We start from the raw sequence: 72089 nt of genomic DNA on the forward strand, positions 1-72089 counted from the left end.
AATGCACCCTCTACTGACCCTGCAGCAGCGTGTCTCTTCCCCTATCGCCAAGCCTGCTGACCGGGCATAGCGGGCAGGTGAAAAGAGGGAAGCGGTGGGTGGAGGGCAGGCGCGGGTGTAGAGAGCGGGGGTTAGTGGGTGTAGAGAGCGGGAGTGGGCAGATGCAGAGAGCGGGGGTGTAGAGAGCGGGAGTGGATGGGTGTAGAGAGCAGGGGTGGGCGGGCATAGCAAGCAGGCGGACGGCCGTAGAGAGCGGGCGGTCTGTGCTGGTGGGTGCAGAGTGCGGGTGGGCATACACAGTCAGGAATAGAACTGCAAGCTTGGCAATGACTCAGTTACAGGCTTGTGCAAGGGGGATGCCGGACATTAGGGGGTGCCTGTGCGCACCAGGCACCCCCCCTGCGCACGCCTATGGCCCTCAGTTCCAGAATATTTATGTGTAGGGACGACTCCTGACTTGACCAAAGTCCTTGGAAATGTCTTCCCTGTGTGACTGCCCCCCAGCCTCGGAGGCTGGCATCCGTGGTTACCAGGACCCAGTCCTGTATGCCGAATCTGCGGCCCTCTTGAAGATGAGCACTCTGCAGCCACCACTGGTCCTTGGAGACAGGGTTATCAGCCGATGCATCTGAAGATGCGATCCCGACCACTTGTCCAAGAGGTCCCACTGAAAGGTTCTTGCATGGAACCTGCCGAATGGAATTTTGCTTCGTGAGAAGCTACAATTTTTCCCAGGACTCGTGTGCAGTGATGCACCGATACCTGTTTTGGTTTCAGGAGGTCTCTGACTAGAGATGACAGCTCCTTGGCTTTCTCCTGCGGGAGAAACACTTTTTTCTGTTCTGTGTCCAGAACCATCCCCAGGAACAGTAGGCGTGTGGTAGGAACCAGCTGTGACTTTGGAATGTATAGAATCCATCCGTGCTGTTGTAGCACTTCCCGAGATAGTGCTACTCCGACCAACAACTGCTCCTTGGACCTCGCCTTTATAAGGAGATCGTCCAAGTACGGGATAATTAAAACTCCCTTTTTTCGAAGGAGTATCATCATTTCTGCCATTACCTTGGTAAAGACCCTCGGTGCCGTGGACAGTCCAAACGGCAGTGTTTGGAATTGGTAATGGCAATCCTGTACCACAAATCTGAGGTACTCCTGGTGAGGTTGGTAAATGGGGACATGTAGGTAAGCATCCTTGATGTCCAGGGATACCATGTAATCCCCCTCCTCCAGGCTTGCAATAACCGCCCTGAGCGATTCCATCTTGAACTTGAATTTTTTTATGTATGTGTTCAAGGATTTCAAATTTAAAATGGGTCTCACCGAACCGTCTGGTTTCGGTACCACAAACAGTGTGGAATAGTAACCCCGTCCTTGTTGAAGTAGGGGCACCTTGACTATCACCTGCTGGGAATACAGCTTGTGAATTGCCTCTAGCACAGCCTCCCTGCCAGAGGGAGTTGTCGGCAAGGCAGATTTGAGGAAACGGCGGGGGGGAGACGTCTCGAATTCCAGCTTGTACCCCTGAGATACTACTTGAAGGATCCAGGGATCCACCTGTGAGCGAGCCCACTGATCGCTGAAATTTTTGAGGCGGCCCCCCACCGTACCTGGCTACACCTGTGGAGCCCCCGCGTCATGCGGTGGACTCAGAGGAAGCGGGGGAAGAATTTTGATTCTGGGAACTGGCTGACTGGTGCAGCTTTTTCCCTCTTCCCTCGTCTCTGTGCAGAAAGGAAGCGCCTTTGACCCGCTTGCTTTTCTGAAGCCGAAAGGACTGTACCTGATAATACAGTGCTTTCTTAGGCTGTGAGGAAACCTGAGGTAAAAATTTTTCTTCCCAGCTGTTGCTGTGGATACGAGGTCCCAGAGACCATCCCCAAACAGTTCCTCACCCTTATAAGGCTCTATGTGCCTTTTAAAGTCAGCATCACCTGTCCAGTGTCTGGTCTCTAATACCCTCCTGACAGAATGGACATTGCATTAATTTTGGATGCCAGCCGGCAAAATATCCCTCTGTGCATCTCTCATATATAAGACGACGTCTTATGTTCGCAAAATAGTATCCCTGTTTGACAGGGTTACAGACCACGCTGCAGCAGCACTATCTGCAGGTCTCAGTCTAGTACCTGAGTGTGTAAATACAGACTTCAGGATAGCCTCCTGCTTTTTATCAGCAGGTACCTTCAAAGTGGCCGTATCCTAAGACGGCAGTGCCACCTTTTTTGACAAAGTGTGAGCGCCTTATCCTCCCTAGGGGATATCTCCCAGCGTAACTTATCCTCTGGCGGGAAAGGGTACGCCATCAGTAACTTTTTAGAAATTACCAGTTTCTTATCGGGGGAACCCACGCTTTTTCACACTTCATTCACTCATTTGATGGGGGAACAAAACACTGCCTGCTTTTTCTCCCCAAACATAAAACCCTTTTATAGTGGTACTTGGGTTAATGTCAGAAATGTGTAACACATTTTTTATTGCCGGGATCATGTAACGGATGTTCCTAGTGGATTGTGTATATGTCTCAACCTCGTCGACACTGGAGTCAGACTCCGTGTCGACATCTGTGTCTGCCATCTGAGGGAGCGGGCGTTTTTGAGCCCCTGATGGCCTTTGAGACGCCTGGGCAGGCGCGGGCTGAGAAGCCGGCTGTCCCATAGCTTTGCGTCATCCAGCCTTTTATGTAAGGAGTTGACACTGTCGGTTTATACCTTCCACCTATCCATCCACTCTGGTGTCGGCCCCACAGGGGGCGACATCACATTTATCGGCATCTGCTCTGCCATCACATAAGCCTCCTCATCAAACGTGTCGACACAGCCGTACCGACACACCGCACACACACAGGGAATGCTCTGACTGAGGACAGGACCCCACAAAGCCCTTTGGGGAGACAGAGAGAGAGTATGCCAGCACACACCAGAGCGCTATATAATTTAGGGATTAACACTATATTGAGTGAATTTTTCCCAATAGCTGCTTGTATATACAATATTGCGCCTAAATTTTGTGCCCCCCCCTCTCTTTTTAACCCTTTGAGCCTGCAAACTACAGGGGAGAGCCTGGGGAGCTGTCTTCCAGCTGCACTGTGAAGAGAAAATGGCGCCAGTGTGCTGAGGGAGATAGCTCCGCCCCTTTTTCGCTGACTTTTCTCCCGCTTTTTTATGGATTCTGGCAGGGGTATTTATCACATATATAGCCTCTGGGGCTATATATTGTGATATATTTGCCAGCCAAGGTGTTTTTATTGCTGCTCAGGGCGCCCCCCCCCCCAGCGCTCTGCACCCTCAGTGACCGGAGTGTGAAGTGTGCATGAGGAGCAATGGTGCACAGCTGCAGTGCTGTGCGCTACCTTGGTGAAGACTGATGTCTTCTGCCGCTGATTTTCCGGACCTCTTCTTGCTTCTGGCTCTGTAAGGGGGACGGCGGCGCGGCTCCGGGAACGAACACCAAGGCCAGTTCCATGCGGTCGATCCCTCTGGAGCTAATGGTGTCCAGTAGCCTAAGAAGCCCAAGCTAGCTGCAAGCAGGTAAGTTCGCTTCTTCTCCCCTTAGTCCCTCGATGCAGTGAGCCTGTTGCCAGCAGGTCTCACTGTAAAATAAAAAACCTAAAATAAACTTTCTTTCTAGGAGCTCAGGAGAGCCCCTAGTGTGCATCCAGCTCGGCCGGGCACAGAAATCTAACTGAGGTCTGGAGGGGGGGCATAGAGGGAGGAGCCAGTGCACACCAGATAGTACCTAATCTTTCTTTTAGAGTGCCCAGTCTCCTGCGGAGCCCGTCTATTCCCCATGGTCCTTACGGAGTTCCCAGCATCCACTAGGACGTCAGAGAAATGGGCTTTTACATGACAAAGCCGCCAATTCTGACACACGCCTAGTCCAAGCTAAGGCCAAAAGCATGACCACTTTCCACGTGAGATATTTTAGCTCCACGGTCTTAAGTGACTCAAACCAGTGGGATTTTAGGAATCCAACACACGTTAAGATTCCAAGGTGCCACTGGAGGCACAAAAGGGGCTGAATATGCAGCACCCCTGTAACAACGTCCGAACTTCAGGCAGTGAAGCCAGTTCTTTTTGAGAGAAAAAGGGATAGGGCCGAAATCTTGGCCTTTATGGATCCTTATTTTAGGCCCATAGTCACTCCTGACTGTAGGAAGTGCAGGAATCGACCCCCCTGGAATTCCTCTGTAGGGCCTTCCCGGCCACACACCAAGCAACCTATTTTCGCCATATACAGTGAAAAAGTCTTGCTGTCACGTCTTTCCTACTCTTTATCAGCGTAGGAATAACTGCATCCGGAATGCCCTTTTCCGCTAGGATCCGGCGTTCAACCGCCATGCCGTCCAACGCAGCCGCGGTAAGTCTTGGATCAGACAGGGTCCCTGTTGCAACATGTCCTGACTGAGAGGCAGAGGCCAAGGGTCCTCTGAGAGCATTTCTTGCAGTTGCGGGTACCGAGTCCTTCTTGGCCAATCCGGAGCAAAGAATGTTGTTCACACTCCTCCGTTTATTACAATTCTCAGCCCTTGGGTCTGAGAGGAAGAGGAGGGAATACATAGACCGACTGGAACACCCACGGTGTTACTAGTGCGACCACAGCTATCGCCTGAGAGTCCCTTGACCCAGCGTAAAACCTTTTTTATCTTTTTATTGAGGTGGGACGCCAGTGGCGTAACTACTGCCCCCCGCAGTCCTCGCGGTGGCTTGGGGGCGAGGGGCTGCGGGGGCGCCACTGATTTAGAACAGATTGACATGCGGACGAGCGTCCGCATGTCAATCTGCGGTCTCCTCTCCCTCCTTGCTGCGGTGCCTGCTCCCCCGGCCCCCCCCTATGTGTTGGAGGGACACGAGCGCATCGCGCGTCTCTCCTGTGTCCCTCCTGGCTCTCCCCCGGCTGGTCTAAGGAAGCATGTGCCGTTCGTGAGCTCTGATTGGCTCACGAACGGCACTTCCTTTATTAGACCAGCCGGGGGAGAGCCAGGAGGGACACAGGAGAGACGCGCGATGCGCTCGTGTCCCTCCAACACATAGGGGGGGGGCGGGGGAGCAGGCACTGGGGCGTATACCCGGCACTGGGGACATATACCTGGCACTGGGGGGGCAGATCTGGCACTGGGGACATATACCTGGCACTGGAGGGGCATATACCCGGCACTGGGGGCATGTACCTGGCACTGGGGGCATATACCCGGCACTGGGGGGGCTTATACCTGGCACTGGGGGGCATATACCCGGCACTGGGGGCATATACCCGGCACTGGGGGCATATACCTGGCACTGGGGGGGGCATATACCTGGCACTGGGGGGGCATATACCCGACACTGGAGGCATATACCTGGCACTGGGGGCATATACCTGGCACTGGGGGGGCATATACCCGGCACTGGGGGCATATACCTGGCACTGGGGGCATATACCTGGCACTGGGGGGGGCATATACCTGACACTGGAGGCATATACCTGGCACTGGGGGGAAGCAGGCACTGGGGGGAAATATCTGGCACTGGGGGCATGTACCTGGCACTGGGGGCATGTACCTGGCACTGGGGGGACATATACCCGGCACTGGGGACATATACCTGGCACTGGGGACATATACCTGGCACTGGGGGGGCATATACCTGGCACTGGGGGCATGTACCTGGCACTGGGGGGATATACCCGGCACTGGGGGGGCTTATACCTGGCACTGGGGGGGCATATACCCGACACTGGAGGCATATACCTGGCACTGGGGGGAAGCAGGCACTGGGGTCATGTACCTGGCACTGGGGGCATGTACCTGGCACTGGGGGCATATACCCGGCACTGGGGGGACATATACCCGGCACTGGGGGCATATACCTGGCACTGGGGGGGGCAGATACCCGGCACTGGGGGCATATACCTGGCACTGGGGGGGAAGCAGGCACTGGGGGGGAATATCTGGCACTGGGGGCATATACCTGGCACTGGGGGCATATAACTGGCACTGGGGGGGCATGTACCTGGCACTGGGGGCATATACCTGGCACTGGGGGCATATACCTGGCACTGGGGGCATATACCTGGCACTGGGGGGGAATATCTGGCACTGTGGGAGAATATCTGGCACTGGGGGGGCATATACCTGGCACTGGGGGCATATAGCTGGCACTGGGGGGGCATATACCTGGCACTGGGGGAATATACCTGGCACTGGGGGGGCATATACCCGGCACTGGGGGCATATACCCGGGACTGGGGGGGCATATACCTGGCACTGGGGGGGGGAAGCAGGCACTGTAAGGGAATATCTGGCACTGGGTGCATATACCTGGCACTGTGGGGGAATATCTGGCACTGGGTGCATATACCTGGCACTGTGGGGGAATATCTGGCACTGGGAGCATATGTGGCACTGGGAGCACGGCCCTAGCAACAAGCACTACCCCCTAGCAACGAGCATGACACCCAGTGCATGAAACCCCTGGCAACGAGCATGACATCCTGGCACCGTGCATGGAACCAAGAGCATGAAACCCCTGGCAACGAGCAGGTAATTTAAAAGTAATTAGAAGCCTTACTGTAGAACTTAATGTGTAATGGGCATTACGGTGTGTGGCATAATGTATCACGGACATTGCAGTGTGTGTCATAATGTATCTGGCATTACGGTGTGTTGTATACTATGTCACGGGCATTGTGGTATGTGGTATAATGTCTCAGGATCATTGTGGTGTGTGTCATACTGTGTCACAGACATTGTATGTGCTATAATGTATCAGGGGCATTGCAGTGTGTAGCATAATGTATAACGGGCATTGCGATTCCTGTCATAATGTGTCACAGGCATTACGGTGTGTGGCATAATGTGTCGGAGGCATTACGGTGTGTGGCATAATGTGTAGGGGGCATTACGGTGTGTGCATATTGTGTCATGTGCATTATTGTCAGTGATCGCAAAAACGCGCTATGGCGCGTATTTTACCCAGAAACAGCCGCCCGGGACTCACATTTAGAAGATGAGCGGGTCCCACAGGACGCGCTCATCTGAATATGTGTTTGCATGTGTTAAGCCTGTCAGCGGAATGCAGGAGGTGACTGGCTGTTTCCTCGGCCAATCACCTCCTGTAGTCTCCATCCAATTACAGCCTGCAGCATCTCCCGCTTTGAATCCTGCTCCCCGCCAGCACATGAATCTGTGCTGCAGGGCTGACAGACTGGCCCCCCTCATCCGGCTCCACTGCCGCTCTGCCGCCAGCACCCTCCTCTGCGACTGGGAGTACAGCTCCGGATCTGCCCGCCGCCACCCCCCTACCCGGGACCCGCTCAACGCCCCACCGAGACCCGACAACTACCTTCCAGCAGGAGCCGGCCGGGCTGCACAGCTCCCACTGTAGGTAAGCAGTAGACAGTGCTGCATCGCCCCGCTTCACCTGGAGTAGCTGGTGCAGATGCGGGATGTCCGGGGGCTGCAAGCTCCGTGTGTGCAATGTGAGGCCGCTCAGAGTGTCAGGGCCTCACTGACACCATTTTTCTGACAGCACAGTGCAGTGAGTGCACTGGCACAAGTAGCCAGCCGGCGCAGCAGCATGAAGGAGCTATCTGTGAAATCGCAAGCAGAGGCTGGCAAGAAGGAGCTCCTCCGATCGCTTCCCCTGACGGGCTGGCCACTGCTAAATATAGCAGTAATCAGTACAGCTGTGCAGTGACACTGACTTTCCCATTGCACCTGGGGCTCCACTACTTTGACACAGTTGGAACTGATTATCGGTATATATAGCAGTGGCCAGCCCGTCAGGGGAAGCGATTGGACGAGCTCCTTCTTGCCAGAGAACAGCCTCTGCTTGCGATTTCACATAGAGCTCCTCCAGGCTGCGGCTACTACAGGCGCAGGCTGGCTACTTGTGCCAGTGCACTCACTGCACTGTGCTGTCAGAAAAAATGGTGAGTGTCAGTTGCTGCTGGGGGCGGAACCACTTGTGTCAAACGGCCCCTTCGTGCAACTGGAGGTGATAAGTGAGTGGTTACTGCAATGTGCCTCAGTGCTCTACCAGGCGCATTGTGTATAATAACGTGCTCTACCAGGCGCATTGTGTATAATAACGTGTTCTACCTGGCGCAATGTGTATAATAACGTGTTCTACCTGGCGCAATGTGTATGATAACGTGCTCTACCTGGCGCAATGTGTATGATAACGTATTCTACCTGGCGCAATGTGTATGATAACGTGTTCTACCTGGCGCAATGTGTATGATAACATGCTCTACCAGGCGCAATGTGTATGATAACGTGCTCTACCAGGCGCAATGTGTATGATAACGTGCTCTACCTGGTGCAATGTGTATAATAACGTGCTCTACCAAGCGCAATGTGTATGATAACGTGCTCTACCTAGTGCAATGTGTATAATAACGTGCTCTACCAGGCGCATTGTGTATAATAACGTGCTCTACCTGTCGCAATGTGTATGATAACTTGCTCTACCTAGCGGCAATGTGTATGATAACATGCTCTACCTGGCGCAATGTGTATGATAACGTGCTCTACCTGGCGCAATGTGTATGATAACGTGTTCTACCTGGCGCAATGTGTATGATAACGTGTTCTACCTGGCGCAATGTGTATGATAACGTGTTCTACCTGGTGCAATGTGTATGATAACGTGCTCTACCTGGTGCAATGTGTATAATAACGTGCTCTACCAGGCGCAATGTGTATGATAACGTGCTCTACCAGGCGCAATGTGTATGATAACGTGCTCTACCTGGTGCAATGTGTATAATAACGTGCTCTACCAAGCGCAATGTGTATGATAACGTGCTCTACCTAGTGCAATGTGTATAATAACGTGCTCTACCAGGCGCATTGTGTATAATAACGTGCTCTACCTGTCGCAATGTGTATGATAACTTGCTCTACCTAGCGGCAATGTGTATGATAACATGCTCTACCTGATGCAATGTGTATGATAACTTGCTCTACCTAGCGGCAATGTGTATGATAACTTGCTCTACCTAGCGGCAATGTGTATGATAACATGCTCTACCTGGCGCAATGTGTATGATAACTTGCTCTACCTAGCGGCAATGTGTATGATAACATGCTCTACCTGATGCAATGTGTATGATAACTTGCTCTACCTAGCGGCAATGTGTATGATAACATGCTCTACCTGGCGCAATGTGTATGATAACGTGCTCTACCTGGCGCAGTGTGTATAACGTGTTCTACCTGGCGCACTGTGTATGATAACGTGCTCTACCTAGCGGCAATGTGTATGATAACGTGCTCTACCTGGTGCAAAGTGTATGACGTGCTGTACCTGGTGCAAAGTGTATGACGTGCTGTACCTGGTGCAAAGTGTATGACGTGCTGTACCTGGTGCAAAGTGTATGACGTGATCTACCTGGATCAGTGTGCATAGGAGGTTCTACCTGGTGCAATGTGTATAAGCGCCACTACTGTGTGGTGTAATGTGAATTGACACTATTATGTGGTCACGCCCCTTCCCTATGAAGCCACGCCCCTAAAATTTTGCGGCGCGCCTACGGCGCGCACTACCTGTTCTTTATGGTCTAAGTGGTCTAACACCAATTCACTTTCTGCCTAAGGGCACCAAAATGTCTAGTTACAGCTCTGGTGCAGGGTGTCCTGCATGCTACACAGCCCAGCAGCATTGTCACCCCATCCCCCCCATCTTGCAACACTTTTGTAGTGTCCAAACAAGATTAAAATAAGAATTTACTTACCGATAATTCTATTTCTCGGAGTCCGTAGTGGATGCTGGGGTTCCTGAAAGGACCATGGGGGAATAGCGGCTCCGCAGGAGACAGGGCACAAAAAAGTAAAGCTTTAGGATCAGGTGGTGTGCACTGGCTCCTCCCCCTATGACCCTCCTCCAAGCCAGTTAGGTACTGTGCCCGGACGAGCGTACACAATAAGGGAGGAATTTTGAATCCCGGGTAAGACTCATACCAGCCACACCAATCACACCGTACAACTTGTGATCTAAACCCAGTTAACAGTATGATAACAGCGGAGCCTCTGAAAAGATGGCTCACAACAATAATAACCCGATTTTTGTAACTATGTACAAGTATTGCAGATAATCCGCACTTGGGATGGGCGCCCAGCATCCACTACGGACTCCGAGAAATAGAATTATCGGTAAGTAAATTCTTATTTTCTCTATCGTCCTAGTGGATGCTGGGGTTCCTGAAAGGACCATGGGGATTATACCAAAGCTCCCAAACGGGCGGGAGAGTGCGGATGACTCTGCAGCACCGAATGAGAGAACTCCAGGTCCTCTTTTGCCAGGATATCAAATTTGTAGAAATTTACAAACGTGTTCTCCCCTGACCACGTAGCTGCTCGGCAGAGTTGTAATGCCGAGACCTCTCGGGCAGCCGCCCAAGATGAGCCCACCTTCCTTGTGGAATGGGCCTTAACCGATTTAGACTGTGGCAGGCCTGCCTCAGAATGTGCAAGTTGAATTGTGTTACAAATCCAACGAGCAATCGACTGCTTAGAAGCAGGCGCACCCAACTTGTTGGGTGCATACAGTATAAACAGCGAGTCAGATTTTCTGACTCCAGCTGTCCTGGAACATATTTTCAGGGCCCTGACAACTTCTAGCAACTTGGAGTCCTCCAAGTCCCTAGTAGGTGCAAGGCACCACAATAAGCTGGTTCAGGTGAAACACTGACACCACCTTAGGGAGAGAACTGGGGACGAGTCCGCAGCTCTGCCCTGTCCGAATGGACAAACAGATATGGGCTTTTTTGAGAAAAAACCACCAATTTGACACTCGCCTGGTCCAGGCCAGGGCCAAGAGCATGGTCACTTTTTATGTGAGATGCTTCAAATCCACATATTTGACTGGTTTTAAACCAATGTGATTTGAGGAATCCCAGAACTACGTTGAGATCCCACAGTGCCACTGGAGGCACAAAAAAGGGTTTTGTATATGCAATACTCCCTTGACAAACTTCTGGACTTCAGGAACTGAAGCCAATTCTTTCTGGAAGAAAATTTACAGGGCCGAATTTGAACCTTAATGGACCCCAATTTGAGGCCCATAGACACTCCTGTTTGCAGGAAATGCAGGAAACGACCGAGTTGAAATTTCTTTGTGGGGCCTTCCTGGCCTCACACCACGCAACATATTTTCGCCACACGTGGTGATAATGTTGTGCGGTCACCTCCTTTCTGGCTTTGACCAGGGTAGGAATGACCTCTTCCGGAATGCCTTTTTTCCCTTAGGATCCGGCTTTCCATCTCCATGCCGACAAACGCAGCTGCGGTAAGTCTTGGAACAGACATGGTACTTGCTGAAGCAAGTCCCTTCTTAGCGGCAGAGGCCATAAGACCTCTGTAAGCATCTCTTGAAGTTCCGGGTACCAAGTCCTCCTTGGCCAATCCGGAGCCATGAGTATAGTTCTTACTCCTCTACGTCTTATAATTCTCAGCACCTTAGGTATGAGAAGCAGAGGAGGGAACACATACACCGACTGGTACACCCACGGTGTTACCAGAACGTCCACATCTATTGCCTGAGGGTCTCTTGACCTGGCGCAATACCTGTCCCGTTTTTTGTTCAGACGGGACGCCATCATGTCCACCTTTGGTATTTCCCAACGGTTTACAATCATGTGGAAAAAACTTCTCAATGAAGTTTCCACTCTCCCGGGTGGAGGTCGTGCTGAGGAAGTCTGCTTCCCAGTTTCCATTCCCGGGATGAAAAACTGCTGACAGTGTTATCACATGATTTTCCGCCCAGCGAAAAGTCCTTGCAGTTTCTGCCATTGCCCTCCTGCTTCTTGTGTCGCCCTGTCTGTATACGTGGGCGACTGCCGTGATGTTTTTCCCACTGGATCAATACCGGCTGACCTTGAAGCAGAGGTCTTGCTAAGCTTAGAGCATTATAAATTTACCCTTAGCTCCAGTATATTTATGTGGAGAAAAGTCTCCATACTTGATCACACTCCCTGGAAATTTTTCCCTTGTGTGACTGCTCCCCAGCCTCTCAGGCTGGGCTCCGTGGTTACCAGCATCCAATCCTGAATGCCGAATCTGCGGCCCTCTAGAAGATGAGCACTCTATAACCACCACAGGAGAGACACCCTTGTCCTTGGATATTGGGTTATCCGCTGATGCATCTGAAGATGCGATCCGGACCATTTGTCCAGCAGATCCCACTGAAAAGTTCTTACGTGAAATCTGCCGAATGGAATTGCTTCGTAGGAAGCCACCATTTTTACCAGGACCCTTGTGCAATGATGCACTGTTTTTAGGAGGTTCCTGACTTGCTCGGATAACTCCCTGGCTTTCTCTTCCGGGAGAAACACCTTTTTCTGGACTGTGTCCAGAATCATCCCTAGGCACAGCAGACGTGTCGTCGGGATCAGCTGCGATTTTGGAATATTTAGAATCCACCCGTGCTGATTGTAGCAGTATCCGAGATAGTGCTACTCCGACCTCCAACTGTTCCCTGGACTATGCCCCTATCAGGAGATCGTCCAAGTAAGGGATAATTTAGACGCCTTTTCTTCGAAGAAGAATCATCAATTCGGCCATTACCTTGGTAAAGACCCCGGGGTGCCGTGGACAATCCAAACGGCAGCGTCTGAAACTGATAGTGACAGTTCTGCACCACGAACCTGAGGTACCCTTAGTGAGAAGGGCAAATTTGGGACATAGAGGTAAGCATCCCTGATGTCCCGGGACACTATATAGTCCCCTTCTTCCTGGTTCGTTATCACTGCTCTGAGTGACTTCATCTTAATTTGAACCTTTGTAAGTGTTCAAAAAAAATTTTTTAGAATAAGTCTCACCTAGCCTTCTGGCTTCAGTACCACAATATAGTGTGGAATAATACCCCTTTTCTGTAGTAGGAGGGGTAATTTAATTGTCACCTGCTGGGAATACAGCTTGTGAATTTTTTCCCATACTACCTCCTTGTCGGAGGGAGACTTGGTAAAGCAGACTTCAGGAGCCTGCGAAGGGGAAACGTCTCGACATTCCCATCTGTACCCCCGGGATACTACTTGTAGGATCCAGGGGTCCTGTACGGTCTCAGCGCCATGCTGAGAACTTGTCAGACGCGGTGAAACGCTTCTGTTCCTGGGAATAGGCTGCCTGCTGCAGTCTTCTTCCCTTTTCTCTATCCCTGGGCAGATATGATCTTATAGGGACGAGAGGACTGAGGCTGAAAAGACGGTGTCTTTTTCTGCAGAGATGTGACTTAGGGTAAAAAACGGTGGATTTTCCAGCAGTTGCCGTGACCACCAGGTCCGCTGGACCGACCCCAAACAAGTCCTCTTCCTTTATACGGCCATATTGTGCCGTTTGGAATCTGCATCACCTGACCACTGTCGTGTCCATAACATCTTCTGGCAGTTATGGACATCGCGTTTATTCATGATGCCAGAGTGCAAATATCCCTCTGTGCATCTCGCATATATAGAAATGCTCTATAGTCAATAAAATACTGTCCCTGTCAAGGGTATCAATATTTTTAGTCAGGGAATCCGACCAAGCCACCCTAGCTCTGCACATCCAGGCTGAGGCGATCGCTGGCCGCAGTATAACACCAGTATGTGTGTATATACTTTTTATTATATTTTCCAGCCTTGTCAGCTGGTCCTTGAGGACGGCCCTATCTATAGACGGTACCGCCACTTGTTTTGATAAGCGTGTGAGCGCCTTATCCACCTTAAGGGGTGTTTCCCAACGCGCCCTAACTTCTGGCGGGAAAGGGTATACCGCCCATAATTTTCTATCGGGGGGAACCCACGCATCATCACACACTTTATTTAATTTATCTGATTCAGGAAAAACTATGGTAGTTTTTTCACATCCCACATAATACCCTCTTTTGTGGTACTTGTAGTATCAGAAATACGTAACACCTCCTTCATTGCCTTTAACGTGTGGCCCTAATAAGGAATACGTTTGTTTATTCACCGTCGACACTGGATTCAGTGTCCCTGTCTGTGTCTGTGTCGACCGACTAAAGTAAACGGGCGTTTTAAAACCCTTGACGGTGTTTTTGAGACGTCTGGACCGTACTAATTGTTTGTCGGCCGTCTCATGTCGTCAACCGACCTTGCAGCGTGTTGACATTATCACGTAATTTCCTAAATAAGCCATCCATTCCGGTGTCGACTCCCTAGAGAGTGACATCACCATTACAGGCAATTGCTCCGCCTCCTCACCAACATCGTCCTCCTACCTGTCGACACACACGTACCGACACACAGCACACACACAGGGAATGCTCTGATAGAGGACAGGACCCACTAGCCCTTAGGAGAGACAGAGGGAGAGTTTGCCAGCACACACCAAAAACGCTATAATTATATAGGGACAACCTTATATAAGTGTTTTCCCTTATAGCATCTTAATATATATATAAGCATATCGCCAAATTAGTGCCCCCCCTCTCTGTTTTAACCCTGTTTCTGTAGTGCAGTGCAGGGGAGAGCCTGGGAGCCTTCCCTCCAGCCTTTCTGTGAGGGAAAATGGCGCTGTGTGCTGAGGAGATAGGCCCCGCCCCTTTTTCGGCGGCCTCGTCTCCCGCTCTTAACGGATTCTGGCAGGGGTTAAATATCTCCATATAGCCTCCGGAGGCTATATGTGAGGTATTTTTAGCCAAAATAGGTATTCATTTGCCTCCCAGGGCGCCCCCCTCCCAGCGCCCTGCACCCTCAGTGACTGCCGTGTGAAGTGTGCTGAGAGGAAAATGGCGCACAGCTGCAGTGCTGTGCGCTACCTTTAGAAGACTGAGGAGTCTTCTGCCGCCGATTCTGGACCTCTTCTTACTTCAGCATCTGCAAGGGGGCCGGCGGCAAGGCTCCGGTGACCATCCAGGCTGTACCTGTGATCGTCCCTCTGGAGCTGATGTCCAGTAGCCAAGAAGCCAATCCATCCTGCACGCAGGTGAGTTCACTTCTTCTCCCCTAAGTCCCTCGTTGCAGTGATCCTGTTGCCAGCAGGACTCACTGTAAAATAAAAAACCTAAGCTAAACTTTCCTAAGCAGCTCTTTAGGAGAGCCACCTAGATTGCACCCTTCTCGGCCGGGCACAAAAATCTAACTGGCTTGGAGGAGGGTCATAGGGGGAGGAGCCAGTGCACACCACCTGATCCTAAAGCTTTACTTTTTTGTGCCCTGTCTCCTGCGGAGCCGCTATTCCCCCATGGTCCTTTCAGGAACCCCAGCATCCACTAGGACGATAGAGAAAATTAATAAGAACCTTCATTCCGATGGGACCCAGAAAAAGACCGGTAGGACCCCAATTTTTAAAAGTGAAGGGTCCCTGGGACCCACTTTTTTTTTGGCTCAGCGCGATCACTGATTGTGTGTGGAATAATGTCTAAGGGCCATTGCAGTATGTGGAATAATGTATACTGGGCATTACTATAAGGAGGAAAAATGACAAATAATGTAAGGGGCATGAATCAGGATTATTTTTCTTTCCTGTGGTGGCCAACGTCTGGGCGTGCAGGTTGCAAAACTGTGGTATACGGTAGTCTTTTCCTGCAATGCCACGCCCATTCCGACAAAGCCACACACCCTTTTTGCCAGCGCGCGCCTGCGGCGCGCGCATTTTTCTACCTTTGCTAGTGCCAATTACGGGGTGTATGGGGGGGGGGGGGGGCGCCGAAGGATTTTTTGGCTTGGGGGAGAAAAATTTCTAGTTACGCCACTGTGGGACGCAATGTAGTCCACCTGAGGCAGTTTCCATCAATTTGCAAAACTGCGCGAAGACTTCCTGATGAAGTCACCACTTTCCCCAGGTGGAGGTCGTGTCCACTCCCGGAATGAACACTGCTGAAAGTGAGCTTACTTGATTCTCCGCCCAGCGAAGAATTCTGGTGGCTTCTACCCTCGCCACCCTGCTCCTTGTGCCGCCCTGGCGGTTTACATGAGCCCCTGCGGTCTGACTGGATCAGAACCGGTTGGTCGCGAAGCAGGAACTCCGCTTGACTTAGGGCGTTGTATATGGCCCTTAGTTCCAGGATATTGATGTGAAGGCAAGTCTGTTGGCTTGACCACAAACCTTGGAATTTTTTTCCCTGTGTAACTGCCCCCCACCTTTGGAGGCTTGCATCCGTGGTCACCAGGACCCAGTCCTGAATGCCGAATCTGCGGCCCTCGAGAAGGTGAGCACTCCGCAGCCACCACAGGAGAGACACCCTGGCCCTGGGGGATAGGGTGATTAACCGATGCATCTGAAGATGTGATCCGGACCACTTGTCCAGTAAGTTCCATTGTCCTTGCATGGAACCAGCCGAAGGGGATGGCCTCGTATGATGCCATCATCCTTCCCAGGACTCGAGTGCAGTGATGCACTGACACCTGTTTTGGTTTTCAATGGATTCCTGACCAGTGTCATGAGCTCCTGAGCTCTCTCTATCGGGAGATAAACCCTCTTCTGGTCTGTATCTAGGATCATGCCTAGGCGAGGCAGATGAGCTGTAGGAACCAACTGCGACTTTGGAATATATAGAATCCAGTCGTGTTGCCGTTTCACTTCCAGAGAAGGTGATACGCTGTCCAGCAACTGCTCTCTTGATCTCGCTTTTATGAGGAGATCTCCAAGTATGTGATAATAGTGACACCTTGCTTCCGCAGGAGCACCATCATATCCGCCATTACCTTGGTGAAATTGGTAATGACAATCACGTACCGCAATTCTGAGGTACGCCTGATGAGGTGGATAAATGGGGACACGAAGGTATGCATCCCTTATGTCCCGATTCATTTCAGGCATGCAATGACCGCTCTTAGCGATTCCATCTTGAACCTGAACCTTTTCAGGTATATGTTCAGGGATTTTAATTCAATATGGGTCTAACCGAACCGTCTGGTTTCGGGATTATAACATGGTCGAATAATAACACCCTCTTGTTGAAGGAGGGGACCCTTGACCACCACCTGTTGAAGATACAATTTACGAATTGCAGTTAACACTGGCTCCCTCTCTTGGGGGGAAGCCCGCCGGGTCCTCGGTGAGGGGGCATCTTCTCACAGTCCAGCCTGTATCCCTGCGATACAATTTCTATTGCCCAGGGATCTAACAGGGAGTGAACCCACTTGTGGCTGAACTTACGAAGGCGTGTCCCCACCGGGCCTAGCTCCGCCTGTGGAGCCCCAGCGACATGCGGTGGATTTTTATAGAGGCCGGGGAGGACTTCTGTTCCTGGGGACTAGCTGTGTTGTACAGCTTCTTTCCTCTGCCCCCGGCTCTGACAAGAAAGGACGCACCTCAGATTTTCTTGTTTCTTTATTCGAAAAGCTGCATTTAATAATGTCGTGCTTTCCTAGGCTGTGCAGGAATATAAGGCAAAATATCAGAATTACCAGCTATAACTGTGGAGACCAGGCCAGAGAACCTTTCTCCACACAATCCTCAGCCTTCCATATGCCTCTTAAGTCGGCATCATCTGTCCAATGTATATTCTACAGGACACGTCAAGCAGAAATCGACATAGCTTTTGTCTCTAGGACCCAGTATACTCATGTCCCTTTGGGCATGCTTTATAATTATATATCTATCACTTAAGACAGCATATTAAAATATTTATATGCATACTAGGGTCTCAATCTCTGCTGATAAGGTACCTGTCCACGCTGCCACAGCGCTATAAACCCATGCCGACACAATCGCCGGTCTGGGTAGTATACTAGAATGTGCACGCTATCTGCAGGATCCCTGAGAATAGCTAGTGCAAACAGGACACCCAAGGGGAAGATTCTCAACACATCCTGGCCCTAGTGGGGAAAGGATACAGCCTGAGAATTCTCTTGTGGGAAGCTGCCGTCTCTTGTCTGGAGATTCCCGCTCTTTTTCCTCATGAGAGGAAGGAAATTTACCTCACCATTCTTCCCCTTAACATGTGTACTCTCGTGTCAGGGACAGATGAGTCATCAGTGATATGCAAATCATCTATTATTTCAATAATCATATATTAAATACCTTATATCCATCTTGGCTGTAACTTTGCATTATCATAGTCGACAGTGGAGTTAGACTCCGTGTCGATACTTTGTTATTTTGGATAGTGAACATAGAGAGACTCTGAAGGACTCTGTGACATAGGGACAGACCAGGGTAGATTTCCTTTCTGTTCCCTAACCTTTTGTGCAATAATTTTACCTCAGCACTTACACATATCCAAACAGGTGTCAGCGTTGTTGACGGAGACACCCTCCCACACACTTATCCGCTCTATCACCTCCTTAGAAAGAGGGGCCTTTTACCTCAGACATGTCGACACACGCGTACCGACACACCACACACACAGGGGATGCTCTATTTGAAGACAGTTCCCCCACCAGGCCCTTTGGAGAGACAGAGAGAGAGTATGCCAGCACACACCACAGCGCTATATAATACAGGGATGTACACTATACTGAGTGATTTTTCCCCTATAGCAGCTTATATACACAGTTTTGCGCCTAAATTTATGTACCCCCCCCCCTCTCTTTTTTACCCTTTGTGTACCAAGATACTGCAGGGGAGAGCCTGGGGAGCTTCCTTCCAGCTGAGCTGCGAAGAGAAAATGGCGCCGGTGTGCTGAGGAAGAAGGCCCGGCCCCCTCAGTGGCGGGCTTCTGTCCTTTTATGTACTTTAATGGCGGGGGTTAATGCACATATACAGTTTATCAGACTGTATTATGTGCTTTTCGCCAAGTAAGGTAATCTAATTGCTGCCCAGGGCGCCCCCCCCCCCCCCCCCCCAGTGCCCTGCACCCATCAGTGACCGGAGTGTGTGGTGTGCTAAGGGAGCAATGGCGCACAGCTGCAGTGCTGTGCGCTACCTTAATGAAGACCGGAGTCTTCTGCCGCCGATTTTCAACTTCTTTTCGTTCTTCTGGCTCTGCAAGGGGGACGGCGGCGCGGCTCCGGGACCAGACGACCGAGGACTGGGCCTGTGTTCGATCCCTCTGGAGCTAATGGTGTCCAGTAGCCTTAGAAGCCCAAGCTAGCTGCAAGCAGGTAGGTTCGCTTCTCTCCCCTCAGTCCCACGTAGCAGTGAGTCTGTTGCCAGCAGATCTCACTGAAAATAAAAAACCTGACAAATACTTTCTTTTCTAGGAAGCTCAGGAGAGCCCCTAGGGTGCATCCAGCTCTGGCCGGGCACAGATACTAACTTAGGTCTGGAGGAGGTGCATAGAGGGAGGAGCCAGTGCACACCAGATATAGTACCTAATCTTTCTTTAAAGAGTGCCCAGTCTCCTGCGGAGCCCGTCTATACCCCATGGTCCTTACGGAGTACCCAGCATCCACTAGGACGTCAGAGAAAAACAAAAAGCCTAAAAATATAATTACAAAAAATATATATATTTTTTGTTTGTGCTGTACCCCAGTGTACTAATCAATTTTTATTTTATTTTCCTAAGTACTGTGACACTAATGGTCAGACTGCAATATATTATTATTTCATACTCATACACGTATTGTGCGACACTGTTGGTGAAATTAAACCACAGCGTTAGTTTATTATCTCTGGCTCATACACGTATTGTGTGCCGCTGTGGGTGAAGGTGGTACCACAGTAATATATTTTATTTCATACTCATACACGTATTGTGAATCACTGTTGGTGAAATTAAACCATAGTGCTCGATTACTATTTCTGACGCCGCACACACATATTGTGTGACGCTGTGGGTGAAGGTTGTAAGACAGTAATATATTTTATTTCCTACTCATACACGTATTGTGCGACACTGTTGGTGAAATTAAACCGTAGCGATCGTTTATTATCTCTGACTCATACAAGTATTGTGTGACGCTGTGGGTGAAGGTGGTACCACAGTAATATATTTTATGCCCTACTCATACATGTATTGTGTGACACTGTTGGTGAAATTAAACCGTAGTGTTAGATTATTATTATATCTGACTCATACACGTATTATGTGACGCTGTGGGTGAGATGGTACCACAGTAATATTTTTTATCACCTACTCAGTCTCATACACGTATTGTGCAACACTGTTCATGAAATTAAACCGTAGCGTTCGATTATTATCTCTGACTCATACACATATTGTGTGACATTGTGGATGAAGATGGTACCACAGTAATATATCGGTGATTCTCCAGACAGTGAACATAAAGTCCAGAGCATCACACACTTTTAAAACAAAATTCCTTTTAAACTGGTCTGTTAAGACACTGTTGGTGAAAGTAAACCGTAACGTTAGATTATTATCTCTGACTTATACAAGTATTGTGTGACGCTGTGGGTGAAGGTGGTACCACAGTAATAGATTTTATTTCCTACTCATAAACGTATTGTGCGACACTGTTGGTGAAATTAAACCCTTGTGTTAGATTATTATCTCTGACTCATACACGTATTGTGTGACGCTGTGGGTCAAGGTGGTACCCCAGTAATAGATTTTATTTTCTTACTCAGTCTCATACACGTATTGAGAGACACTGTTGGTGAAATTAAACCGTAGTGTTATATTATTATTTCTGACTCATACACGTATTGTGTGACACTGTGGGTGAAGGTGGTACCACAGTAATATATGGGATTATCCAGAAAGTGAACATAAAGTCCCGTGCATCACACACTTTTAATTTTTGTTTCCTTTTAAACTGGTCTGTTAAGAAATTGTTGTTATATGAAAACTTAATTGCTTAGTAGCAATGCCTTACCCTAAAACTTAGGACCCACTAAAATCTTGATATTTTGGAGGAGTATGTTGTTCAATTTGTGTAGCTGTCCCGTGCATCACGGAGAATTGCCAATATTTTATTTCCTACTCATACACGTATTGTGCGACACTGTTGATGAAGTTCAACCGTAGTTAGATTATTATCTCTGACTCATACACGTATTGTGATACTGTAGGTGGTACATTTTTTGTACAAATTGTGGTGTGTGCTGTACCCCACTTGTTTGTTGATAGATATGGAGGACAAACAGTTGAGCGAAGAGGCATAGATGGTTTAATTCAGGGCATGTAAAATCAAAGAAAAAGTAATTTTGCACACGCACAGACCGATTTTGACTGAGCGATTTACCTTAAACTGGCAGTAGGGATTTGGACTGTGCAAGCGATTTTGCCTATGGGCAATTTTGACTAACTAATTTAAATACGGGGATGCTTTTACTTTTCCAGCGACCTAGTCAAAATTGACTTGCCTGCACAGTCTATTTTTCCCAGCAATAGCGACCTGGCGGGGATGCGTATCGCTTTCGCTCGCTGTGTACACACGGAGCGATATGCACTTTCTAAGCGATTTTGACTATACAGTCAGAATCGCTGAGCCATATCGCTCTGTGTGTACACACCTTTAAAGTCGGACTGGTAAAAGTCAGATTAGTATATTTTTAGATGCTGTAATCATCTATACAGATTATTTTCAGCCTCAACGTAGGATCAGTTCCTGAAAGTTATGTTCGATCTGGAGAAGGTTCCGCTTACACAAGGGGGTATATTTACTAACATTCGTAATTTTCGGAAAAAGGTCAAAGTTCAATCACGAATGACATCGAAAGTGTAAAACTGCAACTTTTTGAATTTATTACGACTAATTTACTAAGCTGTCGTATTCGGATTTTTCATTTGTTCCGATGTCGATGTCATTCGTGTTTTTTTTACCTTTTTTACGGCAGTGATTAGCAAAACACTGCCGACTTTTTCAAAATGAATCTCGGCCGGATCTGTGTGATCCGTGCTGGGGTTCATTTTTTTTTTTTTTTTTTAAATAAACACTGTAAAACGGAGAAAAAAAATGCGTGGGGTCCCCCCTCCTAAGCATAACCAGCCTCGGGCTCTTTGTGCCGACCCTGGTTGCAGAAATATGGGGGGGAAAATGACAGGGGTTCCCCATATTTAAGCAACCAGCATCGGGCTCTGCGCCTGGTCTTGGTTTCAAAAATACGGGGGACAAAAAGAGTAGGGGTCCCCCGTATTTCTAAAACCAGCACCGGGCTCCACTAGCTGGACAGATAATGCCACAGCCGGGGGTCACTTTTATATAGTGCCCTGCGGCCGTGGCATCAAAAATCCAACTAGTCACCCCTGGACGGGGTACCCTGGGGGAGTGGGGACCCCTTCAATCAAGGGGTCCCCCCCCCCCCAGCCACCCAAGGGCCAGGGGTGAAGCCCGAGGCTGTCCCCCCCATCCAATTGGCTGCGGATGGGGGGCTGATAGCCTTTTGTGAAAATGAAAATATATTGTTTTTAGTAGCAGTACTACAAGGCCCAGCAAGCCTCCCCCGCATGCTGGTACTTGGAGAACCACAAGTACCAGCATGCGGCGGAAAAACGGGCCAGCTGGTACCTGTAGTACTACTACTAAAAAAATACCCAAAAAAAGACAAGACACACACACCTTGAAAGTAAAGATTTATTACATACATGCGCAGACCATGTTAAACTTTTATAGGTGCTCGATTGAGAGCATCCAGAGTTATGGTATTGTGACATGGTATGGTGGCTGTACCTCAAAAGATCGGTGTGCATTAGAGAGAATTAGAGGAAGCGCTAGTAAAATCATTAGTATGTCGCTGCCTACCTTTGATGAGTTGTATAGGCGTAGGGCTTTAAGTAAAGCTAGGAGTATTTTATCAGAAAGTGGGCATCCTTTTAATGTGTTCTTTGTCGAACTTCCGTCCCGAAACAGGTTTCGTACTCTGCTAGCATGGACTAGTCGTTTTAGGAAGTTTTATTCCACTTGCAGTATGGATGTTAAATGTATGATTGTATTATTTTTATGTTTTTGTATGCTACGACTGTGTCGCCTGCTACTTGGTGCTATGTACTACTGAAATTTTGTCTGTCAATTCGTTTTGACTGATGACAATAAACTGAACTTGAACTTCTTATGCCATGGGCTACTGTCCTTTTTCTAATTGTGTATTTTTGAAAATGTTACAAATTTTTCAGTAGTACAATGAAGAAAAAAGGGTGTGAGGCTGGAGGGAGGCACAGGAAGGGATAATCTTCATGTACAGGGGTAATCATTCCATCTTTCACCAGGTGCATAATTATATAATAATTACAGGGCAGCCCACCATGTTTACTACACTGCTTACATCTCATGACATTATAAAAGTCGACCTTTTGCTGTTGACATTATAAATGACGACATACTGAAGGGAGACATAATGACTGCATACCCTCTGTGGATGAGGCTAGTTTAATGACCATATAGAAAAGCACTCTAGTTTAAATAACCAGAGAACCCGTACCTCCCAACTTTCGCTGACCCGAAAAGGGGTCGTGGCCTTGATCGTGATGTGCGTGGACTCGCCAAGCGGACCATTTTCCTGCCTTTTGGGGGCGTGCCCAGCGCTCCCCGAGCAGCTGGGCAGCCCACGCTCCCCAGCTTACACTGAATACATGCCATGCGTGTGCGCACAGCATGTATTCAGTGATCACCGGCTGCTTTGCAGAGCAGAGCAGCGGGTGATCAAAGGCTCTCCCAACTCCTCCCCCGCCCGCGGGACACTGCTGACCACGGGTGGGACAGCGGGAATGGGTCCGACTAGCAGGACTGTCCCGCTGAAAGCGGGACAGTTGGGAGGTATGGAGAACCTGTTGTCACTAATACCTCTTTCATACCTAAAACTGCGGGTCTTACCCGGGAATACGGTCCCGGGATCATACAGGGACATTCCCGGGTAAGACCCCTTGCATACTGCAGTCAGCAGCCCGGCATATTGCCGGGTTGCAACTTGCTGACGTCAGCGGTGACGCGTCGGGGGCGGCGCAAGAGATCACATGATCTCTAAGCGCTGCCTGCTACATAGAAAGTGAACAGGAGCCGGGGCACATTGACCCTGCTCCCGTTCACCTTGACAAGGTTTCCGGGAAGATCCCGGAACCAACCCTGGAAGATAGCAGGGTTGAAATGCCGGGGCGGGAATCCCGGGATTTTGACCCTGTACCCTTTCACACTGAGAAATTTCCAGAGTTGATGCGCGTTCATGTGCATTAACCCGGGAAATTTTGGCTGGTGTGAAAGGGGTATAATTAAAAGGTAATTCCCCCAAAATAATTTCTCCATCCCTGAAGTGTTTGTAGGTGTATTATTATTTCCAAACTATCATAAGTAACCATGTTGTTACCTATTGGACAGGGGGGTGGTAGTCATGTGACCGCCGGTCGGCTGACCGACAGTCACATGACCTCCTCTGTGAGCCCGACGGCTCACTATCCCGATGGTCGGCATGCCGACCAACAGGGACTATTTCCACTCGTGGGTGTCCACGACACCCATAGAGTGGGAACAGAACCCGTGGCGACCGCAGGTCGCCACCGAGCCCGCAAGGGGCTTGCTGCACTCGCCCCTCCCCGCCGGGATCCCGGCGTCGGTATGCTGCCGGGATCCCGGCGTCGGTAAGGTGACCGGCGGTCAGGAGACCGCCGGTCACCCGTACTACACCCGGACAGGGTTGGTGGAAGGTTCTCGGCACCCTAGGAAAAGCTGCAGCCTACAATCCATCTCTCCCCCTCTCACCGAATACCCACTTCACTGCCCCTCACACAATTAACTGTGGTAGAACAAAAATAATAACTCTTACCTCCTCTTGGCTGGCTGGCTGGCTGGCTGGCTGGCTGGCTGGCAAGGCCAAATGCACTGAAGCAGTACACTGTTCAGGCTCCACTGCTGCCCAGCAACAATCTCAGAATTTCTAAAAATGTTCCAAACATTACATTTAATAATACAAAAACATTTGTTGCAAAGAGCCAGCAATAGACACTTTTGTAATGATTTGACTCTGTCTTCTTTGTGTCATGCACTTGTGTAAATGCCCTGCGAGATGCCAGTTTACCTGCATCATACATAAAGGATTCAAGTAGCCTCGATATCTTATCGTGCAAAGAAAAGGGTTATAGCCTCAGATTTTTATGCCCGGAACTATTTGATTACAAGCCCTTTTCCCCTAAATCTACAGCTAATGCATGTTAACCCATAGATTCCTGGAAAAGTACCCAGACATATGAGTTAACACGTTCAGGCAACTGCAGTAAGGGCATAAAAGCCCAATTTATCGCAGATTTCTGAGGTGAACAGAAATTCATGTTAAGTGTAGCCTGCAGGCTTATCGCGGGCTGCCATGGGCTGTAACTGAATAGCCCCGGACATTGTATCATGGCTAATTCTAACTTTGAAGGGAATAAATTAGGATTTTAATTACCTACCGGTAAATCCTTTTCTCGTAGTCCGTAGAGGATGCTGTGGTCCACATTAATACCATGGGGTAAAGACGGGTCCACCAGGAGCCATTGGCACTTTAAGAGTTTGAGAGTGTGGGCTGGCTCCTCCCTCTATGCCCCTCCTACCAGACTCAGTCTAGAAACTGTGCCCGAGGAGACGGACATCTTCGAGAGGATTATACACAGATATTATTATTATTATTATCCTTTATTTATATGGCGCCACAAGGGTTCCGCAGCGCCCGATTACAGAGTACAAATGCACATAGAAAATAGGAAAACAGTGACTTACAGTTGAATACAATATAGGACAAGTACAGGGCAACTAAGCATAACTACACCAGTAAACATAGAGATAAGTTCCAGGTGGTCAAAAAACTGTGGGATCTGGGCAGTTGAGGATTATTAAAGTAAGAAAAGTATAAGCACATGAGGGAAGAGGGCCCTACTCGTGAGAGCTTACATTCTAAGGGGAGGGGTAGACAGACAGGGATAACACAGATGGGGTACATAGAGAGCGTGGAACAGAGGGTTATGTTGAGATTTGGCTAGGTTTGGTAAAGAAATGGGTCTTAAGAGCCCGTTTGAAGTTTTGTAGAGAGGTGGAGAGTCTGAGGGGGAGAGGTAAAGAATTCCAGAGAAATGGAGCAGCACGTGAAAAATCTTGGAGATAGGAGTGGGAGGAAGTAATCAGAAGACAGGAGAGACGGCGTGCATTAGCAGAGCGAAGAGGACGGGTGGGAGAGTAAAGGGAGATAAGGTCAGAGATGTAGATGGGAGAGGAGTGGGTGAGGGCTTTGTAAGTGAGTGTGAGAAGTTTGAATTGGATTCTGAAAGGGAAGGGAAGCCAGTGGAGGGCCTGTAGGAGGGGGGAGGTAGACGTAGTGCGTTTGGCGAGGAAGATGAGTCGGGCAGCAGCATTGAGGATAGATTGGAGTGGAGAGAGGTGATTGTCAGGGAGGCCAGTTAAGAGGAGATTACAGTAGTCCAGTCTGGAAATAATCAGTGAGTGAATAATGATCTTAGTGGCATCCTGTGTGAGAAAAGGTCTGATTCTAGAAATGTTTTTGAGATGAAAATGACAGGTTTGTGAGAGGTGCTGAATGTGTGGTTTGAAGGAGAGGGAGGAGTCAAGGATTACGCCAAGACAGCGTACTTGGGGGCTAGGGGAGATAGTTGTGCCATCAATGGATAATGAGATTGTGGGAGGTAAGGCTGTGCGGGAGGGTGGGAAGATGATCAGCTCAGTCTTAGACATGTTGAGTTTAAGAAAGCGCTGAGACATCCAGGAAGAGATAGCAGAAAGACAGTTTGAGGTACGAGTGAGGAGAGCCGTGGAGAGATCAGGGGAGGAGAGGTAGATTTGAGTGTCATCAGCATAGAGGTGATATTGGAAGTTAAAAGAACTAATGAGTTCACCTAAAGAGGACGTATAGAGAGAGAAAAGGAGAGGACCAAGAACAGAGCCTTGGGGGACACCAACAGTTAGTGGAAGTGGGGGGGAGGTAGCATCATGAGAGGAGACAGAGAAGGAACGATCAGAGAGGTAGGAGGACAGCCAGGAGAGGGCAGTATCACGCAGACCAAGAGAGTGAAGGATTTGCAGAAGGAGAGGATGGTCCACAGTGTCAAAAGCAGCAGAGAGGTCAAGAAGAATAAGCAGAGAGTAGTGGCCCTTAGATTTGGCTGCATGGAGGTCATTGCAGACTTTTGTGAGGGCAGTTTCAGTGGAGTGGAGAGAACGGAAACCAGACTGGAATGGGTCAAGCAGTGAGTGAGAGGAAAGAAAGGCAGTGAGGCGATTATAGACAATACGCTCAAGAAGTTTGGAGGCAAAGGGGAGGAGAGAGATGGGTCGATAGTTGGAGAGAGTGTTAGGATCAAGGGTAGGTTTTTTAAGAATAGGGGAGACAAGAGCATGCTTGAAGGCAGAGGGGACAGTGCCTGATGAAAGGGAGAGATTGAGAAGGTGGGCAAGATGGGAACAGGCAGAAGGGGAGAGGTAACGGAGGAGGTGGGAGGGGATAGGGTCGAGCGGGGAGGTTGTGGGGGGGGAGGAACGGATGAGGGCCATGACTTCCTCGCCAGATACATGGGAGAAAGATGTCAGAGTTGGTAAGAGGGAAGGGGAGGGGTGGCAAGGGATGGGTGGTGGCTGGTTGCTGGTCTGGTGGGAAGTGATATCCTGACGTATGGAGTCAATCTTGGATGTGAAATAAGTGGCAAAGTCAAGAGCAGACAATGAGGAAGGGAGAGGAGGTGGTGGTGGGCAGAGGAGGGAGTTAACAGTGGCAAAGAGGCGCCGGGGGTTGGAAGACTGTGTAGAAATGAGGATTTTGAAGTATGATTGTTTAGCAAGGGAAAGGGCAGCACTGAAGGATGAGAGCATGAATTTGAAATGGAGGAAGTCTGCTTTAGAGCGTGATTTCCTCCACTGTCGCTCGGCAGTACGTGAGCATTTTTGTAGGTATCTGGTGCATTTGGTGTGCCAGGGTTGAGGTGTTGATCTGCGAGGGTGAATAGTGGTTGGCGGAGCAACAGAGTCAAGGGCAGAAGTAAGAGATGCATTGTATAGGCAGGGCCGTTTCTAGACAATTTGGCTCCCAGTGCGAGATTTCAAAATGCGCCCCCCCCCCATTGCTATAAAAAAAAAATTGCGTGCCCCCCCCCATATAGCCAGAAAAAAAGCCTGCGCGCGCCGAAGAGGCTGTGTGGCCTGATTAAAATGGGCGTGGTCTCATTACAGTGGGCGTGGCCTCGTCTGATATCACACCCACCACAGGGGGAAAAAATAAAAATAAAAAAGTCCCCTTTTTACACATTACACCAGGCAAGTGTCCCCATATTACACAGCGCGGCAGGCAGGTGTCGGCATTTACAAAGTGCGGCAGGCAGGTGTCCCCATTTTACAAAGTGCGGCAGGTAGGTGTCCCCATTTTACACAGTACGGTAGGCAGGTGTCCCCATTTAACAAAGTGCGGCAGGCAGATATCCCCATTTTACACAGTACGCAGGCAGGTGTCCCCATTTTACACAGTGCGGCAGGTGCCCCCATTTTACACAGTGCGGCAGGTATCCCCATTTTACACAGTGCGGCAGGTGTCCCCATTTTACACAGTGCGGCAGGTATCCCCATTTTACACAGTGCGGCAGGTGTCCCCATTTTACACAGTGCGGCAGGTGCCCCCATTTTACACAGTGCGGCAGGTATCCCCATTTTACACTGTGCGGCAAGTGTCCCCATTTTACACAGTGCGGCAGGTGTCCCCATTTTACACAGTGCGGCAGGTATCCCCATTTTACACAGTGCGGCAGGTATCCCCATTTTACACAGTGCGGCAGGTGTCAAGTGGGAGGAGAGAGAGAGAGAGAGAGAGAATACTTACAATTTGCCGCTCTTCGGGTCCCGCGCGCCGGCCGCCTCCTCCGTCGATGGTTATCTCCAGTCCTCTCCTCCCTCTCTCTTCCACCCGAGCGCTCCTGCTCGGGGGGCAGGGCTTCGCGGAATGACGCGTTTGCGTCGTGACGTCACGACGCAAACGCGTCATTCCACGAAGCCCCGCCCCCCCGAGCAGGAGCGCTCGGGGGGAGAGAGAGGGAGGAGAGGAGTAGTCACAAAGTGCCGCGGCGGGCGCCCCGTGCGGTTGCACGGCTCGCCCGCCGCTAGAAACGGCACTGTGTATAGGGATGTGGCTTGTTCAGGGCATGTGAGAGAGAGAAGAGGAGAGAGAAGGGAGTCAAACAGGGAGGACAGGGATGAGGTGTCAATAGCCTCAATGTTACGCTTCGTGATGGTAGCCTTAGGAGGGAGAGATGGGGAAGCAGAGATAGATAAGTTGAAAGAGAGCAAATGGTGGTCAGAGAGGGGAAAAGGGGAATTGGAGAAATCAGAAATATCACAGCGGTGAGTGAAAACCAGATCCAGTGAGCTCCCGTTCACATGGGAGGGTGAGGTGGTCCACTGGGAGAGACCAAGTGAAGAGGTGAGGTTAAGGAGTTTAGAGGCAGGTGATTTTGTGGGGTTATCGATAGGGATGTTGAAATCACCTAGAATAATGGAGGGAATGTCAGAAGATTCATACCAGCTCACACATACAAGGCAAACCAAGCTAACTAGCTTGAAACTCAGCAACAGCTGAAACAATACTTAACCAAGTAACAAGGCAGTACTCAACTAAGAACAAAGTCATACTGAACAGATAACCACTGCAGGATAACGAAGCGATCGGCGGGCGCCCAGCATCCTCTACAGACTACGAGAACAGGATTTACCGGTAGGCAATTAAAATCTTATTTTCTCTTACGTCCTAGAGGATGCTAGGGTCCACATTAGTACCATGGGGATGTACCAAAGCTCCCAAACCGGGTGGGAGAGTGCTGAGGTTCCTGCAGAACTGATTGACCAAACTGAAGGTCCTCAGATGCCATAGTATTGAACTTGTAGAACTTAGCAAACGTGTTCGAACCTGACCAAGTAGCCGCTCGGCAGAGCTGTAAAGCCGAGACATCCCGGGCAGCCGCCCAGGAAGAACCCACCAACCTAGTAGAGTGGGCCTGTATTTTAGGAACCTGCAATCCTGCCGATGAATAAGCCTGCTGGATAGTAAGCCTGATCCAGCGAGCAATAGACTGCTTTGAAGTAGGACACCCAATTTTTTGGGGATCATAGAGAACAAACAGCGAGTCAGATTTTCTGTGACGAGCCGAACTCTTCACGTAGATCCTCAAAGCCCTCACCACATCCAGGGATTCAGAGGTAGCAGAGGTGTCCATAAACACCAGAACCACAATAGGTTGGTTGATATGAAACGCAGACACCACCTTAGGAAGAAATTGCTGAGTTCAGCTCTATCTTCATGAAAAATCAAATAGGGGCTTTTGTGAGACAACGCCCTCAGTTCTGACACATGCCTTCCGGAAGCCAAGGCCAACAGTGTAACAGTTTTCCACGTAAGAAACTTAACGTCAACCTCCTTCAAGAACGTCTGAGCCTCAGGAAGGGAAGCCAATTGTTTCTGGAAGAAAATGGACAAGGCCGAAATCTGGACTTTCAAGGAGCCCAAACGTAGGCCCACATCCACACCTGACTGTAGAAAAAGGAGAAAACGTCCCAGTTGAAATTCCAGTGCAGAAAATTTCCTGTTTTCACACCACGACACATATTTTTTCCAAATATGGTGGTAATGTTTAGACTCCCTTCCTAGCTTGGATCAGGGTCAGAATAACCTTGTTCGGAATGCCTTTCCGGGCTAAAATCTGGCGCTCAACTTCCATGCCATCAAATGTAGCCACGGTAAGTCTTGACAGACGAACGGCCCCTGCTGCAGAAGATCCTCTCGCAGAGGTAGAAGCCATGGGTCCTCCAGAAGCAACCCCAGTAGAGCCGCGTACTAGGCCCTTCCCGGCCAATCTGGAGCAATGACAATTGCATAAACCTTTTCCCTTTTTATTCTTTTGAGAATTCTTGGGATCAGTGGCAGAGGTGGGGACACGTAAACCATCTGGTAAAGCCATGGAATCACCAGAGCATCCACCGCCACAGCTTGTGGTTCCCTCGACCTGGAACAATAGCGCTTTAGCTTCTTGTTGAGATGAGAGGCCATCAGGTCTATCTGCGGAATTTCCTACCGACGTATTAAGGACTCGAACATCTGTCGGTGAAGGCCCCACTCTCCTGGGTGGAGGTCGTGCCTGCTGAGGAAGTCTGCTTCCCAGTTGTCTACTCCCAGAATGAAGATTGCCGACAACGCCGCAGCGTGTCTTTCTGCCCAGAGGAGAATTTTTGTTACCTCTGACATCGCAGCTCTGCTCTTCGTTCCTCCCTGTCGGTTTATGTACATTACAGCCGTCACGTTGTCCGACTGAACCTGAATGGCTTGATCTTGAAGAAGATGTGACGCCTGAAGAAGGGCGTTGTATATGGCCCTTAGTTCCAGAATGTTGATCGGAAGAATGGCCTCCTGACTTGACCATTTTCCTTGCAACTGTTCCCCTTGGGTGACTGCTCCCCAACCTCTGAGGCTTGCGTCGGTAGTTAGCAGAATCCAATTTTGAATCCCGAACTGGCGACCCTCGGTCATGTGAAATGTCTGAAGCCACCACAGAAGGGAGATCCTGGCTTTTGGCGACAGACGTGTCCTCTGGTGCATGTGATGATGCGATCCGGACCACTTGTCCAACAGATCCAGCTGGAAGGGCCTTGTGTGAAACCTTCCTTACTGTAGTGCCTCGTAAGAGGCTACCATCTTTCCTAAGAGGCGGATGTAAATAAGCACTGATATGCGGGACAGTTACAGGACGTCAGCAACCATTAACTGGATCACCAATGCCTTTTCCATCGGAAGAAACACTTTCTTTTCCTCTGTATCAAGTATCATTCCTAAGAACGGAAGTCTCCTTGTTGGGTCCAGGTGAGATTTCGGCAGGTTCAGAATCCACCCATGATCCTCGAGCAGGCGAGTCGACAGGGCAATGCTGTGTAACAACTTCTCTCTGGATGGTGCCTTGATCAGCAGGTCGTCCAGGTATGGTATAATGTTCATACCCTGCATGCAGAGGAGAAACATCATTTCTGCCATCACCTTGGTGAACACCCTTGGTGCCGTGGAGAGGCCAAATGGCAGGGCCTGGAACTGGTAGTGACAGTCCTGTAACACAAACCGTAGATAAGCCTGGTCAGGCAGCCAGATTGGAACATGAAGGTACGCATCCTTGATGTCCAGAGACACCAGGAACTCCCCTTCCTCCAGACCTGAGATCACTGCTCTCAGAGACTCCATCTTAAATTTGAACACCCGTAAGTACAGGTGCAGTGACTTGAGATTTAAAATGGGCCTTACCGAACCGTCCGGTTTCGGTACTACAAATAGGTTGGAATAATAACCCTTGTTGTGTAGGTGAAGAGGAACTGGAACAATGACTTGAGACTGTACCAGTTTTTTTAATTGCTGCCTGTAAGGTCAAACTTGCTTCTGGAGAAGCTGGTAAGCCTGATTTGAAGAATCTGGGAGGTGGGAGTTCCTGAAATTTCAGTCGGTATCCCTGTGCGATAAGATCTTTTACCCAGGGATCTTGGCAGGAAGCTGTGACTGAAATAAATCAACTGGGCTCCAACCTGCCTGTCTTCCAGGCAGTGTGCGCCACCGTCATGCTGAGGGTTTGGAGGAAGCAGACCCGGGGGCCTGATCCTGAGAACCTGCAGCTGTGGGTATTCTAGATTTACCTATATTCCCTTTGAAGGTGGTAGCAGAACCTTTGGATTTGCCTTTAAACTTCGCTGTACGAAAGGACTGCAGTGTTGGGGCCGAGTAGGTTTTATTAGCTGGTGCTGTTTCTGAAGGAAGGAACGTAGACTTACCCGCCGTAGCTTTGGATATCCACTTATCCAGTTCATCACCAAACAGAGCCTCACCCGTGAACGGCAGGCCTTCCATGCTCCATCTGGAATCCGCATCCGCCGTCCACTGGTGCAACCACAGGACCCTGCGAGCAGATACTGCCATGGCAGTAGTTCGTGCATTGAGTAGACCAATTTACTTGATGGCTTCAACCATAAAGTTAGCAGAATCCTGGATATGCTGTAGGAGTAAAATAATATCATCCCTTGGTAAGGAATCTAAATCATCAATTAGAATACCTGACCACTTGGCAATAGCCTTAGTGATCCATGTGCAAGCAACAGTGGGTCTCTGGGCCACCCCAGCCAAAGTGTGCAAAGATTTGAGAGTGGTTTCAATCTTGCGATCAGCCGCATCTTTCAAAGACGACGACCCAGGAACCGGTAAGACTACCTTATGCGATAACCTGGATACAGACGCATCCACTATCGGCGGGTTTTGCCACTTCTTCTGTCCTCTGCAGGAAAAGGGGAAAAGGAAAGGAAGAAATCAATCTCTTAAGAGATTTCAAACTTCTTATCAGGGGTTACCCATGTTTCTTCAAAGAGGACATTTAATTCCTTTGAAGCGGGGAAAGTAGCAGAGGATTTTTTCTTTGTATTAAAGTAAGATTCCCCCTCAGCCTCCTCAGACTTGTCAGGGATGTGTAACACGGTTCTGACAGCCTCAATGAGGGCCTGAATTCCCTGTGACAGGACGGCATCACCCCCATTCGCATCTATCTCACCCTCCTCATGATCTGACATATCAGGATCAGTGTCACCCTGCATGATTTGGGCGTGGGGAAATGGTAGGAGTTTGGGGTGTAGGTATGGGAGCTGAATCTCTATGAATCAGGTCATCCATAGACTGCCTCAAGAATTGTGTTTCCTTTTCATTATTTGACAGCTTTGTGGAAATATTTGAAATCATCCCTTTAATAGAAGCTAACCACGGGGGTTCAGCCCTCCTGGACTGGGAGTGCACACTATCCGGAGTACAGGGTAGTGAGTGCGCAGGAGATGATAGACATTCAGCTGTACAAGAAACACAGTCCCTGGACATGGTAAGGGACATCCACACACACACACACACACACACACACACACACACACACACACACACACACACACACACACACACACACACACCACAATGGGGAACACAGTATATGTTGGCCAAGTCTCAGAGAGACACAGAGCTTGGAGCCAGCCACACAGCGTCCCTATCAGCTGGTGCGCGATATATATTATATAGTGTAGTGTAAAAATACCCAAACTGCTCCCCCCCCTTCACTAAGACACCCTGGTACCACAGTGGAGTGTAGGGTCTTGTCAGAGGAGCTGCGCGCCTTCAGCAGTGCAGTGTCACCAAGAGCTGCGGAGGAAATGGTGCCAGAGAGCCGCTGGAACTGCTCAGTGGGAAGCCCCACCCCCTAAAATGGCACGCGGCTTCCCGCACTTCAGAGATTATACTGGCCCTGAGAAATCATTTTACAGTGCTGACTAGATGCCTGGACACTATGAGCGTTGTGTGTGAGCCAGTGTGGGTAACATAGGAGATTCAGGTTGCCCCTCACAGCGTGACCGCGCCGCATGTGTCCATCTGAATCACCCCGGAGCGCAGCTTGCTGAGAGCTGCGCTCCTACCCTAGTGCTGCCATTCCTGCTGGCGACCCGCTTTCCGGGGCGTCGGCGCAGTACTCACCACTCTTCTTACTTCAGGCTCTGTTAGGGGGTGGTGGCGTTGCTGCGGGAGGGTACGCTGCACCATAGTGTGGCTTGCGAATAGCTCCCTCAGGAGCTCAGTGTCCTGTCAGCATGAGAAACGGGACCATTAACTCTCTAGGATGTTGGGCCGTTCTCCCCCCTAAGTCCCACGAAGCAGTCAGGCTGTTGCCTAAACAGCCCTGACTGAAATAACAAAAAAGAAAATAAATGTATAAAACTCTTCAGGAGCTCTCCAAAGCGTGGCCGGCTCCTCCGGGCACATTTTCTAAACTGAGTCTGGTAGGAGGGGCATAGAGGGAGGAGCCAGCCCACACTATTAATTTCTTAAAAAGCCCATGGCTCCTAGTGGACCCGTCTATAGCCTATGGTACTAATGCGGACCCCAGTATCCTCTAGGACGAAAGAGAAAACGAGTTTTATGGTTAGAACTTACCTTTGTTAAAACTCTTTCTACGGGGTACACTGGGCTCCACAAGGAATGGACAATGGGGTGTAGAGTAGGATCTTGATCCGAGGCACCAACAGGCTCAAAGCTTTGACTGTTCCCAGAATGCATAGCGCCGCCTCCTTTATCACCCCGCCTCCCTGCACAGGATCTCAGTTTTTAGTTAACCAGTTCAATGCAGTAGCAGGAAAAGAGACGACAACGGTTAGTAGCCACAACACCGCATTCTCACGACAGGAGACGTGTCAGCGGCTAATGCCATACCAACCCAAAGAAGCGAAGTGCGTCAAGGTGGGCGCCTTGTGGAGCCCAGTGTACCTCGCAAAAAGAGTTTTAACAAAGGTAAGTTCTTACCATAAAACTCGTTTTCTGCTGCGGGGTACACTGGGCTCCACAAGGAATGGACAATGGGGATGTCCTAAAGCAGTTCCTTATGGGAGGGGACACACTGTAGCGGGCACAAGAACCCGGCGTCCAAAGGAAGCATCCTAGGAAGCGGCAGTATCGAAGGAATAGAACCTTATGAACGTGTTCACAGTGGACCACGTAGCCGCCTTGCACAATTGTTCAAGGATCGCACCACGTTGGGCCGCCCAAGAAGGTCCAACAGACCGAGTAGAATGGGCCTTAATGTGATCAGGAGCAGAGAGACCAGCCTTCACATAAGCATGTGCAATCACCATTCTAATCCATCTGGCCAGAGTTTGCTTGTGAGCAGGCCAGCCACGTTTGTGAAACCCAAACACAACAAAAAGAGAATCAGATTTCCTAATAGGAGCAGTTCTCTTCACATAGATACGGAGAGCCCGTACCACATCCAAAGACCGCTCTTTGGGATACAGATCAGGAGAAACAAGTGCCGGAACTACAATCTCCTGATTAAGGTGGAACGAAGAAACCACCTTAGGTAGATAGCCGGGACGAGTCCTAAGAACCGCCCGGTCACAGTGAAATACCAGATATGGGGAACTACGGGACAAGGCACCCAAATCCGACACTCTTCTAGCTGAAGCAATAGCCAGCAGAAACACCACCTTAAGGGAAAGCCACTTAAGGTCAGCTGAACCAAGAGGTTCAAACGGAGACTCTTGTAACGCCTCCAAAACCACCGACAAGACCCAAGGAGCCACAGGCGGGACATAGGGAGGTTGGATATGCAACACGCCCTGAGTAAAGGTATGCACATCAGGTAAGGTCGCAATTTTTCTCTGAAACCACACCGACAAGGCAGATATTTGAACCTTTTGGGAGGCCAGACGCAGGCCTAAGTCCAGGCCCTGCTGAAGAAAAGCCAACAACTTGGCTATACTAAACTTGGAAGCATCATAATCGTTAGATGCGCACCAAACAAAGTAAGAATGCCAGACCCTATAGTAAATCCGAGCCGAAGCCGGTTTCCGGGCCCGCAACATAGTTTGAATGACCGCCTCAGAAAACCCTTTAGCCCTTAAGACAGAAGCTTCAAGAGCCACGCCGTCAAAGACAGCCGGGTTAGGTCCTGGTAGACACAGGGGCCCTGAACGAGGAGGTCTGGGCGTTGTGTAAGTAGAATTGGACGCTCTGATGATAGGCCTTGCAGGTCTGAGAACCAGTGCCGTCTGGGCCATGCTGGAGCTATGAGAAGCAGAATTCCTTTTTCTTGCTTGAACTTCCGAATTACCCTGGGCAGGAGTGACACCGGAGGGAACACATACGGCAGCCGAAACCTCCACGGTACCGCCAGCGCATCCACGAATGCTGCTTGAGGATCCCTTGTCCTTGCTCCGAAGACCAGAACCTTGTGATTGTGTTGAGACGCCATCAGATCTAAGTCTGGAAGGCCCCACCTTTCCACTAGGAGTTGAAACACTTCTGGATGGAGGCCCCACTCACCGGCATGCACGTCCTGACAACTGAGAAAGTCCGCTTCCCAAGTCAGGACTCCCAGAATGAATATTGCCGATATGGCCGGTAGATGGCGTTCTGCCCACTGTAGAATCCGTGAGACTTCCTTCATTGCTAGTCGGCTTCGAGTGCCGCCTTGATGATTTATGTAAGCCACTGTGGTGGCGTTGTCCGACTGTACTTGAACAGGACGGTTCTGAATTAAATGCTGGGCTAGGTTCAAGGCATTGAAGACCGCCCGCAACTCCAGAATATTGATCGAGAGGAGGGACTCCTTCTTGGTCCTCCGCCCCTGAAGGGAGTGTTGCTCCAGCACCGCGCCCCAACCTCTTAGACTGGCATCTGTCGTCAACAGGACCCAGTCGGATATCCAGAACGGACGGCCCCTGCACAGTTGTTGGTCCCGGAGCCACCAGAGCAGCGACAGACGGACCTCCGGAGTCAATGAGATCATTTGAGACCTGATCCGGTGAGGCAGGCCGTCCCTTTTGGCTAGAATCAGCCTCTGGAGAGGGCGAGAGTGAAATTGAGCATACTCCACCATGTCGAATGCTGACACCATGAGGCCCAGCACCTGCATCGCCGAATGTATCGACACTTGCGGACGAGATAGGAAGCAACGAATCCTGTCCTGAAGTTTCAGGACTTTCTCCTGAGACAGGAACAACCGCTGGTTGTGAGTGTCCAATAGTGCTCCCAGATGCACCATGCTCTGAACAGGGATCAGGGATGACTTCTTCCAGTTGATGAGCCACCCATGGGCTTGCAGAAACCGGACCGTCACATCTAGATGACGCAAGAGAAGTTCTGGGGAATTTGCCAGGATTAACAAGTCGTCCAAATACGGCAGTATCCTGACCCCTTGACGGCCGTCATCACCGCCATAAACCAAAAGGTAATGCCCGAAACTGGTAATGGCAGTTGCCAATCGCAAATCTCAGGTATTGCTGATGAGACACTGCTATAGGAATATGCAGGTAAGCATCCTGTATATCCAGGGAGACCATGAAATCCCCAGGTTCCAAGGCCAGAACTATAGAGCGAAGGGTTTCCATCCGGAACTTGGAAACCTTCACAAACCTGTTCAATGTCTTGAGGTTGAGAATGGGCCGGGAGGACCCATTCGGTTTCGGGACTAGAAACAGCGTAGAATAGTACCCCCGGCCCCACTGCGCAAGAGGCACCTGTACTACGACTCCTGTATCACCGAATGTAGAATGTTTGCCTTTGTCTTGTCCAACGGGACATCTGTCTGGCAAAATCGATGAGGGGATCGGTTCTTGAAGGCTATGGCGTAACCTCAAATGACGACTTCCCGTACCCAGGCATCTGAAGTGGTCTTCAACCATTCCTGGGTATACCCTAGAAGCCGGCCCCCAACCCTGGGATCCCCCAGAGGGAGGCCCGCCCGTCATGCGGCAGGCTTATCTGTCTTGGAAGCTGGCTGACAAGCCGCCCAGGCTCTTTTGGGCTTAGGCTTACCATGTTTGGAAGTGCGGGCCTGCTTGTTGTACGTCTGACCTTTTGCTTTACCTGAAGGACGAAAGGGGCGAAAGGAAGTACCTTTAGCCTTCGACACAGAAGGAGCAGTACTTGGCAGACAGGCAGTTTTGGCAGTAGCCAAGTCAGCCACAGTCTTATTTAAATCATCCCCAAACAGAATATCTCCCTTAAAAGGGAGTACCTCCAGGGTTTTTCTAGAGTCCAGATCCACAGACCAGGATCTCAGCCACAATATCCGGCGAGCCAGGATTGACGTAGTAGAGGCCTTGGCTGCCAGGATACCGGCATCAGAAGCCGCCTCTTTAATATAACGAGAAGCTGTGACAATATAAGACAAGCATTGTCTAGCATGGTCAGAGGAGATTTCAGCATCTAACTCCAAGGCCCATGCTTCAATAGCCTCTGCAGCCCAAGTAGCTGCAATAGTGGGCCTTTGTGCAGCACCCGTGAGGGTGTAAATCGCTTTCACACGTTTATCCGTAGGCTCTTTTAGAGACGTGACGGTGGTGACCTGCAGAGCTGAGGAAATCATCATCCTAGCCACATGTGAGTCCACTGGAGGAGGCGTTTCCCAATTCTTAGACAGCTTCGGCGCGAGGAGATAGCGAGCCAGCATCTTCTTTTGAGGCACAAAGTTCGTACCCGGGTTTTCCCAGGTTTCCTGACGTATATCAATTAGGTGGTCAGAGTGAGGTAAAACTTGTTTAATCACCTTCTGATGCTTGAACCTATCTGGTTTCTTAGGAGGAACGGATGGCTCGGGATCATCCGTAATCTGTAAAATTAATTTAATAGCCTCCAAAAGATCAGGAACATCCACATGTGAACCACCCTCCCCATCAGCCGAAGTCAGAACCTGTGGGGTCAGTGTAAGTGCCTCTTCATCCGACGAGGTGTCAGTGACAGCAGTGGATTGTGAGGAGACAAGCGCTCGCTTAGAGGACCCCTTGGACGTAGGCGAGTGACGGTCAGACTTTTTAGTAGTCAGGGACTGGTTCAACTTCTTTATTTGAGCAGATAATCGTCCGCCCATGGCGGGTTAGCTGCAGGGACCACAAACGGTTGTACCGGCATTGGGGGTCCCATAGGGGGTGTTAGTTTATGAACTAGCGTATGCAGGAGCGTGTAAAAAGCGGCCCACGGCGGGTCATTATTTGCCCCCGTTGCCACCGTCCCACTGGGGGGCAAGAAGCCCCCAGAGCCAGAGCCCAAAGCTGCTATATTCTCCTCATAGGTATCTGCGGCTTCAGCAACACCGGCAGTGTGTTCAGCCCCAGAACCGTTACCCTCAGAAGCAGACATGATATAACTTGCAATATCAGGTAAAACAGTACAATTTGTCAGCAGCACAATACCTCTAGCCCAAATCCCTGCGCAGTGTAGTCAGCACCAGCAGAGATAAAGGAGAGATATGGTGACTAAATCACAGAGAAAAATACGTAATACAGCAGGGGCAAACGCAGGATTTCTAAAGGGGGGTTTCCAGATATATGTGTGTGTGGGGTTTGTGTGTATGTATGTATATATATATATATATATATTAGACTCCAATAGGAATAAACGGCACTCAAGGAACATGAGATGTACATACTGTACATAAAACATGGTATACTCTAAGGCAGTGATTTTAGTGTGCCCTGAGCAGTCTCCAGGTGTACCGCCATAGAAGCAGAGCCAGGCCCATCAGTGTTTTGCCGCTACTAAGGCCCTGGAACAATCAATACTGGTGGGTTTAGTGGTTGCAGAGCCAGTTCTAATTTTGGACCCGGGCAGTGTTGGGCTCTTCTGGCTTTCTCAGAAGTGGCTCAGGCGTTACCTATGGAGAAGCTGCGACATGACATCCTAGGACGCGCAACTGCACCATGCATCACCATTATATTTGAGTGTGCCTTGTGAATTTTTAAATCCTGTACAGGGTGCCGCGAGTTGTAAAAGGTTGAAAATCTCTGTTCTAAAGTCTACGTATCAGGGCCTAAGCCCCTTTGTCAGGACACATCTGTCAAAGAGGTTTAGGTCCTGAAAGTGTTGTCTCTTGAGTGTCGTTTTTCCCATTGGAGTCCTGGATGTTGTTACCACTTGTGCAACGGCGCCAGCTTGCCAGGTGCCGCATCTACAATACAAACAAGAACTAAAGGAAAAACAGATGGCACTCCTGGACGCAAATTTCAATAATCGAAGACAAACAGCAGCTTAGTTGCAAGTCTACATTGTTCCAGTGTGGAGGAGCATGCACAAGTATGCATTTCTGTGTGTAATATATATATATATATATATATATATATATACCCATTACTGGCAGCACTTGCAGGACTGAATAATGAACCACAGTTTTTAGTGTATACGACGTTATAGTGTACTGTACTCACGTCACAATTCATACTGCTGCTGCCGGACCAGTGAGTGACTGCCTTCCCCGCCGTTACTGCGTACTCACTGCTCCCACCGTTGTTGCGTACCCACTGCTCCCGCCGGCCACCGCTGCGAGTGCCTTCCTTCCCCACCACTGCTGAGTGCTCACAGTTCCCGCCTCCCGCATCTTCCAAATACCTCCTGCTCCGGACGCTGCTGACTGCCAGCCGCTGCTGAGTGCCCCATGGGTCCATGCTGCTCAGTGACTGCAAAGAATGAACAATCGAAGCAGCACATGCAGTCACTATCACAATGACTGTGTGCCTCTGCCCATCAGGGGGGTTTCTGGGTACTCAGAAACCCCCCCTGTGTGCGCCACTGTACAGTATATCTTTGTGAAAATCCTATATTAGATAAAACCTGACGAACCAAGCTGCCTCAGGTTATAGAATATAGGGATAGCAGGTTGAGTGAAAGACACGAAATGGACACCACTCAGCTATCAAATGCACACACAAATAGTCACAGTCTGTACAATGCAGAGGTTATTACTAACAACAATAATACTGCACTGGACTAGCTTACACAGCTATATAACAATAGATATAACAGTACACAGTAAGAACTGGATGTATATCACAGGGTAATTGTACTATAAACCCTGACTAAATGCACTCTTTCTTACTAGCACTGTCTAAAAAGGCAGGTAGAACACTTAAGTGTCTTGTAAAGTCACAGCACTGACAACCAGGCGGCTTTACATAGGAGGATTTGCCCAAGCAGTCCCAGGAACAGTGAGCTGAGGGATAAAGGCGCCGCAGACACTGACAGGGAGTGAGGGAGAGACAGATATGCAGCTCCAGGGCGGGAACATTTGCGGGAAATGGCACCCTGGGGCTGGGGGAGGGGCTTCAGGTCCAAGCTCTATACCCCTGCTGGCAAAACCACCGGGTACTGCGGGCTCTAATAAAACGGTTTATAGAGAAAACCTGACCTGTCCCATGCCCTGGTGATCTAGTGGGATCGCCTGTACTGCCACAGTGTCCACCGCCAGCGCGTGCGGCCCGCCTCCCACTGACCGCGCCGGATCGCGATAAAGACCGGGTCCCGCAAGCGGGACCCACTTACCACCTCCCGAAGCGCAGCCACGCGATCCCGGAGAGCCCCTGTCGTGTGTGCCTGACAAGAAGAAAACCAGAGCCTCCTGCTGTAGTTACCCGGCAACCAGGGCTCGGGAGTGTACAGCGCCGCTGGGGAGAGCCGGAGCTGCAGCCGTGAATGTCCACTGACATGTAACACTGCTGCTGCCCTTGAAGTCTTCACTTTTTTCCTCAGAAAAAAAGCTCTTCTTACGGCTGCCTGGAGCAGCCCCTCTGTTAAGTGCCTGCTACTGCAGCACCAACTACAAAACTAAGCTCCTGTGCAGGGAGGCGGGGTGATATAGGAGGCGGCGCTATGCATTCTGGGAACAGTCAAAGCTTTGAGCCTGTTGGTGCCTCGGATCAAGATCCTACTCTACACCCCATTGTCCATTCCTTGTGGAGCCCAGTGTACCCCGCACCAGAAAAATCCAATATCTACGCACTTCACCAGAGATCAGCAGGAGTTGGAGGGGCATTGGGAACAATCCAGAGCTTCTGAAGCAACCAAGTTAGAAGGGGGCCCAACCACATCCCAATCTAGTTAAATATTTGGAGATGTGAATATAAAAATGCAGCAGCACCTGGTCCAGATAAAGAAGTGTTGGGACCTTAGAGCAAGAAATTTGCTTTGCCCCATGCCATTTAAACTTCACTGTGCCTCACTTCAAACTCCACGTTTATGTATGTTTGTGTGTAATGTGTACAATCCCCATATGAAATAAAGGGGGGAATTCAAATGGTATCGCACCCCCGATCTCCCGTCTGAAGTGATATATGCCCCCACTTATCGCCCCTATCACGACTAAAGTAATGAGCGTGAGCGTTCAAAGACCCGTTTGGGCGCCCAAACGGGTTTCCTTATGTGCATTTCAGCTCGCTTCCCCCGAGGGTAGCAAGCTGAAATTAACATGTCACGCCCCGTCAGCAGTAACATTGGAATAATGCCAGCGGGTGCGAAAGGGGGCAGGAGAGGGAGACGGATATGAATCTCGGCCAAAGTTATCTGTTCATAAATACAGTCCATACAATGCAGCAATGGGTATAACATGGCATTTAAAAATAAGAATTTACTTACCGATAATTCTATTTCTCATAGTCCGTAGTGGATGCTGGGGACTCCGTAAGGACCATGGGGAATAGCGGCTCCGCAGGAGACTGGGCACATCTAAAGAAAGCTTTAGGACTATCTGGTGTGCACTGGCTCCTCCCCCTATGACCCTCCTCCAAGCCTCAGTTAGGATACTGTGCCCGGACGAGCGTACACAATAAGGAAGGATTTTGAATCCCGGGTAAGACTCATACCAGCCACACCAATCACACCGTATAACCTGTGATCTGAACCCAGTTAACAGCATGATAACAGAGGAGCCTCTGAAAGATGGCTCACAACAATAATAACCCGATTTTTGTAACAATAACTATGTACAAGTATTGCAGACAATCCGCACTTGGGATGGGCGCCCAGCATCCACTACGGACTATGAGAAATAGAATTATCGGTAAGTAAATTCTTATTTTCTCTAACGTCCTAAGTGGATGCTGGGGACTCCGTAAGGACCATGGGGATTATACCAAAGCTCCCAAACGGGCGGGAGAGTGCGGATGACTCTGCAGCACCAAATGAGAGAACTCCAGGTCCTCCTCAGCCAGGATATCAATTTTGTAGAATTTTACAAACGTATTTGCTCCTGACCAAGTAGCTGCTCGGCAAAGTTGTAAAGCCGAGACCCCTCGGGCAGCCGCCCAAGATGAGCCCACCTTCCTTGTGGAGTGGGCATTTACAGATTTTTGGCTGTGGCAGGCCTGCCACAGAATGTGCAAGCTGAATTGTACTACAAATCCAACGAGCAATAGTCTGCTTAGAAGCAGGAGCACCCAGCTTGTTGGGTGCATACAGGATAAACAGCGAGTCAGATTTCCTGACTCCAGCCGTCCTGGAAACATATATTTTCAGGGCACTGACAACGTCTAGCAACTTGGAGGCCTCCAAGTCCCTAGTAGCCGCAGGCACCACAAATAGGTTGGTTCAGGTGAAACGCTGAAAACACCTTGGGGAGAAACTGAGGACGAGTCCTCAATTCCGCCCTGTCCGAATGGAAAATCAGATAAGGGCTTTTTCAGGATAAAGCCGCCAATTCTGACACGCGCCTGGCCCAGGCCAGGGCCAACAGCATGACCACTTTTCATGTGAGATATTTTAACTCCACAGATTTAAGTGGTTCAAACCAATGTGACTTTTGGAACCCAAAACTACATTGAGATCCCAAAGTGCCACTGGAGGCACAAAAGGAGGCTGTATATGCAGTACCCCTTTTACAAACGTCTGAACTTCAGGGACTGAAGCTAGTTCTTTTTGGAAGAAAATTGACAGGGCCGAAATTTGAACCTTAATGGACCCCAATTTCAGGCCCATAGACACTCCTGTTTGCAGGAAATGTAGGAATCGACCCAGTTAAATTTCCTCCGTCGGGCCTTACTGGCCTCGCACCACGCAACATATTTTCGACAATTGCGGTGATAATGTTTTTGCGGTTACATCCTTCCTGGCTTTGATCAGGATAGGGATGACTTCATCCGGAATGCCTTTTTTCCTTCAGGATCCGGCGTTCAACCGCCATGCCGTCAAACGCAGCCGCGGTAAGTCTTGGAACAGACAGGGTCCTTGCTGGAGCAAGTCCCTTCTTAGAGGTAGAGGCCACGGATCCTCCGTGAGCATCTCTTGAAGTTCCGGTTACCAAGTCCTTCTTGGCCAATCCGGAACCACGAATATAGTGCTTACTCCTCTCCATCTTATCAATCTCAGTACCTTGGGTATGAGAGGCAGAGGAGGGAACACATACCCTGACTGGTACACCCACGGTGTTACCAGAGCGTCTACAGCTTATTGCCTGAGGGTCCCTGGACCTGGCGCAATACCTGTCGAGTTTTTAATCATGTGGAAGACTTCTGGGTGAAGTCCCCACTCTCCCGGGTGGAGGTCGTGCTGAGAAAGTCTGCTTCCCAGTTGTCCACTCCCGGAATGAATACTGCTGACAGTGCTATCACATGATTTTCCGCCCAGCGAAAAATCCTTGCAGCTTCTGTCATTGCCCTCCTGCTTCTTGTGCCACCCTGTCTGTTTACGTGGGTGACTGCCGTGATGTTGTCCGACTGGATCAACACCGGCTGACCTTGAAGCAGAGGTCTTGCTAAGCTTAGAGCATTGTAAATGTCCCTTAGCTTCAGGATATTTATGTGAAGTGATGTCTCCAGGCTTGACCATAAGCCCTGGATATTCCTTCCCTGTGTGACTGCTCCCCAGCCTCGCAGGCTGGCATCCGTGGTCACCAGGACCCAGACCTGAATGCCTAATCTGCGGCCCTCTAGAAGATGAGCACTCTGCAACCACCACAGGAGGGACACCCTTGTCCTTGGTGACAGGGTTATCCGCTGATGCATCTGAAGATGCGACCCGGACCATTTGTCCAGCAGGTCCCACTGGAAAGTTCTTGCGTGGAATCTGCCGAATGGGATTGCTTCGTAGGAAGCCACCATTTTACCCAGAACCCTTGTGCATTGATGCACTGAGACTTGGCTCGGTTTTAGGAGGTTCCTGACTAGCTCGGATAACTCCCTGGCTTTCTCCTCCGGGAGAAACACCTTTTTCTGGACTGTGTCCACGATCATCCCTAGGAACAGAAGACACGTCGTCGGAACCAGGTGCGATTTTGGAATATTGAGAATCCAATCGTGCTGCCGCAACACTACCTGAGATAGTGCTACACCGACCTCCAACTGTTCCCTGGTTCTTACCCTTATCAGGGAATTGTCCAAGTAAGGGATAACTAAAATTCACTTCCTTCGAAGGAATATCATCATTTCGGCCATTACCTTGGTAAAGACCCTGGGTGCCGTGGACCATCCATACGGCAGCGTCTGAACTGATAGTGACAGTTCTGTACCATAAACCTGAGGTACCCTTGGTGAGAAGGGTAAATTTTGACATGAAGGTAAGCATCCTTGATGTCCCGAGACATCATGTAGTCCCCTTCTTCCAGGTTCGCAATCACTGCTCTGAGTGACTCAATCTTGAATTTGAACCTCTGTATGTAAGTGTTCAAAGATTTTAGATTTAGAATCGGTCTCACCGAGCCGTCCGGCTTCGGTACCACAACAATGTGGAATAATACCCCGTTCCCTGTTGCAGGAGGGGTATCTTGATTATCACCTGCTGGGAATACAGCTTGTGAATGGCTTCCAAAACTGTCTCCCTGTCAGAAGGAGACATCGGTAAAGTCGACTTTAGGAAACGGCGAGGGGGAGACGTCTCGAATTCTAATTTGTACCCCTGAGATATCACCTGAAGGATCCAGGGGTCTACTTGCGAGTGAGCCCACTGCGCGCTGAAATTCATTGAGACGGGCCCCCCACCGTGCCTGATTCGGCTTGTAAAGCCCCAGCGTATACGGAGGGCTTGGCAGAGGCGGGAGAGGGTTTCTGTTCCTGGGAACTGGCTGATTTCTGCAGCCTTTTTCCTCTCCCTCTGTCACGGGGCAGAAATGAGGAACCTTTTGCCCGCTTGTCCACGAAAAGACTGCGCCTGATAATACGGCGTCTTCTCATGTTGAGAGGCGACCTGGGGTACAAACGTGGAATTCCCAGCTGTTGCCGTGGCCACCAGGTCTGAAAGACCGACCCCAAATAACTCCTCCCCTTAATAAAGCAATACTTCCAAATGCCGTTTGGAATACGCATCACCTGACCACTGACGTGTCCATAACCCTCTACTGGTAGAAATGGACAACGCGCTTAGACTTGATGCCAGTCGGCAAATATTCCGCTGTGCATCACGCATATATAGAAATGCATCTTTTAAATGCTCTATAGGCAAAAATATACTGTCCCTATCTAGGGTATCAATATTTTCAGTCAGGGAATCCGACCACGCCAACCCAGCACTGCACATCCAGGCTGAGGCGATTGCTGGTCGCAGTATAACACCAGTATGTGTGTAAATACCTTTTAGGATACCCTCCTGCTTTCTATCAGCAGGATCCTTAAGGGCGGCCATCTCAGGCGAAGGTAGAGCCCTTACAAGCGTGTGAGCGCTTTAGCCACCCTAGGGGGTGTTTCCCAACGCACCCTAACCTCTGGCGGGAAAGGATATAATGCCAATAACATTTTAGAAATTATCAGTTGTTATCGGGGGAAACCCACGCATCATCACACACCTCATTTAATTTCTCAGATTCAGGAAAACTACAGGTAGTTTTTCCTCACCGAACATAATACCCCTTTTTTGGTGGTACTCGTATTATCAGAAATGTGTAAAACATTTTTCATTGCCTCAATCATGTAACGTGTGGCCCTACTGGAAGTCACATTCGTCTCTTCACCGTCGACACTGGAGTCAGTATCCGTGTCGGCGTCTATATCTGCCATCTGAGGTAACGGGCGCTTTAGAGCCCCTGACGGCCTATGAGACGTCTGGACAGGCACAAGCTGAGTAGCCGGCTGTCTCATGTCAACCACTGTCTTTTATACAGAGCTGACACTGTCACGTAATTCCTTCCAACAGTTCATCCACTCAGGTGTCGACCCCCTAGGGGGTGACATCACTATTACAGGCAATCTGCTCCGTCTCCACATCATTTTTCTCCTCATACATGTCGACACAAAAGTACCGACATACAGCACACACACAGGGAATGCTCTGATAGAGGACAGGACCCCACTAGCCCTTTGGGGAGACAGAGGGAGAGTTTGCCAGCACACACCAGAGCGCTATATATATACAGGGATAACCTTATATAAGTGTTTTTCCCCTTATAGCTGCTGTATAGTTAATACTGCGCCTAATTAGTGCCCCCCTCTCTTTTTTAACCCTTTCTGTAGTGTAGTGACTGCAGGGGAGAGCCAGGGGAGCTTCCCTCCAACGGAGCTGTGAGGGAAAATGGCGCCAGTGTGCTGAGGAGATAGGCTCCGCCCCTTTTTCGCGGACTTTTCTCCTGCTTTTTTATGGATTCTGGCAGGGGTTAAAATTCATCCATATAGCCCTGGGGGCTATATGTGATGTATTTTCGCCAGCCAAGGTGTTTTTATTGCGTCTCAGGGCGCCCCCCCCCCAGCGCCCTGCACCCTCAGTGACCGAAGTGTGAAGTGTGCTGAGAGCAATGGCGCACAGCTGCAGTGCTGTGCGCTACCTTGTTGAAGACAGGACGTCTTCTGCCGCCGATTTTCCGGACCTCTTCTGTCTTCTGGCTCTGTAAGGGGGCCGGCGGCGCGGCTCTGGGACCCATCCATGGCTGGGCCTGTGATCGTCCCTCTGGAGCTAATGTCCAGTAGCCTAAGAAGCCCAATCCACTCTGCACGCAGGTGAGTTCGCTTCTTCTCCCCTTAGTCCCTCGATGCAGTGAGCCTGTTGCCAGCAGGTCTCACTGAAAATAAAAAACCTAAACTAAAACTTTCACTAAGAAGCTCAGGAGAGCCCCTAGTGTGCACCCTTCTCGTTCGGGCACAGAGATCTAACTGAGGCTTGGAGGAGGGTCATAGGGGGAGGAGCCAGTGCACACCAGATAGTCCTAAAGCTTTCTTTAGATGTGCCCAGTCTCCTGCGGAGCCGCTATTCCCCATGGTCCTTACGGAGTCCCCAGCATCCACTTAGGACGTTAGAGAAATTAAAATACAATAAAATTATGTACAGTAGTCAAATCATGCCCCTTTCACACCGCACAAATAACCCGGTATCGACCCGGCATATTGCCGGGTCGACATGGGTCAGCATGCGGTGTGAAAGGGGCATAGCCGAAATCCCGGGTCGCCTGACCCGGCAATTCAACCCGGGAATAAAGCAGTGTTATATACCCGGGTTGAATACCGGGTCAGTGGCTGCGTGAACGGGCTCCCGGGTCGATGCGTCTCGGGACCCGTTTACTACAGCAGGGAGAGGCGGCACGGATATGATCTCATCTCCCAGTGCCGCCTCCACCTCCGCCGCCGGCTCCACCCCCTGCTGCTACGGCAACTCGCCCGGCATAAGCGGCCAATGCCAGATCCCACCCGGGAAGGACCCATTTCTAATTCCCGGGTGGGATCTGGCATTGGCAGTGTGAAAGGAGTATCACACAAGTCTTACAATGGAACAGTACATTTCTGGAAACATCAAGGTTTTTACCTGATCATTCCCTCTCATTGATGTACACTCACACGTCTCACACACTGACACACTCCCTCCCATACATACACAGTGTAACACACACTGACACACTCCCTCTCATACATACACACTCACACATGTATCACACACTGAAACGCACTGCCTCACTGACACACTCCCTCCCATACATACATACACAGTGTAAGTTGTGTAACACACACTGACACACTCCCTCCCATACATACACAGTGTAAACACACACTGACACACTCCCTCTCATACATACACACACACTCACACATGTATCACACACTGAAACACACACTGCCTCACTGACACACTACCTCCCATACATACACAGTGTAACACACACTGACACACTCCCTCCCATACATACACAGTGTAAACACACTGACACACTCCCTCTCATACATACACACTCACATATGTATCACACACTGTAACACACGCTGCCTCACTGACACACTCCCTCTCATTCATGTACACTCACGTCCACTGGCGTGCGCAGCACATTTTATTAGGGGGTGCACCGTTGGAGCCTGGGGTGTGTCTAGCACCGCCTTTTGGGCATGTCTAGCGCCTACTGATGGTCAACGCATATAAAATATCCACCCTTGTACCAATCCTAATAAAGCAAATACATTGTTAGATGTTGTGGTATGCACCAAACAAACACCCCAGATGGCACTCACTGCAATTACACTGCTCCTCCTCAGCCTGATCTGGCTCCCCCTCTCTTTCCCCTGCAAGCTGCAGCAGTTTACTTACAAGTCAGTCACTCACTGACACTGACAGTCGCAGACTAGTACTGCTGCTGCTGGAAAAACGAGTGACTTGTCAATGTTGCTGCCGACCACCTGCCAGTATTGAATTTGTCTTCCTAAGAGGAACGTTGGCTGCATGCTGCTCCTCATCAGTGGCTGGTGTTGGCATAGCATAGAAGGAGAGAGGTGGGCATGTGGCGGGTGTGATGGGTGGGCATGTGAGCAGCATGACGTAATCACATCACATCACGCTGTTTTTGTACATGGAGGTGGAGCCGGGAGTTTGAAAGTCGGTGGCAGTGGCACCTTTGATTAACCCAGGCGTCCGGTCAGTAATGCAGTCCTGCATGGTGCAGCGCAGAGGGGACAGTAATCAGCCTGCTCGGCGATCCCTGCATCAGGCATGTGAGATTGGGGTGCCAGACATTAGGGGGTGCCTGTGCGCACCAGGCACCCCCCCTGCGCACACCTATGCTCACGTCTCACACACTGTAACACACACTGATACACTCACACAAGTCTCACACACTGCCTCACTGACACTCCCTCCCATACATACACAGTGTAACACACACTGACACACTCCCTCTCATACATACACACTCACACAAGTCTCACACACTGCCTGACACACTCCCTCCCATACATACACACTCATACAAGTCTCACACACTCCCTCCCATACACACACTGAAACACACACCGCCTCAATGACACACTGCCTCCCATACATACAGTGTAACACACACTGAAACACTCCCTCTCACACATAGTGTAACACACACTGACACACACCCTCTCATACATACACACTCAGACATGTCTCACACACTGCCTCACTGACACACTCCCTCTCATACATACACACTCACACAAGTCTCACACACTGCCTCACTGACACTCCCTCCCATACATACACAGTGTAACACACACTGACACACTCCCTCTCATACATACACACTCACACAAGTCTCACACACTGCCTGACACACTCCCTCCCATACATACACACTCATACAAGTCTCACACACTCCCTCCCATACACACACTGAAACACACACCGCCTCAATGACACACTGCCTCCCATACATACAGTGTAACACACACTGAAACACTCCCTCTCATACATAGTGTAACACACACTGACACACACCCTCTCATACATACACACTGATATGTCTCACACACTGCCTCACTGACACACTCCCTCTCATACATACACACTCACACAAGTCTCACACACTGCCTTACTGACACACTCCCTCCCATACACTCACACATGTCACACACTGACACACTCTCCTCAATCACCTCTTCTTGCGGCTATGCACTGTGCAGCCTCCAGTTTCCTCCATGGCACGGGCAGTAAGTACGGGCAGGGGGCGTGTCAGTCTGTGCTCCGATTGGCTGAGTGACTGTGTGGCGTTACTCAGCCAATCAGAGCACAGCAGAGGCTGCTATGTAAGAATCTCCTCAGCGTACAGGCTCCTCCTCCGATTTGTGCAGGGGCTGGCACTGCGGCTGCGCAGAGAAAAAGGCGGGAGGCGGCCGGTAATACTGGCGCTCTTATCCTGCCAATGCCACCCTGCTTGATCCCTGAGCTCTTGGCCACTGAAGTGGGTGGATGTGGTATATATGAGTGTCTGCATGAGGCAGCATAACAGTAATACGTGCAGATGCTGCTGGAGGACATTCTCTGCATCAGCTCTCCATTGTTGAGGCACCCACTGCATCCTATTTGTAGGAGATTCATTATTTAGCCAAATCTGAGCCCATGGTAATATAGTATAAATGTTAATATATGCAACAATGCACATGTAGATTATAAGCTATTATAAGTTACTGGGGCTCTGTGTCATTTACAAAGCATGAAGGACAGGCTGACCTGTAATACGGTTATCGGGTGATAGGTCGACAGACAATACCTCGACATGTAAAAGGTCAACAGTCCTTAATATTGACATATTCAAAAGTCAATATGACAGTGGTCAACACACATGGGCCCTCATTCCGAGTTGTTCGCTCGGAGATTTTCATCGCATCGCAGTGAGAATTCTCTTAGTGCGCATGCGCAATGTTCGCACTGCGACTGCGCCAAGTAACTTTACTATGAAGAAAGTAAGTTTACTCACGGCTTTTTCATCGCTCCGACGTTCGCATTGTGATTGACAGGAAATGGGTGTTACTGGGCGGATGCACGGCGTTTTAGGGGCGTGTGGCTGGAAACGCTACCGTTTCCGGAGAAAACGCAGGAGTGGCCGGGGAAACGGTGGGTGTGCCTGGGCGAACGCTGGGTGTGTTTATGACGTCAGCCAGGACCGAAAAGCACTGAACTGATCGCACAGGCAGAGTAAGTCTGAAGCTACTCAAAAACTGCTAACTCGTTTGTAATCGCAATATTGCGCATACATCGGTCGCACATTTAAGAAGCGAAGATTCACTCCCAGTAGGCGGCGGCTTAGCGTGTGTAACTCTGCTACATTCGCCTTGCGAGCGATCAACTCGGAATGAGGGCCATGGTCAATACAAGTTTTGTTTTTTTGTTCTACAATTTACCATCCGCGTGGACTGCGATTGGGAATAATAACCCGTTCCGAGCACAGCAGTACCGGAGAGAGGCACCTTGCCTGAAGCGCGGCGAGCAAAACGGCTCCATGAGGGTATACGTTTCCACTAATTTGCCTGACGTGGTTAAACATACAAAATGATATATAAAAAAATCTTGTGTCTACCTTTTTTTGTGTCGACCATTTCCATGTAGACATTGTGGTTGTGTCGACCTTTTGTGGTGTTTTCCTTTTTCACATCGACCTATTGTCCCTGACGACCTTTTGACTTTGCCAATCTACTTCATGTCGACAATATTGGGTTGACCTATTGACTGTCGACTTATTTCTGGTGGACTCCATGATCCACAGCCCTGTAATACATTGCTGCCGACTGTCTCTGATTTTTCGGTTTTGTCCCTTGAAGTTTCTTATTTCTGGAAATGTTTTTCTCTGACGTCCTAGTGGATGCTGGGAACTCCGTAAGGACCATGGGGAATAGCGGCTCCGCAGGAGACTGGGCACAAAAGTAAAGCTTTAGGACTACCTGGTGTGCACTGGCTCCTCCCCCTATGACCCTCCTCCAAGCCTCAGTTAGATTTTTGTGCCCGGCCGAGAAGGGTGCACACTAGGGGCTCTCCTGAGCTTCTTAGTGAAAGTTTAGTTTTAGGTTTTTTATTTTCAGTGAGACCTGCTGGCAACAGGCTCACTGCATCGAGGGACTAAGGGGAGAAGAAGCGAACCTGCCTGCTTGCAGCCAGCTTGGGCTTCTTGGCTACTGGACACCATTAGCTCCAGAGGGACCGAACACAGGCCCAGCCTCAGAGTCCGGTCCCAGAGCCGCGCCGCCGGCCCCCTTACAGAGCCAGAAGCAAGAAGAGGTCCGGAAAATCGGCGGCAGAAGACATCAGTCTTCACCAAGGTAACGCACAGCACTGCAGCTGTGCGCCATTGCTCCTCATACACACCTCACACTGCAGTCACTGAGGGTGCAGGGCGCTGGGGGGGGGGCGCCTTGAGCAGCAATAAAAACACCTTGGCTGGCAAACATACATCACATATAACCCCCAGGGCTATATGGATGTATTTTAACCCCTGCCAGAATCCATAAAAATGCGGGAGAAAAGTCCGCGAAAAAGGGGCGGAGCCTATCTCCTCAGCACACTGGCGCCATTTTCTCTCACAGCTCCGTTGGAGGGAAGCTCCCTGGCTCTCCCCTGCAGTTACTACACTACAGAAAGGGGTTAAAAAAGAGAGGGGGGGGGGGGCACTAATTAGGCGCAGTATTAATAAAACAGCAGCTATAAGGGGAAAAACACTTCTATAAGGTTATCCCTGTATATATATAGCGCTCTGGTGTGTGCTGGCATACTCTCCCTCTGTCTCCCCAAAGGGCTAGTGGGGTCCTGTCCTCTATCAGAGCATTCCCTGTGTGTGTGCTGTGTGTCGGTACGATTGTGTCGACATGTATGAGGAGGAAAATGGTGTGGAGGCGGAGCAATTGCCTGTAATGGAGATGTCACCCCCTAGGGAGTCGACACCTGAGTGGCTGAGCTTATGGAAGGAATTACGTGACAGTGTCAGCTCTTTACAAGAGATTGATGACATGAGACAGCCGGCTACTCAGCCTGTGCCTGTCCAGGTGTCTCAAAAGCCATCAGGGGCTCTAAAACGCCCGTTACCTCAGATGGCAGATACAGACGCCGACACGGATACTGACTCCAGTGTCGACGATTAAGAGACGAATGTGACTTCCAGTAGGGCCACACGTTACATGATTGAGGCTATGGAAAATGTTTTACATATTTCTGATAATACCAGTACCACTAAAAAGGGTATTATGTTGGGTGAGAAAAAACTGCCTGTAGTTTTTCCTGCATCTGAGGAATTAAATGAAGTGTGTGAGATGATGCGTGGGTTTCCCCCGATAAAAACTGTTAATTCCTAAAAAGTTATTAGCATCATACCCCTTCCCGCCAGAGGATAGGGCACGTTGGGAAACACCCCCTAGGGTGGATAAAGCGCTCACACGCTTGTCTAAACAGGTGGCACTACCGTCCCCGGATACGGCCGCCCTTAAGGAACCTGCTGACAGAAAGCAGGAAAATATCCTAAAAATGTATATACACTCACACGGGTGTGATACTGCGACCAGCAATCGCCTCAGCCTGGATGTGCAGTGCTGGGGTGGCTTGGTCGGATTCCCTGACTGACAATATTGATACCCTAGATAGGGACAGTATATTACTGACTATAGAGCATTTAAAAGATGCATTTCTATATATGCGTGATGCACAGAGGGATATTTGCCGACTGGCATCAAGAGTAAGTGCGCTGTCCATTTCTGCCAGAAGAGGGTTATGGACAAGACAGTGGTCAGGTGATGCTGATTCCAAAAGGCATATGGAAGTATCGCCTTATAAAAGGGAGGAGTTATTTGGGGTAGGTCTAACAGACCTGGTGGCCACGGCAACGGCTGGGATATCCACATTTTTACCCCAGGTAGCCTCTCAACATAAGAAGACGCCGTATTATCAGGCGCAGTCCTTTAGGCCCCATAAGTAAGGGCAAGCGGGCAAAAGACTCCTCATTTCTGCCCCGTGGCAGAGGGAGAGGAAAAAGGCTGCAGCAGAAGCCATTCACAAGCTGTATTCCCAGCAGGTGATAATCAAGGTACCCCTCCTACAACAGGGAAAGGGGTATTATTCCACGCTGTTTGTGGTACCGAAGCCGGACGGCTCGGTGAGACTTATTTTAAATCTGAAATCCTTGAACACTTACATACAAAGGTTCAAATTCAAGATGGAGTCACTCAGAGCGGTGATTGCGAACCTGGAAGAAGGGGATTATATGGTGTCTCTGGACATCAAGGATGCTTATCTCCATGTCCCAATTTACCCTTCTCACCAAGGGTACCTCAGGTTTGTGGTACAGAACTGTCACTATCAGTTTCAGACGCTGCCGTTTGGTTTGTCCACGGCACCCCGGGTCTTTACCAAAGTAATGGCCGAAATGATGATACTCCTTCGAAGGAAGGGAGTTTTAGTTATCCCTTACTTGGACGATCTCCTGATAAGGGCAAGATCCAGGGAACAGTTGGTAGTCGGGGTAGCACTATCTCAAGTAGTGTTGCGGCAGCACGGTTGGATTCTCAATATTCCAAAATCGCAGCTGATCCTGACGACACGTCTTCTATTCCTAGGGATGATCCTGGACACAGTCCAGAAAAAGGTGTTTCTCCCGGAGGAGAAAGCCAGGGAGTTATCCGAACTAGTCAGAAACCTCCTAAAACCAGGCCAAGTGTCAGTGCATCAGTGCACAAGGGTCCTGGGAAAAATGGTGGCTTCCTACGAAGCAATTCCATTCGGCAGATTCCACGCAAGAACTTTCCAGTGGGACCTGCTGGACAAATGGTCCGGATCGCATCTTCAGATGCATCAGCGGATAACCCTGTCACCAAAGACAAGGGTGTCTCTCCTGTGGTGGTTGCAGAGTGCTCATCTTCTAGAGGGCCGCAGATTCGGCATTCAGGACTGGGTCCTGGTGACCACGGATGCCAGCCTGCGAGGCTGGGGAGCAGTCACACAGGGAAGAAATTTCCAAGGCTTGTGGTCAAGCCTGGAGACATCACTTCACATAAATATTTTGGAGCTAAGGGCCATTTACAATGCCCTAAGCCAAGCAAGACCTCTGCTTCAATGTCAGCCGGTGCTGATCCAGTCGGACAACATCACGGCAGTCGCCCACGTAAACAGACAGGGCGGCACAAGAAGCAGGAGGGCAATGGCAGAAGCTGCAAGGATTTTTCGCTGGGCGGAAAATCATGTGATAGCATTGTCAGCAGTGTTCATTCCGGGAGTGGACAACTGGGAAGCAGACTTCCTCAGCAGGCACGACCTCCACCCGGGAGAGTGGGGACTTCACCCAGAAGTCTTCCACATGATTGTAAACCGTTGGGAAAAACCAAAGGTGGACATGATGGCGTCCCGCCTAAACAAAAAATTGGACAGGTATTGCGCCAGGTCAAGGGACCCTCAGACAATAGCTGTGGACGCTCTGGTAACACCGTGGGTGTACCAGTCAGTGTATGTGTTCCCTCCTCTTCCTCTCATACCAAAAGTACTGAGAATTATAAGACGGAGGGGAGTAAGAACTATACTCGTGGCTCCGGATTGGCCAAGAAGGACTTGGTACCCGGAACTTCAAGAGATGCTCACGGAGGACCCGTGGCCTCTACCTCTAAGAAGGGACCTGCTCCAGCAAGGACCCTGTCTATTCCAAGACTTACCGCGGCTGCGTTTGACGGCAGGGTGGTTGAACGCCGGATCCTGAAGGAAAAAGGCATTCCGGATGAAGTCATCCATACCCTGATCAAGCCGGGAAGGATGTAACCGCAAAGCATTATCACCGCATTTGGCGAAAATATGTTGCGTGGTGCGAGGCCAGTAAGGCCCCGATGGAGGAATTTCAACTAGGTCGATTCCTGCATTTCCTGTAAACAGGAGTGTCTATGGGCCTAAAATTGGGGTCCATTAAGGTTCAAATTTCGGCCCTGTCAATTTTCTTCCAGAAAGAACTAGCTTCAGTTCCTGAAGTTCAGACGTTTGTAAAAGGGGTACTGCATATACAGCCTCCTTTTGTGCCTCCAGTGGCACCTTGGGATCTCAATGTAGTTTTGGGGTTCCTAAAGTCACATTGGTTTGAACCACTTGAATCTGTGGAGTTAAAATATCTCACATGGAAAGTGGTCATGTTGTTGGCCCTGGCCTCGGCCAGGCGCGTGTCAGAATTGGCGGGCTTTATCCTGTAAAAGCCCTTATCTGATCTTCCATTCAGACAGGGCGGAATTGAGGACTCGTCCTCATTTTCTCCCTAAGGTGGTTTCAGTGTTTCATCTGAACCAACCTATTGTGGTACCTGCGGCTACTAGTGACTTGGAGTACTCCAAGTTGTTGGACGTAGTCAGGGCCTTGAAAATATATGTTTCCAGGACGGCTGGAGTCAGAAAATCTGACTCGCTGTTTATCCTGTATGCACCCAACAAGCTGGGTGCTCCTGCTTCTAAGCAGACTATTGCTCGTTGGATTTGTAATACAATTCAGCTTGCACATTCTGTGGCAGGCCTGCCACAGCCAAAATCTGTAAAAGCCCATTCCACAAGGAAGGTGGGCTCATCTTGGGCGGCTGCCCGAGGGGTATCGGCTTTACAACTTTGCCGAGCAGCTACTTGGTCAGGGGAAAACACGTTTGCTAAATTCTACAAATTTGATACCCTGGCTGAGGAGGACCTGGAGTTCTCTCATTCGGTGCTGCAGAGTCATCCGCACTCTCCCGCCCGTTTGGGAGCTTTGGTATAATCCCCATGGTCCTTACGGAGTTCCCAGCATCCACTAGGACGTCAGAGAAAATAAGAATTTACTTACCGATAATTCTATTTCTCGTAGTCCGTAGTGGATGCTGGGCGCCCATCCCAAGTGCGGATTGTCTGCAATACTTGTACATAGTTATTGTTAACTAAATCGGGTTATTGTTGTGAGCCATCTATCCAGAGGCTCCTCTGTTATCATGCTGTTAACTGGGTTCAGATCACAAGTTGTACGGTGTGATTGGTGTGGCTGGTATGAGTCTTACCCGGGATTCAAAATCCTTCCTTATTGTGTACGCTCGTCCGGGCACAGTGTCCTAACTGAGGCTTGGAGGAGGGTCATAGGGGGAGGAGCCAGTGCACACCAGGTAGTCCTAAAGCTTTACTTTTGTGCCCAGTCTCCTGCGGAGCCGCTATTCCCCATGGTCCTTACGGAGTTCCCAGCATCCACTACGGACTACGAGAAATAGAATTATCGGTAAGTAAATTCTTATTTTTAGTATTGAGTACAAATAGTATCCATTTTACTGTAGATTAAGGGGTCTATTCATCAAACAGTAAAAAGTGTGAAGAACTGAGCCAGTGGAGAAGTTGACCATGACCATGACCAAGGAGGGTTAGGGGTAATTTACATACCAAATAGGTGTCAGTATCCTGAGCTTCGGGATGCCGCTGTTGGTATTCTGACTGACAGTATCCCAAGCGCAGGGATACCGATACGATCTCCTATAAACAGTAAGAAGAATAAAACCAGTAAACAATAGATTCTTACTGGAAAAACCCACTGCGGAAGTCATGGCACTTATGACATATACTGTATATAGTGAAATACTACTGAAAAAGGTTTATACTTTTTATTATTATTATTATTATTATTATTATTATTATTATCATTATTTAAATATGTATGTACTCTTTCATTTATTAATTTAATATTGTTTGCTGTTTTTTTATTTCTTAGCAAAACTCAGAAAAGACCACAAGCTACACACAGACAGGTGGGATTTCTTGGGAGAGTATTTGACATTTTTGATTAATTAATTTTCTAACAATATTAAATTATGAAACTTGAAGTATAAGAATAGATATAAAAATATGCACAATAACAGGAGTTGTATAGGACAGTTAAGAAAATGGGAGCATATCCCGGTACTAAAATTTCCCGTGTCAAATCTATAACATTTTAGGCCCGCTCCTGACAATTTGGGGCCGTTTACCAAACTGAATATAAAAAATGGCATAAACATCTTTTTTTCCTTAGAAAATGCATTTTCCATTGTGACGCCATGAAAACGTGTCCACCGTTATAATTTTTCAAAGAAAGGATAATAGGTCTTGAAATATAAACAGATATATAAACAGAACATATACCGGTAAGTATAAACAGAAAAAAACGACGGGTCGAGCTAATTCCTGGTACCTGGAGTTATCAACTTATTTCTGTTTTAAACTTCTGGAACCTTCCGTTTATAGCATGATTTTGTTATTCTAGTAATAATAATGTGTTAGTGACAATTACAGTAGGTTGGTAGGAATTCAATGATGAAATTGCGTCATTCAGGCAGTTCAATTACAATTTCAAAGTGAGTAATCCCAAATTTTGCCTCCATGCAGACAGGTTATATTTCAAAAACCTGAAGAAGAAAAATGTGTTTTCAATTACTGGATATGTGCAGACAATTTCCTGTGTGGAACAGGTGCGCAGATAATTAAATATATATGCTTGCCAGGACCCTAACCATGTTTATTTAAAAGGAGGTCGCTTTAATCTTTATTTAACCAACGTGGCTGTCATTAAATGATTTGCGTATTGCCTCACATCCTACATGAGGCTCTATACTGTATGACATGCATTACGACGGAGTACTGGAGAACGGTAGTGGGAAAATTTTGCACAGATCGGATCTTGCAATGGCATAGGCTATTTCACAGAGGTGTCACATTTCTCCTCAATCCAACCTGAATTTGTATATTTGCATCAAACAGAGGTTGGAGTGTTTTTGGGGGGACGAAGTGGATATTATTTTGGAGAACTGTTTTGAAAATTTTGTTTCTCTATGCAACTGAGCTTTTCTGGAGAAGGACCATACACTGTATCACATAAATTTCAGGCATTTCAAGTGGAACCTTATATACACTAAGTGGAAATACCCATTTTGTGGGTTGAACTAATAATTTTACCTCAGACCTAAATGTTGTCCAGAGTCCCTAGTTAATGGATAGGCTGTATTACCTTGAAACTGGTTTAGCAGACAAAATGGATGCCTCTAGGTGAAAGGTGCACTTTCTAATGACAAGAAATACCTCATAATATGCAAATAAACAGGTCAACATACCCAGTTACAAACATTGCAATGCACAGAAACCCAGGGGTTGATGTATTAAGCAATGAAAAGTGTTGAGAAGTGGAGCAGTAAAGTGGTTGCCATGGACAGGCTGTGGGAGGGGTAGGTTAGGGTTAGATTGTGGGAGGGATAGGTTAGGGTTAGGCATGCGGAAGGGGTGGGTTAGGGTTAGACTGTGGGAGGGATGGGTTAGGCTGCGGGAGGGGTGGGTTAGGCATGCGAAAGAGGTGGGTTAGGGTTAGACTGTGGGAGGGATAGGTTAGGGTTAGGCTGCGGGAGGGGTGGGTTAGGGTTAGGCTGTTGGAGGGGTGGGTTAGGGTTAGACTGCGGGAGGGGTAAATTAGGGTTAGGCTTTGGGAGGGGTGGGTTAGGCAGAGGGAGAGGTGGGCTAGGGTTAGGCTGCGGAAGGGGTAGGTTAGGGTTAAGCCATGGGAGGGGTGAGTTAGGGTTAGGGCGTGGGAGGGGTGGGTTAGGGTTAGGCTGTGGGAGGGGTGGGTTAGGCTGCGGGAGGGGTTGGTTAGCTGTGGGAGGGATGGGTTAGGTTGTGGGAGGGGTGTGTTAAAATACTTCCATCAGGATTTTTAAAAACAGGATGCCACTGTCCGCATTCTGACCGTCGGGATTCTGAGCGCCAGGATATCGATACCAACCCCCAGTTTGCATTCTGCCAGTGCTCAGAAGTTTGTAACTGTCATTAGACTCTGACCTGCATGATATGTAAACAATTTGCCTAAAACTGTACAGTGGGAACTGTACAAATTGAGTAGTTCCCACTGCTTAACCTCTGTCACCCTTTATGGGCTCTCCACAAATCCAGGTCTCAGAATATAGCCGTGACAACAAGTGGATGTGGATGGAACGCTTTGTACTTTTGTTGCAACTTCTCATTTGGTGATGAACGAAAAACAAATTATTGTTGCTTAGACTGAGGTGACATCTGGATAGCCCTAATTTACATGTGCTGTAAAGTAGATTTAGATATGTCCTCTTTAGTCCCACTATTAATTAACATGCTGCATTACCAGCCCAAAATGGCTGCCTCTAGGTGAAATTTGGCACTTTCTAATGACAAGGAATACCTCATAATATGCAAATAAACAGGTCAACATTAGTGATGAGCGCCTGAAATTTTTCGGGTTTTGTGTTTTGGTTTTGGGTTCGGTTCCGCGGCCGTGTTTTGGGTTCGACCGCGTTTTGGCAAAACCTCACCGAATTTTTTTTGTCGGATTCGGGTGTGTTTTGGATTCGGGTGTTTTTTTCAAAAAACCCTAAAAAACAGCTTAAATCATAGAATTTGGGGGTCATTTTGATCCCATATTATTATTAACCTCAAAAACCATAATTTCCACTCATTTTCAGTCTATTCTGAATACCTCACACCTCACAATATTATTTTTAGTCCTAAAATTTGCACCGAGGTCGCTGGATGACTAAGCTAAGCGACCCTAGTGGCCGACACAAACACCTGGCCCATCTAGGAGTGGCACTGCAGTGTCACGCAGGATGTCCCTTCCAAAAAACCCTCCCCAAACAGCACATGACGCAAAGAAAAAAAGAGGCGCAATGAGGTAGCTGTGTGAGTAAGATTAGCGACCCTAGTGGCCGACACAAACACCGGGCCCATTTAGGAGTGGCACTGCAGTGTCACGCAGGATGTCCCTTCCAAAAAACCCTCCCCAAACAGCACATGACGCAAAGAAAAAAAGAGGCGCAATGAGGTAGCTGTGTGAGTAAGATTAGCGACCCTAGTGGCCGACACAAACACCGGGCCCATCTAGGAGTGGCACTGCAGTGTCACGTAGGATGTCCCTTCCAAAAAACCCTCCCCAAACAGCACATGACGCAAAGAAAAAAAGAGGCGCAATGAGGTAGCTGTGTGAGTGAGATTAGCGACCGTAGTGGCCGACACAAACACCGGGCCCATTTAGGAGTGGCACTGCAGTGTCACGCAGGATGTCCCTTCCAAAAAACCCTCCCCAAACAGCACATGACGCAAAGAAAAAAAGAGGCGCAATGAGGTAGCTGTGTGAGTAAGATTAGCGACCCTAGTGGCCGACACAAACACCGGGCCCATCTAGGAGTGGCACTGCAGTGTCACGCAGGATGTCCCTTCCAAAAAACCCTCCCCAAACAGCACATGACGCAAAGAAAAAAAGAGGCGCAATGAGGTAGCTGTGTGAGTAAGATTAGCGACCGTAGTGGCCGACACAAACACCGGGCCCATTTAGGAGTGGCACTGCAGTGTCACGCAGGATGTCCCTTCCAAAAAACCCTCCCCAAACAGCACATGACGCAAAGAAAAAAAGAGGTGCAATGAGGTAGCTGTGTGAGTAAGATTAGCGACCCTAGTGGCCGACACAAACACCGGGCCCATTTAGGAGTGGCACTGCAGTGTCACGCAGGATGTCCCTTCCAAAAAACCCTCCCCAAACAGCACATGACGCAAAGAAAAATAAAAGAAAAAAGAGGTGCAAGATGGAATTGTCCTTGGGCCCTCCCACCCACCCTTATGTTGTATAAACAAAACAGGACATGCACACTTTAACCAACCCATCATTTCAGTGACAGGGTCTGCCACACGACTGTGACTGATATGACGGGTTGGTTTGGACCCCCCCCAAAAAAGAAGCAATTAATCTCTCCTTGCACAAACTGGCTCTACAGAGGCAAGATGTCCACCTCATCATCATCCTCCGATATATCACCGTGTACATCCCCCTCCTCACAGATTATCAATTCGTCCCCACTGGAATCCACCATCTCAGCTCCCTGTGTACTTTGTGGAGGCAATTGCTGCTGGTCAATGTCTCCGCGGAGGAATTGATTATAATTCATTTTAATGAACATCATCTTCTCCACATTTTCTGGATGTAACCTCGTACGCCGATTGCTGACAAGGTGAGCGGCGGCACTAAACACTCTTTCGGAGTACACACTTGTGGGAGGACAACTTAGGTAGAATAAAGCCAGTTTGTGCAAGGGCCTCCAAATTGCCTCTTTTTCCTGCCAGTATAAGTATGGACTGTGTGACGTGCCTACTTGGATGCGGTCACTCATATAATCCTCCACCATTCTTTCAATGGGGAGAGAATCATATGCAGTGACAGTAGACGACATGTCCGTAATCGTTGTCAGGTCCTTCAGTCCGGACCAGATGTCAGCATCAGCAGTCGCTCCAGACTGCCCTGCATCACCGCCAGCGGGTGGGCTCGGAATTCTGAGCCTTTTCCTCGCACCCCCAGTTGCGGGAGAATGTGAAGGAGGAGATGTTGACAGGTCGCGTTCCGCTTGACTTGACAATTTTCTCACCAGCAGGTCTTTCAACCCCAGCAGACTTGTGTCTGCCGGAAAGAGAGATCCAAGGTAGGCTTTAAATCTAGGATCGAGCATGGTGGCCAAAATGTAGTGCTCTGATTTGATTGACCACCCGTGAATCCTTGTTAAGCGAATTAAGGGCTCCATCCACAAGTCCCACATGCCTAGCGGAATCGCTCCGTGTTAGCTCCTCCTTCAATGTCTCCAGCTTCTTCTGCAAAAGCCTGATGAGGGGAATGACCTGACTCAGGCTGGCAGTGTCTGAACTGACTTCACGTGTGGCAAGTTCAAAGGGCAGCAGAACCTTGCACAACGTTGAAATCATTCTCCACTGCGCTTGAGACAGGTGCATTCCACCTCCTATATCGTGCTCAATTGTATAGGCTTGAATGGCCTTTTGCTGCTCCTCCAACCTCTGAAGCATATAGAGGGTTGAATTCCACCTCGTTACCACTTCTTGCTTCAGATGATGGCAGGGCAGGTTCAGTAGTTTTTGGTGGTGCTCCAGTCTTCTGTACGTGGTGCCTGTACGCCGAAAGTGTCCCGCAATTCTTCTGGCCACCGACAGCATCTCTTGCACGCCCCTGTCGTTTTTTAAATAATTCTGCACCACCAAATTCAAGGTATGTGCAAAACATGGGACGTGCTGGAATTTGCCCATATTTAATGCACACACAATATTGCTGGCGTTGTCCGATGCCACAAATCCACAGGAGAGTCCAATTGGGGTAAGCCATTCCGCGATGATCTTCCTCAGTTGCCGTAAGAGGTTTTCAGCTGTGTGCGTATTCTGGAAAGCGGTGATACAAAGCGTAGCCTGCCTAGGAAAGAGTTGGCGTTTGCGAGATGCTGCTACTGGTGCCGCCGCTGCTGTTCTTGCGGCGGGAGTCCATACATCTACCCAGTGGGCTGTCACAGTCATATAGTCCTGACCCTGCCCTGCTCCACTTGTCCACATGTCCGTGGTTAAGTGGACATTGGGTACAGCTGCATTTTTTAGGACACTGGTGACTCTTTTTCTGAGGTCTGTGTACATTTTCGGTATCGCCTGCCTAGAGAAATGGAACCTAGATGGTATTTGGTACCGGGGACACAGTACCTCCAACAAGTCTCTAGTTGGCTCTGCAGTAATGATGGATACCGGAACCACGTTTCTCACCACCCAGGATGCCAAGGCCTCAGTTATCCGCTTTGCAGTAGGATGACTGCTGTGATATTTCATCTTCCTCGCAAAGGACTGTTGGACAGTCAATTGCTTGGTGGAAGTAGTAAAAGTGGTCTTACGACTTCCCCTCTGGGATGACCATCGACTCCCAGCAGCAACAACAGCAGCGCCAGCAGCAGTAGGCGTTACACGCAAGGATGCATCGGAGGAATCCCAGGCAGGAGAGGACTCGTCAGAATTGCCAGTGACATGGCCTGCAGGACTATTGGCATTCCTGGGGAAGGAGGAAATTGACACTGAGGGAGTTGGTGGGGTGGTTTGCGTGAGCTTGGTTACAAGAGGAAGGGATTTACTGGTCAGTGGACTGCTTCCGCTGTCACCCAAAGTTTTTGAACTTGTCACTGACTTATTATGAATGCGCTGCAGGTGACGTATAAGGGAGGATGTTCCGAGGTGGTTAACGTCCTTACCCCTACTTATTACAGCTTGACAAAGGGAACACACGGCTTGACACCTGTTGTCCGCATTTCTGTTGAAATACCTCCACACCGAAGAGCTGATTTTTTGGGTATTTTCACCAGGCATGTCAACGGCCATATTCCTCCCACGGACAACAGGTGTCTCCCCGGGTGCCTGACTTAAACAAACCACCTCACCATCAGAATCCTCCTGGTCAATTTCCTCCCCAGCGCCAGCAACACCCATATCCTCCTCATCCTGGTGTACTTCAACACTGACATCTTCAATCTGACTATCAGGAACTGGACTGCGGGTGCTCCTTCCAGCACTTGCAGGGGGCGTGCAAATGGTGGAAGGCGCATGCTCTTCACGTCCAGTGTTGGGAAGGTCAGGCATCGCAACCGACACAATTGGACTCTCCTTGTGGATTTGGGATTTCGAAGAACGCACAGTTCTTTGCAGTGCTACTGCTTTTGCCAGCTTGAGTCTTTTCATTTTTCTAGCGAGAGGCTGAGTGCCTCCATCCTCATGTGAAGCTGAACCACTAGCCATGAACATAGGCCAGGGCCTCTGCCGTTCCTTGCCACTCCGTGTGGTAAATGGCATATTGGCTAGTTTACGCTTCTCCTCCGACAATTTTATTTTAGGTTTTGGAGTCCTTTTTTTACTGATATTTGGTGTTTTGGATTTGACATGCTCTGTACTATGACATTGGGCATCGGCCTTGGCAGACGACGTTGCTGGCATTTCATCGTCTCGGCCATGACTAGTGGCAGCAGCTTCAGCACGAGGTGGAAGTGGATCTTGATCTTTCCCTAATTTTGGAACCTCAACATTTTTGTTCTCCATATTTTAATAGGCACAACTAAAAGGCACCTCAGGTAAACAATGGAGATGGATGGATACTAGTATACAATTATGGACGGACTGCCGAGTGCCGACACAGAGGTAGCTACAGCCGTGGACTACCGTACTGTACTGTGTCTGCTGCTAATATAGACTGGTTGATAAAGAGATGTAGTAGTATGTATGTATAAAGAAGAAAGAAAAAAAAACCACGGGTAGGTGGTATACAATTATGGACGGACTGCCGAGTGCCGACACAGAGGTAGCTACAGCCGTGAACTACCGTACTGTACTGTGTCTGCTGCTAATATAGACTGGTTGATAAAGAGATGTAGTAGTATGTATGTATAAAGAAGAAAGAAAAAAAAAACCACGGGTAGGTGGTATACAATTATGGACGGACTGCCGAGTGCCGACACAGAGGTAGCTACAGCCGTGGACTACCGTACTGTACTGTGTCTGCTGCTAATATAGACTGGTTGATAAAGAGATGTAGTAGTATGTATGTATAAAGAAGAAAGAAAAAAAAACTACGGGTAGGTGGTATACAATTATGGACGGACTGCCGAGTGCCGACACAGAGGTAGCTACAGCCGTGAACTACCGTACTGTACTGTGTCTGCTGCTAATATAGACTGGTTGATAAAGAGATGTAGTAGTATGTATGTATAAAGAAGAAAGAAAAAAAAACCACGGGTAGGTGGTATACAATTATGGACGGACTGCCGAGTGCCGACACATAGGTAGCTACAGCCGTGGACTACCGTACTGTACTGTGTCTGCTGCTAATATAGACTGGTTGATAAAGAGATGTAGTAGTATGTATGTATAAAGAAGAAAGAAAAAAAAACCACGGGTAGGTGGTATACAATTATGGACGGACTGCCGAGTGCCGACACAGAGGTAGCTACAGCCGTGAACTACCGTACTGTACTGTGTCTGCTGCTAATATAGACTGGTTGATAAAGAGATGTAGTAGTATGTATGTATAAAGAAGAAAGAAAAAAAAACCACGGGTAGGTGGTATACAATTATGGACGGACTGCCGAGTGCCGACACAGAGGTAGCTACAGCCGTGGACTACCGTACTGTACTGTGTCTGCTGCTAATATAGACTGGTTGATAAAGAGATGTAGTAGTATGTATGTATAAAGAAGAAAGAAAAAAAAACCACGGGTAGGTGGTATACAATTATGGATGGACTGCCGAGTGCCGACACAGAGGTAGCTACAGCCGTGGACTACCGTACTGTACTGTGTCTGCTGCTAATATAGACTGGTTGATAAAGAGATGTAGTAGTATGTATGTATAAAGAAGAAAGAAAAAAAAAACCACGGGTAGGTGGTATACAATTATGGACGGACTGCCGAGTGCCGACACAGAGGTAGCTACAGCCGTGAACTACCGTACTGTACTGTGTCTGCTGCTAATATAGACTGGTTGATAAAGAGATGTAGTAGTATGTATGTATGAAGAAGAAAGAAAAAAAAACCACGGGTAGGTGGTATACAATTATGGACGGACTGCCGAGTGCCGACACAGAGGTAGCTACAGCCGTGAACTACCGTACTGTACTGTGTCTGCTGCTAATATAGACTGGTTGATAAAGAGATGTAGTAGTATGTATGTATAAAGAAGAAAGAAAAAAAAACCACGGGTAGGTGGTATACAATTATGGACGGACTGCCGAGTGCCGACACAGAGGTAGCTACAGCCGTGGACTACCGTACTGTACTGTGTCTGCTGCTAATATAGACTGGTTGATAAAGAGATGTAGTAGTATGTATGTATAAAGAAGAAAGAAAAAAAAACCTCGGGTAGGTGGTATACAATTATGGACGGACTGCCGAGTGCCGACACAGAGGTAGCTACAGCCGTGAACTACCGTACTGTACTGTGTCTGCTGCTAATATAGACTGGTTGATAAAGAGATGTAGTAGTATGTATGTATAAAGAAGAAAGAAAAAAAAACCACGGGTAGGTGGTATACAATTATGGATGGACTGCCGAGTGCCGACACAGAGGTAGCTACAGCCGTGAACTACCGTACTGTGTCTGCTGCGACTGGATGATAAATAATGATATAAAAAATATATATATATCACTACTGCAGCCGGACAGGTATATATTATATAATGACGGACCTGCTGGACACTGTTTGTCAGCAGAATGAGTTTTTTATAGAATAAAAAAAAAACACCACACAAGTGAAGTCACACGACGAGTGTTTAACTTTTTCAGGCAATCACAATATAGTATACTACTAACTATACTGGTGGTCAGTGTGGTCAGGTCACTGGTCAGTCACACTGGCAGTGGCACTCCTGCAGCAAAAGTGTGCACTGTTTAATTTTAATATAATATGTACTCCTGGCTCCTGCTATAACCTATAACTGGCACTGCAGTGCTCCCCAGTCTCCCCCACAATTATAAGCTGTGTGAGCTGAGCACAGTCAGATATATATACATAGATGATGCAGCACACTGGGCTGAGCAGTGCACACAGATATGGTATGTGACTGAGTCACTGTGTGTATCGTTTTTTTCAGGCAGAGAACGGATATATTAAATAAAACAAAACTGCACTGTCTGGTGGTCACTGTGGTCAGTCACTAGTAAACTCTGCACTCTCTACACTTCTACAGTACTCCTAAGCTCCAGTAAATCAGGTCAATCTCTCTCTCTCTCTCTCTCTTCTAATCTAAATGGAGAGGACGCCAGCCACGTCCTCTCCCTATCAATCTCAATGCACGTGTGAAAATGGCGGCGACGCGCGGCTCCTTATATAGAATCCGAGTCTCGCGAGAATCCGACAGCGTCATGATGACGTTCGGGCGCGCTCGGGTTAACCGAGCAAGGCGGGAGGATCCGAGTCTGCTCGGACCTGTGAAAAAAACCATGAAGTTCGGGCGGGTTCGGATTCAGAGAAACCGAACCCGCTCATCTCTAGTCAACATATGCAGTTACAAACATTGCGATCGTCAAAAACTCAGGGGTTGATGTAGTAAGCAATGAAAAGTGTTGAGAAGTGGATCAGCGGAGAGGTTGTCCACGGCAACCAATCAGCACTGAAGAAGCATTTATCAAGTACAGTCTATAAAATGATAAGTACAGTAGATTCTGACTGGTTGCTATGGGCATCTTCTCCACTGGTCCAGTTTTCCACTCTTTTCACTTCTTAATACATCAACCACATAGTAACATACAGTGCAAGATGGAGGACACAAGAAAATGTGTGACGGGAGTTTCATTGCAGAATAATGATCAATATTCAGTACAGTGCAGCAAATTAATTAATTCTAAGTACATTTAAAGCATTTTTTGCCTCAGAAATGTCTCTGGTTCCTGATGAATGGGTAAGATGCATTCATGTGAATATATTGATCCAGATCACAAAATGGCTGCCATCCCAGTGAAAGCTCTATTTAATCCAATGTGAAAAAGCTTCTTGCTGTATTCACACACATATATGTAACTGTTCCCATATCATCACAAGGCTTGAAACATTTGACATTATCCAGAGGCACATTTAAAAATAGAACACGGAACATCTGGTGTCCTAGGCTTGAGGCAAATGTAAGAAATTTGAAAATAGAAGTTATTGGCCGGATCATAGCGGGTCGGCGCCTCTCCGTGCCTTATATATAATGGCAAACGCCTTCATTTGCTTAACCATCTACCTGCAAATGGAGTTTGCTTTGGACATGTGGCGTATTCTGAACTGTTTTGCATGCTCTGGCTCACTCATAGGCCAAGCCCATTGCTGTATTTAACCACTTAACAACCACATCGTGCCAATTTGCCCAGTTTTGTTCTATAACTGTTGTTCTAATTGTAAAGCTCAATGGAATATGCTGCGCTATATAAAAACCTGCTAATAAAGAAATAAATAATAAAAATAAAAAATGCCAATGGATGCACGTCTCGGATGTGGCCTCATTTTAGTACGGTGTGGTCACTGGCATGCCAATATCTTTGGACCCAGGATGTCACTGACAGTCTAAGCATTACCTATAGTGGAAGGCACGTAATTAGATTGTAAGCTCTCACGAGCACGGCCCCACTTCCCCATTGTGCTTTTTATTCCCTCACGTATGCCATCATCTCCTTCCCACTGCAGTGTCACCAAACCTTTAGATACAACCAGCACTGCTTATTCGTGTATTCAGTAGCGGTTCTTGCCACGGGCAAGCAGGACTTTTGCCCGGGACGCCGCCTTTCTGGAGGGCGCCGGCGCCATCCGGAGGGCGTCGCACCATGCCAAGATCCGCTACTGTGCCCCCCGCCGCTGTGCCCCCCGCTGTGAAGGGAACCATACGCTACGCGTCTAGTATCCCTTCGTGGAGGGGACCTTTGCTGTGCGGTGCGCGATGACATCATTGCACACCACACAGCATTGTGGCACAGACGCTAGGGGTCATAATTGACCTCTAGTATCTATGCTGATCCGTGGAGAGGAGCGGCGCCGGCGGAGGTCTGCAATCAGGAGCGGGGATAGTAAGTATACTTTTTTTTTTTCTCTTTCAGCGGCGCTACAGGGGGCACAAACGGGGGCGTAACTGACCACGCCCCCGTATGAAGCCATGCCCCTATCGTTTTGCCTGGGGCGCCAGAAGGGCAAGAACCGGCCCTGCGTGTATTATGACTGTGGATGCAGTAATAATGTTTGTAAACCTTGTAGCCCACGTTCTGTAATGGTTTGTACTGTTAGTTTCCTTTTTTCTTGTTTTGTTTATACTGTTTCTGTACTTTGTAGGCATTGAGGAACCTTTGTGGCGCCATATAAATAAAGGATAATAATAATAATAATAAATATAAATTGCCTGCTACACCAATTCCTAGCAAACTGTGTTCAAAGTGAATGCAGTGTGCCGGATTTCAAAGTGTGAAGCTTATCCGCATTGATGGATGGGGTTATGCCAGATAACCCGTGATGTCATGATGATGTCATTGTTTGTTGTGGGGCCCCAATAGCAATGTACCCTAACTGTAATTGGGCATGCCCAAAGCGTAAGAGAAAGAAAACTATAAATAAATCTATATATTTATTTGCAGGGCATGTCTTGTGTGTTTTCCATCAGCGTATGCTCCGCGACAAAGCATATGCAACTTTGGGCGATGCAGAGTATTATGCATCTCCAGTTGCAAATGGAGGGGAGTAACTGACTTGAAACGGGGTGTTCACACTAGTGATGAGCGGGTTCGGTTTCCGAGAAACCGAACCCCCCCGAGCTTTACCTTTTTTACACGGGTCCGAGCCATACTCGGATTCTCCCGTATGGCTCGGTTAACCCGAGCGCGCCCGAACGTCATCATCCCGCTGTCGGATTCTCGCGAGATTCGGATTCTATAAGCAGCCGCGCGTCGCTGCCATTTTCACACGTGCATTGGAGATGATAGGGAGAGGACGTGGCTGGCGTCCTCTCCGTTTAGTAGAAGACAGTTGATTTGATTGCTTGTTTATTACTATAATTGTGGGGAGGATTGGGGAGCAGCTGTTAGGAGGAGTACAGTGCAGAGTTTAGTTTTTATCCGTTCTCTGCCTGAAAAAAACGCTCCATACCATATCTGTGCTCAGTGTGCTGCATGATATATCTGTGCTGAGTGCTCACACTGCTAAATTTTGAGGACTGGGGAGCAGCTATAGCAGGAGTACAGTGCAGAGTTTTGCTGACAGTGACCACCAGTATACGTTTGTCTGCCTGAAAAACACTCCATATCTGTGCTCACAGTGTGCTGCTTTATTGTGGGGACTGGGGACCACCAGTATAATTAATATTATATAGGAGGAGTACAGTGCAGAGTGCACTGCTGTACCTACCTCTGTGTCGTCATCCATTAAGTATACTATCCATCTACATTCCTATACCTGTGGTGCATTTTAGTTTAGCAGTTTGCTGACAGTGTCCACCAGGTCCAGTATACTGTATATAGCAGTACGGTAGGCCACTGCTGTGTACCTACCTCTGTGTCGTAACTCGTCATCCATTAAGCATACTATCCATCCATCTACATTGTATACCTGTGGTGCCTTTTTTTAGCAGTTTGCTGACAGTGTCCACCAGGTCCAGTATACTGTATATAGCAGTACGGTAGGCCACTGCTGTGTACCTATACCTCTGTGTCGTCACTCGTCATCCATTAAGTATACTATCCATCCATCTACATTGTATACCTGTGGTGCCTTTTTTTTAGACTAGTTTAGCAGTTTGCTGACAGTGTCCACCAGGTCCAGTATACTGTATATAGCAGTACGGTAGGCCACGGCTGTGTACCTATACCTCTGTGTCGTCACTCATCATCCATTAAGTATACTATCCATCCATCTACATTGTATACCTGTGGTGCCTTTTTTTTAGACTAGTTTAGCAGTTTGCTGACAGTGTCCACCAGGTCCAGTATACTGTATATAGCAGTACGGTAGGCCACTGCTGTGTACCTACCTCTGTGTCGTCACTCGTCATCCATTAAGTATACTATCCATCCATCTACATTGTATACCTGTGGTGCCTTTTTTTTAGACTAGTTTAGCAGTT

This window comes from Pseudophryne corroboree, chromosome 9 (assembly GCF_028390025.1).
Source record: "Pseudophryne corroboree isolate aPseCor3 chromosome 9, aPseCor3.hap2, whole genome shotgun sequence".
Classification (NCBI taxonomy): Eukaryota; Metazoa; Chordata; class Amphibia; order Anura; family Myobatrachidae; genus Pseudophryne; species Pseudophryne corroboree.